This window comes from Phyllobates terribilis, unplaced genomic scaffold, assembly GCF_046119375.1.
Source record: "Phyllobates terribilis strain yellow unplaced genomic scaffold, ASM4611937v1 Scaffold_4__5_contigs__length_816908805, whole genome shotgun sequence".
In the NCBI taxonomy this organism is placed as follows: Eukaryota; Metazoa; Chordata; class Amphibia; order Anura; family Dendrobatidae; genus Phyllobates; species Phyllobates terribilis.
In genome coordinates this window covers 598,841,465-598,913,553 of record NW_027362764.1, presented here as the reverse complement: position 1 = coordinate 598,913,553, position 72,089 = coordinate 598,841,465, and the positions used below count along the sequence as shown (strand labels likewise).

General features: G+C 42.0%; 1 protein-coding gene across 2 annotated transcripts; it reads right to left on the bottom strand.

The window, feature by feature from the left end:
- Positions 1-17,207: 17,207 nt before the first annotated feature.
- LOC141265741 (desmoglein-2-like) lies at positions 17,208-62,529 on the bottom strand. Of its 2 annotated transcripts, none has more exons than XM_073679203.1 (15): positions 62,325-62,529; positions 41,809-41,844; positions 41,199-41,327; positions 40,884-41,045; positions 40,129-40,273; positions 37,050-37,210; positions 30,451-30,588; positions 29,658-29,843; positions 28,716-29,053; positions 28,247-28,389; positions 27,238-27,465; positions 24,337-24,567; positions 23,227-23,348; positions 22,350-22,664; positions 17,208-20,743 (listed from the first exon to the last, which is right to left on the bottom strand). In XM_073679203.1, the coding sequence occupies exons 1-15, from the start codon at positions 62,370-62,372 to the stop codon at positions 19,715-19,717; spliced, it is 3,411 nt and encodes a 1,136-aa protein (XP_073535304.1). In that variant the 5' UTR covers positions 62,373-62,529; the 3' UTR covers positions 17,208-19,714. The 2 variants fall into 2 exon arrangements, with proteins under 2 accessions (XP_073535304.1, XP_073535303.1); XM_073679202.1 differs by having other exon boundaries at positions 17,209-20,743; positions 23,227-23,351; positions 62,325-62,528.
- Positions 62,530-72,089: the final 9,560 nt, after the last annotated feature.

Sequence of the window (72,089 nt, the reverse complement as noted above, 5' to 3'; positions counted from 1 at the left end):
CAAAACAATTGAAGCAGAAACCATCCAAAACCTGACAAATTCAATGGACGAGAGAGTTCAGAAGCTCCTTTCGAACAAGGGGTCCTATGTGAAAATGTAACATCACCTAGAATAAAGTTTTGAGTTGAAAACTGTTTGATTTCAGTTTCTAACAACCTGCTAATGCTTATAATTTCAAAAATGACCATTTTTTTGGTCTTTATTAAAATGAAAAGGTTGATCGAAAAGTTTGGGGGATCTAAGAGTGTGGCAACCCAGTAGTCATGATTACTTCGAATTCTGACAATATGAGGGTCATGCTGCAGGTAGTGCAGCAAGAAGGCACTTATGTGTCTTGCGCATCTCGGAGCCCCAAAATTATTTTCCGGGCTAGATGCAGCTAAAAATTATTTTTAATTTTAAATCTGGTGAAGCTTATTATAGATGGCCTAATAGGATCAGTGCTGCACACTGCTACAAAGCCCAAATTATTTTCCAGTCAAGATACAGATAAACATGATTAGTAATTTGAAAGCTTAAAACGGTTGGTAGGGTGATTTTAACCAATCATCAAGCTTTTACTCTCCCCAGGATGACACAGGGGTAGAAAAGTCGTTTCGGATCCATGATTTGTTCATCTTTATGAACGTGAGTCTGTCTACATTATCAGTGGAGAGCCGCGTGCGCTTATCTGTCAGCACACCACCAGCAGCGCTGAACACACGTTCAGACAGAACGCTGGCTGCGGGGCATGACAAGATCTCCAAGGCGTAAGTGGCTAGCTCCGGCCATTTATCCAGATTGGAAGCCCAAAAAGAGCAAGGGTCCAGTGACACAGTCGTGGCTTCAATGTTTACTTGGAGATACTCCTGTACCATCGTCTCTAGGCGTTGACTATGTGTCAGACTTCTTGTCTCCTGTGGCCTTGCAAAGGATGGGCTAAAAAAGTGGTGAAATGATTCCGCAAAATTGATGTTACCAGCAGATACTGTGGTTCTGTTACGGTTTGAGTGCTGAACACTTGACGGTCCCACGGTTGGCAAGTTGGAACTGTGAGATTCACTACGTGCACCACTGGTATTTTGTGGAAAAGCACATGTAAGATTCTGCAACAGTCTCTGCTGATACTCCTGCATGCGTGCATCCCTTTCTATGGCAGGAATAATTTCTGCAAATTTACTTTTGTACCGGGGATCTAACAGTGTGGCAACCCAGTAGTCAGGATTATTTCTAATTCTCACAATTCGAGGGTCATGTTGCAGGTAGTGCAGCAAGAAGGCACTCATGTGTGTTGCGCATCCAGGAGCACCAAGTCCCTGTTGTGTTGGTGGCGAGGTAACAATCATGCTTCCTTCCTCTGTCCTCTCCCCCCAACCTCGCACAACAGAAATGTGATCAAGGTCTCCCTCATCTGATGAGTCTTCCATCAGTTCGTCCTCCACTTCTTCCTGGGCTCCTGCACCTTCCTCACTAGTTTGGCTGCTACCATGCGCCCTGGTAAAATCATCTCCCCCACCCTCACATGCCTGCCGCCTTGGTGTTGCCGACCGTCTGGACCTTGCAGATGTTAGCCCTTCCGCATACAACTCCTCCTCCTCTACTTCCTCCACCTCCTCTTGTGCCACCACCTGACTCCGAATTCTGTTTAACATGTGCTCCAGCATGTAAATCACCGGAATAGTCATGCTGATAATGGCATCGTCAGCACTAAACATCTTCGTCGCCATTTCAAAACTGTGCAGAAGGGTGCATAGGTCCCTGATCTGAGACCACTCCTCCAGCGTGATTTGCCCCACCTCTGAATCTCGTTGGCCCAGGCTATACGTCAGAACGTATTGCACCAGGGCTTGTCGGTGCTGCCACAGTCGCTGCAACATGTGCAGAGTTGAATTCCACCGGGTAGGCACATCGCATTTTAGCCGGTGAAGTGGCAGGCCCAACGACTTCTGTAGAGATGTAAGTCGCTGAGCTGCGGGATGCGAACGGCGGAAGTGAGCACACAGCGACCGTGCCCTCTGCAGAAGGCCATCTAGTCTGGGATAGTGGGCTAAAAATTGCTGGACAACCAGGTTCAACACGTGAGCCATACAAGGCACGTGTGTGACATTGCCCCGGCGAAGGGCCGCACCCAGGTTTGCAGCATTGTCGCACACGGCCTTCCCTGGTTTCAGGTCCAGTGGAGACAACCATTCATGAAATTGGTTCTCCAGAGCTGACCACAACTCCTCAGCTGTGTGACTCACATTTCCCAGACATTTCAATGTAAAAACCACCTGATGACGTTGAGCCCTACTGCCAGCATAGTAAGGAGGTGTGCAGGATCCCTTCTGCGCAGTTAGAAAGCTTGTGGCATGACCAGACAGGCTTTGGGTGCAGGTGGAAGACCGAGAGGAGGTTGAGGAGGCAGAAGCAGTGGAGGAACTTTGACATAAAGAGGATTGACGCACAACTCGTGGGGACGGCAAGACTTGGACAGCAGCCCCTTGTCCTGCTGTCACCATAGTTACCCAGTGCCCAGTCAGCGACATGTAACGCCCCTGTCCATGCCTACTCGTCCAAGTGTCTGTGGTGAAATGCACCCTGTCACACACAGAGTTTCTCAAAGAAGCGGTGATGTTGTGTGCGACATGCTGGTGGAGCGCAGGCACACCTTTCTTTGAGAAGTAGTGCCGACTGGGCATCTGGTACTGGGGCACTGCGACGGACATAAGGTCTCGAAAATCCTCTGTGTCCACCAGGCGGAAAGGCAGCATTTCTGTAGCCAAGAGCTTGCAGATGGTGAAATTCAACCTCTTAGCTTTCTCATGGCTAGGAGGAAATGGTCTTTTACTTGTCCACATCTGAGGGACCGAGGGCTGGCTATTGTGCTTAGACAGGGTTGATAAGGGTGTCCCCGGCAAACTGCCGGTCTGTGAGGAAGATGCAGGCGGACATGTTAGGTTGCCTTGATCCAAAGGTGGTGCTATCGATGTCGGACAGCGCTCAAGACCAGCTGGTGTTACCACCTCCAAAGAAAATGATGACCTGCCAATCACGCTGGCTGTTGCGGGTAAAGAGGTGGCAGGTCTGCGCCCCAAAACAGGTGTGACTGCTGTCCCCCCAGTCACAGAGGATGAAGAGGCCGCGGATGCACAAGATATGGCAGACGGTGGTTGGCCCGGCCGGCTAGGCCGCATTGTAGCACACTGAGCTTCCCACTGCAACTTATGCTTCATGTCCATGTGCCGGTTCATGCATGAAGTACTCAAACTATGTATTTTTTGGCCTCTACTTAGCTTTTGCTGACAAATGTTACAGATAACACGAGTTGGGTCATCTTTATCGATCTGAAAAAATGCCCAGGCTATGCAAGGCTTAGCACCCATGCGACCTGAAGAGCCACCACGACTTGTGGTGAGAGGCAGAGTTGTGTTTGAGGATGCAGTTGTTGACGTGCTTCCAGTACTACGTCTCTGTCCAGGAAGGCGCAACCTGACCTCGTCGTCACTAGCATCTTCCTCCACCTCCTCTGCTGACCTCATCTCTTGGCTGACTGTGGGTTGACAGTAAGTGGGATCTCCGACCTCATCATCATCACCCTGTGCGTTATCACACCCGTCGTCCTCAGAGCCAACCTGTTCCTGCCCTGACAAAAAACTAAAGTTGTCGCTCCAATCAGGTATTTGAGTCTTATCATCGTCTTCCTCATTGTCTCCACCAACAGGAGTTACAGTTTGGGAATGAGGGTCTACATTATGGTCAGAACCTTCTGCGTCTGGTCCTGGATCCGACTCATAAAGATTCTGGGCATCAGTGCAGATCATTTCCTCGTCTGGATTCACAGAAGCGCTGGAGTCGACCTCTGATTCCCAGGCTATAGTATGAGTAAACAGCTCTGCAGACTCAACCATCTGTTCTACCTCATACTCAGACGGGCAGCTGGAGATTTGGGAGCTGTGAGGAAGCAAGTGCGATTTGGGTGACACCTTTGAGGACTGGAGTATTTGTGATGTTGAAGTTGATGTGGAGGAGAGCCCACTTAAAGGAGCACTTGATATCCGTTGAAGCACCTGCTGTTTTTGTGCCTCATCTGGAATTTGTAGCGATTGGCGTGGCCGTAAGAAAGGGATCTTATCACATTGTCCGCTAAAAGAAGTAGACATTTTAGTTTGGCTGGAAGATGGTCTTTCTTCTGCACCTACCCCACGGACACAACCTTTTTTCCCCTTCCCAACACGCCTATTCCCCTTTCCACCAGCAGCAGGCCTTTTTCCACTCATTTTGGTGGTTAACTAATTCACAACTCTGGAGTTGTTTGCACAAAAAAACAATGGATGGTAACCGAGCAGAGCTGAGTGGCCAAATTGTGGTATTAGGCCAAAACTATTGGCTGGGTTAGATGCAGAAAAAAATTATTTTTAATTTGCAACCTGATGGAGGTCAGTATAGATGGACTAATAGACCAAGTCCCACACACCGCTAGAAGCCCAAATATTTTTTCAGAGCTAGATGCAGAAAATTTTTTTATTCAATTTGCAACCTGATGGAGGTCAGTATAGATGGACTAATAGACCAAGTCCCACACACTGCTAGAAGCCCAAATATTTTTTCAGAGCTAGATGCAGAAAAAAATTATTTTTAATTTGCAACCTGATGGAGGTCAGTATAGATGGACTAATAGACCAAGTCCCACACACCGCTAGAAGCCCAAATATTTTTTCAGAGCTAGATGCAGAAATTTTTTTTATTCAATTTGCAACCTGATGGAGGTCAGTATAGATGGACTAATAGACCAAGTCCCACACACTGCTAGAAGCCCAAATATTTTTTCAGAGCTAGATGCAGAAAAAAATTATTTTTAATTTGCAACCTGATGGAGGTCAGTATAGATGGACTAATAGACCAAGTCCCACACACCGCTAGAAGCCCAAATATTTTTTCAGAGCTAGATGCAGAAAAAAATTATATTCAATTTGCAACCTGCTGGAGGTCAGTATAGAAGGACTAATAGAACAAGTCCCACACACTGCTAGAAGCCCAAATATTTTTTCAGAGCTAAATGAAGAAAAAAATTATTTTTAATTTGCAACCTGATGGAGGTCAGTATAGATGGACTAATAGACCAAGTCCCACACACTGCTAGAAGCCCAAATATTTTTTCAGAGCTAGATGCAGAAAAAAATTATTTTTAATTTGCAACCTGATGGAGGTCAGTATAGATGGACTAATAGAACAAGTCCCACACGCTGCTAGAAGCCCAAATATTTTTTCAGAGATAAATGAAGAAAAAAATTATTTTTAATTTGCAACCTGATGGAGGTCAGTATAGATGGACTAATAGACCAAGTCCCACACACTGCTAGAAGCCCAAATATTTTTTCAGAGCTAGATGCAGAAAAAAATTATTTTTAATTTGCAACCTGATGGAGGTCAGTATAGATGGACTAATAGACCAAGTCCCACACACCGCTAGAAGCCCAAATATTTTTTCAGAGCTAGATGCAGAAAAAAATTATATTCAATTTGCAACCTGCTGGAGGTCAGTATAGAAGGACTAATAGAACAAGTCCCACACACTGCTAGAAGCCCAAATATTTTTTCAGAGCTAAATGAAGAAAAAAATTATTTTTAATTTGCAACCTGATGGAGGTCAGTATAGATGGACTAATAGAACAAGTCCCACACGCTGCTAGAAGCCCAAATATTTTTTCAGAGCTAGATGCAGAAAAAAATTATATTCAGTTTGCAACCTGATGGAGGTCAGTATAGATGGACTAATAGAATGATGCTATGCCCAAAAGATTTTACTTCACTAGGTGCAGTAAAAAAATTGGTATTCTATACACAGGTGGTATATCTTGCAACACAGATAGGCTACTCCACTGACTAACACACTCTGCAATAGGCCAAAAAGTATTAGCTTTGCTAGATTCAGCCAAATGCTGTGAAAAAAACTTGCACAGCACTGGCACAGACCTGCCTGGCAAAAACTGATAGGAACTGATGTAACCTAGTCCTGAAAAGGACTCCAATTACAATTAGTCTTTACTCCCACAATCTATCTATTTAAGAGCACAGACCTGCTTGATAAAAGTCGTAGGAAATGCTGTAACCTAGTCCTTAAAAGGACTGCAATCACAACTATTCCCTACTCCCAAGCTATCTGTAGATTTGTGCGAAAATTGGCTTGAAATTAACAAGGTATAGCGCACACAGCAACAGCGGTGCCGTCTAACACGCAGATGCAGCAGTGAGAAAATGGTGGCGACGGGGAAAATGGCTTGGTCTTATAGGGCAAGGACATGTGACATACACTGCCAATCACACATGCCCTTGCTTGTGTGAAAAAAAGCACTTCGCTCCGTGTGTGCGCTGCTGATAGGCTGACAGATTGCACCTCCCCACTGCAAATGCGGGAAAGAGAAAAAAAAATGGAGATCTTCATTGTTCCTGCAGAGATCCATCCCCTGCCCCTCCCCCCACCCCGCTGTACACTCAAACTGCGTATTAACATTAATTTTCATCATTACTGAGAAAAAATCCAGTTATGATTTTGGTGCACGAACAGTTATCGAACATAACCTCAAACAGCCGAATTTTTCTCAAATTGTTCGTGTTCGCCGACCGGCTCGAACACCGCCCAAAACAGCTCGAATTTGAGATTGGCGAACAGTTCGAGTAGAACAACGCTCATCTCTACTCAGGACTCCCAGAGTCCTGCAAGCGCTGAGATTCTAGTGCAGAGCGATAGCTTTGACCAGCAACATCATCGGGACCTGATTGGCTTAGGTCCTAGGTGATGTTAATTAACCCTTTGTTATCTTCTAGACGCCACAATCAACAGTGATCACAGCATTTAAAATATTGTGAGAAGGAAAGGGGTCCTTCTCCTACCCCCCCGGCATCTCTGCGACGTGATCACGGGGGGGGGGAGCTAAGGGTTGTCATGGCAGCCGGAGGTCACATGATGACCTTCGGGTCTGCCAACTAAGGCAAGCCTGTTAAACCCAGCCAGCAGAAGGATCTAACAGGCGATCTGCCAATATAAAGCTGACAGGTCATATGCATGTAAAATAAGTTAAAAAAAGGTAATTTAAAAAAAAAAAAAACTATTTAAAAAAATCATTAAAGAAAGAAAAAATATTAAATCAGTAAATATGTATATTTATGTAAAAACAAAAATAAAATAAAAAAGTACACGTATTTGGTACCAAATACGGCCCGCTCTCTAAAACTGTCATGCTAGTCAACTCCTTCAGTGAACACCATAAAAAAAACGTGGCAAAAAAACTATGCTTTTTTATCATACAGCCGAACAAATAATGGAATAAAATGCAAGCAAAAACTCAAATAGAAATAAAAATGTTATAGCTATGGTATAAAAACGTCATCTTGTCCCAGAGAAAATAAACTGACATACAGCTCAGTGGAGAACTTAAAAAGTTATACATCTCAGAATAAAGTGATGCAAAAATAATTATTTTCTCTATAAAATAGGTTTTATTGTGTAAAAGTGACAAAACATAAAAAAAGATATCAATATAGTATCGTTGTAATTGTACTGACCCGAAGAATAAAGCTGGCTTATCACTTTTACCACACGGTGATAGGCATTAAGAAAAACCTCAAATCCTGAATTGTTTTTTGTTCATTCTGCCTCCCAAAAATCTGAATAGAAAGCGATCAAAACATGTTATGTATTCGAAAATGGTACCAATAAAAACGTCAACTCATCCCGCACAAAACAAGCCCTCACATGACTCAGTCGGCAGAAATATAGAAAAATTATAGCTCTCAGAATATGGCGATGCAAAAACTTTCTGTCAGCACCCCGAAGAATAAAGTCATCTAATCACTTATACTGCACGAGGAACAGTATAAAAAATAAATAAAACCAATTCTTGACCTGTTGCTGATTTGTTCATTCTGCCTCCCGAAGATCACAGTAAGGCTCGGTGCACATTTATACTGCGCTTTCACTGGGGTTTCCATGTAAATCTCTGAAATATGTGATTCAGGTAGAACCCCTAGCGGAAGATTCCTTATAATGAGGCAGATAGAGACACTGTGGTCGCCGTCTGGCCTGTGATCCAGTGGTATCAGTCTTTTTAATCGTGCATAAAAGCATGGTCAATGACAGTTTGCACTTCTGAAAAGGACACCACTGATCAGAGGCCAGTCGGAGTCCAGAGTAACTCTGTTGCCTCATTATAGTGAATAGATCCCTCAGGGATTTCATCTGAATCACGTCCTTTGGAGATTTTGATGGAAACCACCATGTAAGTGCTCAGTCTAGAGCGCAGGATAAATGTGATCCAAAATGTTATGAAAATGTTCCAAATAAAAGCTTCTATTACCACGAAAAAAACAAGTCCACACTCAGTTCCATCATCTGTTAATGGAAATATAGGGGGGCTTCCACATTACTGGAAGCACAAAGGCTCTGGAAAAGCACTATGGCTCCCCCACCCCCAAAAAACATTAAAATCCAGCAAATTCTGCACTCCCAAATCAAAATGCTCCCCTCCCTTTTGAACGCCATTGTGTGCCTAAACCACATTTGGCGCCCATATGTTTGGCATTTCTATAGCAATGAGAGCCCGCCTAATTTACTGGGTGCATGTCTCCAGAAGCATGAGCTGGGCATAATGTATGGGCACAACAATGTACGGGCACTACAATATACTGGACACTACAATGGAAGATTTGCAACATCCATTGCTACTTTTTTCTGGAAAACACCCATGGAGTCAAAATCGTCACTACACCTGTAGATAAATTTCCAGAGGGGTGCAATTTACAAAATGGGGTCACTTGAGGGGGGATTCTGCTCTTCTGGGACTTAGGGGCTCTTTATATGGAGTCCGAAAACTATTTTACGATAATTTGTTCTCTAAGAGTCAAATAGCGCTCCGTCCCCACTCTCGCAGCGTGGCTAAGCAGAACTGGACATAAACATATGGGGTGTTGCCACGTTCAGCAAAAATTATGTGACACATTTTGGTGCCATTTCTACCCATTTCCCCTTGTGAAAATGTAAACTCTGGGGCCAAAACAATTTTTTGGTGGTAAAAATGTAATTATTTTTTCTTCACTGCCCAATGGTATAAAATTCCGTGACACACCTGTGGTGTCAATATGATCACTGCACCCCTAGATGAACTGAGTGGTGTAGTTTGTAAAATGGGGTTACTTATGAAGGGTTCTGTTGTTCTGGGACCTCAGCGGCTCTGCCAATGTGACACGGCACCCGCAAACCATAACAGCAAAATCTGCACTGTAATATGGCGCTGCTTCCCTTCTGAGCTTTGCACTGTGCTTCAAAAGTAGTATTCGACCACTAATCAGGGTATTGGTGTACTCAAGCGAAATTGTGTAACAAATTGTACTGTTATTTTTCTTCTATTATCCCTTTTGAAAATTACAAACTTGGGGTCAAATCAACATTTTAGTGGAAAAAATGGTAATATTTAATTTACTCAGCCAAATGTTATACAAGTCTGTGAATCGCCTGAGGGTTAAAATACTCACTACTCACCTAGATGAAATTCTTGAGAGGTCACTTGTGAGGGTTTCTGTTGTTTTGGTATGTCAGGAGCTCTTCAAATGTAACATGGCATCCGCTATCGATTCCAGACAATTTTGTGTTTCAAAAGTCAAATGGCACTCCTTCCCTGCCAAGCCCTGTAGTGCACCAAAACAGTAGTTTTCCACCACATATGGGGTATTGGCGTGCTCAGGAGAAATTGCACAACAAATTTTGGGGTCTATTTTCTCCTGTTACCGTTTGAAAAATAAAAAACTTGGGGCTAAAACAAAATTTTTGTGGGAAAAATGTGATTTTTTTTTCATAGCTCAGCTGGGAGAGTGGACTTTGAGGGGCCTATATATTGTAAACTCCTCAAAAGTAATACCATTTTAAAAAACGCACCCCTCAAATGCTTTAAAACTGTTGTTGGGAATTTTTTTTAACCCTTCAGTTGCTGCACAGTAATTAATGCAAATTTGAATGAAAAAAAAAAAAATTACCTCTAAAATATTGCTTTAGCTCCAAATTTCTCACTTTTGCAAGAGATAACACCAAAAAAGTGGACCCCACAGTTTGTTACCCACTTTATGAGTGCGGCAATACCCCACATGTAGTCAAAAAGTTCTGTTTGAACAAATAGCAGGTCTCGGAACGGAAGGAGCAATAGTTAAATTTTGGAACACAAATTGGCTGAAATAGATTGCGGACAACATGTCATATTTGCAGGGCCCCTACGGCGTCCAAACAGCAGAAACCCCCCACAACTAACCCCATTATGGAAATTACACCCCTCAAGCATTTTATCCAGGAGTGTAGTGAGCATTTTGAACCCAAAGGTACTATATAGAATTTGATAAAATTAGCTTATCATATTGAATATGTTGTCATTAGGGTTGACTGCAAGTGCTCGCAACTCGAGTTTGCATCAGGTGCTCGGGTATGCATTGAGTATTGTGGGTGCCAAAGTGACATGCTGGAGTCCCTGCCCTGCATTTTTTCCAGCTTTTAGACACCCAAAAAAGACATGCGGGGTTTGCCCATGTATGGCAGTCAATCCCCACATGTTTTTTTGGGCTGTCTAACAGCTGCGAAACATGCGGGGCGGGAACTCTAGCATGTCACTCGAGCACCCGCGATACTCAGTGCGTACCTGAGCACCCCGATGCAAACTCAAGTAGTGAGCAATTGCACTCAACACTAGTTGTCATATCGTTATCATTTATTTTTTTTACTTTTGAAATAGCCCAACCCTAGCCCCAACCCAAACGGCAAAGAATGAAAGAAAAAAATGAATGTGACTTTAGGGATGCCACGGGAGGTTGACAGACCCTAAAACAGTGACCCCATCACAGTGACAAACAGGAACCAATAGGAAAAATACCTACTGTTGCCAGGTGCCAGCCAGCAAATCTCGACGGGCGCACTGCGCATGCGCCCACCATTTTTTCAGGAAGGAGTGGCGGAGGGATGTGGGATGGAGCAGGAGCACCTGGGGACATCATTTCTCTCTCCTCTGATATGTATATCATGTCAGAAGACAGAGAAATGATTTTAATAGCGGGCACACTTTTTTTTTCTGTAACGTGATCGCCGTTATTTACTGAATAAATACCCCCAGTAGCTGAGACCCCGGAGATTTCCAGACTCTGGGTTGGTGCCTGTAGTTGGTTTGAACAGCTTAATTATTTCACATGACAAACTAGCGTTTAAATCAGGGGTGCACCACCTGCGGCCTGGGCTACATGTAGCCCGCGATGCCATTCTCTGCGGCCCCCAACTATATGAACCGGAGAATGATTGACTGACACGTTATCTATATGTGAGCAACCACACACAGAAGAGTGGTGACAAGCAGCTGAGGAGATGGGACTGGCAAGTACTAATGGTGCACTGTGTAGATATCTCTTGATGCCCCATACATCTGGAGAATGAGGTTTCTTAACCCATTTGGCACTCTAGAAAGCATGTAGGAGTATGTGAATTAGACAGGTGACCTTCTGTGTCTGTCGCTCTACTGTAGTTTATGGGAGTTCTGAAACATTAGGCAGTAAGCGAAAAAAACATCCATGATCTATTGTAGAGAGCCAGGTGTACGCATGACCTCATCCTTTTTAGCGCCTATTCACACAGTTTTTTAACGAGGATTTAGAAGAGGATTTTACCTCAGATCCACATACTAAAATTCTTCAAATACTCTATTAATAAGCTTCCTATTAGTTTTATGGGGAAATGTTCAAAATAACATGAAAAAACAGCACTGTGTGCACTAAAGGAGCTTTACCAATTAATTTCAGTCGGAAACTTATTCTTACTTAAGAGTTTTTGATATGGGTTTAGGAGCAGAATCCATTTCTAAATCCTCGTCAAAAAACTCTGTCAACGTGTACCTTGAGACTACATTCCCCTGATGTGAATTTGGTGAGTTTTTGATATTGCAGATTTTCCCTAGCATTTCTGCACCTATTACATAACTTATGTTTTTCCTTTGCGTTTTTTTAGTGCAATTTTTATGTTTTGGTATTTGTCTCTTTGGTTTGTCAGGCTTTAAATAAAGCGGTTTTGTTTTTGATACTGCCTAGTATTTGGCTTTGACAAAACTTTATTGATACTATCATGTGCGGATTACATGAGTTTTTTACCTGAAGTTTTTCAGCATCTAATGCAATTCTATGGAGAAAATTTGCACATAAAACTCAGCAAACTTAAAAGAGAAATGTTGTGGATTTGAAACACGAACTGCACGTCAGTTCATGCTGCATATAAAAAAAATGCATGAGATTTCAATAAATCCCATCCGACGCATACGCAGTGTGAAATCCTCACCAGAATCTCATTGTGGGTACAGAGCCTTGGAGTGATGATTGCTGGAGGTAAGACTCCTGTAAGTAGAATTTGAACTTATCAGACAATTATGGTATATACTTTCAATACAGTGGGTACGGAAAGTATTCAGACCCCTTTACAATTTTCACTCTTTGTTTCATTTCAGCCATTTGGAAAATTCTAAAAAGTTCATTTTTTTATCATTAAAGTACACTCTGCACCCCATCTTGACTGAAAAACCCCCCAGAAATGTAGAAATTTTAGCAAATTTATTAAAAAAGAAAAACCGAAATATCACATGGTCATAAGTATTCAGACCCTTTGCTCAGACACTCATATTTAAGTCACATGCTGTCCATTTCCTTGTGATCCTCCTTGAGATGGTTCTACTCCTTCAATGGAGTCCAGCTGTGTTTAATTAAACTGATAGGACTTGATTTGGAAAGGCACACACCTGTCTATATAAGACCTCACAGCTCACAGTGCATGTCAGACCAAATGAGAATCATGAGCTCAAAAGGAACTGCCCAAGGAGCTCAGAGACAGAATTGTGGCAAGGCACAGATCTGGCCAAGGTTACAAAAGAATTTCTGCAGTACTCAAGGTTCCTAAGAGCACAGTGGCCTCCATAATCCTTAAATGGAAGAAGTTTGGGACCACCAGTAGTCTTCGTAGACCTGGCCGTCCATCCAAACTGAGCAATCCTGGGAGAAGAGCCTTGGGTGAGAGGTAAAGAAGAACCCCAAGATCACTGTGGCTGAGCTCCAGAGATGCAGTAGGGAGATGGGAGAAAGTTCCACAAAGTCAACTACCATTGCAGCCCTCCACCAGTCGGGCCTTTATGCGCAGAGTGGCCCGACAGAAGCCTCTCCTCAGTGCAAGACACATGAAGGACTCCCAGACTATGAGAAATAAGATTCTCTGGTCTGATGAGACGAAGATAGAACTTTTTAGCAATAATTCTAAGCGGTATGTGTGGAGAAAACCAGGCACTGCTCATCACCTGCCCAATACATTCCCAATAGTGAAACATGGTGTAGCATCGGCGTCTCTGCCTTCTGACAGGCAGAGACGCCGTCCCTCTCACCGCTGCGCTTCCTGCCCGGCGTCCTCCAGCGCTCCTCTTCCTGCTTCTGCTGCCGACGCGTGCAGCTTCCCGAGCACTGTGCTTAGGGTGCGGGCGCGCTCCCTTCCTCTTAAAGGGGCCGCACGCGCCGCCCTAAGGATTCCCCGGCCAATTGCCGGAGGTCCTCCCATATATAAGGCACCTCCTCCAAAATGGAGGTGCCCGATCAACAGTTGATGCACAGTGTTCTTACCTCTGCTTCAGTCCTCAGGTGGCGCTGCTAGCCTGACTACTAGTCCTGCCCGCCAGCCTGACTACTCTCCAGCCTGACAGTCTGTCTTCCCTTCAGTCTGCCAGTCTGTCTATGGGCTTCACCCGCCTGCTTACCTGGAAGCACCTGCCTGTTACCTGTCAGCCTACCTGAAGGCTCCAGCCTGTCACTTGCCATGACCACCTGTCTGCTTACCCAGAGGCTCCTGCCCGTCACTTGCCGTGACCACCTGACAGCCTATCTAGAGGCTTCTGCCCATCATTTGCCGTGACCACCTGTCTGCCTACCCGGAGGCTCCTGCCCGTCACTTGCCGTGACCACCTGACAGCCTACCTAGAGACTTCTGCCTGTCACCAGTTCATCTACCCGGACCTCTCGTCAGCCTGCCTGCTGTGCCCATCTGCAGTATCGGTCAGTCTCAGCCATCTGACCCGTGGGAGTCACCTGCTCCCTTACAAGGTTGTCCCCAGAGTAGCACCTGGTCCCTCTGCTCAGTCCCTCCCTGGTCACGGAGTCATTAGCCGCCGTACGACCAGGGTCGGTCCGAGTTGATACTTAGTTATGCCCCTCTGGGTCCCTCCTTGCACCACAGCACAGAGGTTCCACCACCCGGATCCGTAACACATGGTGGTGGCAGCATCATGCTATGGGGGTATTCTTCAGCTGCAGGGAGAGGACAACTGGTTGCAATTGAAGAAAACATGAATGCGGCCAAGTGAAGAGATATCCTGGATGAAAACCTTTTCCAGAGTGCTCTGAACCTCAGACTTGGCCAAAAGTTCACCTTCCAACAAGACAATGACCCTAAGCACACAGCAAAAATAACAAAGGAGTGGCTTCAGAACAACTCTGTGACCATTCTTGACTGGCCCAGGCAGACCCCTGACCTAAACCCAATTGAGCATCTCTGGAGAGACCTGAAAATGGCTGTCCACCAACGTTCACCATCCAACCTGAAGGAACTGGAGAGGATCTGCAAGGAAGAATGGCAGAGGATCCCCAAATCAAGGTGTGAAAAACTTGTTGCATCATTCCCAAGACCACCCATGGCCGTACTAGCTCAAAAGGGTGCTTCTACTTAATACTGAGTAAAGGGTCTGAATACTTATGACCATGTGATATTTCAGTTTTATTTAATAAATTTGCAAAAATTTCTACATTTCTGTTTTGGGGTGCAAGATGGGGTGCAGAGTGTACTTTAATGAGAAAAAAAATGAACTTTTTATAATTTACCAAATGGCTGCAATGAAACAGAGTGAACAATTTAAAGGGGTCTGAATACTTTCCGTACCCACAGTATGACGTAAATGTCATTGAACAGAATACAATTTCATTTTTAGTGCGGCTCCCGGATTGGTTCAGTGTTGCATTGTGGCCCCAAGTCCAAAAGAGGTTGTGCACCCCCAGGGTTTAGATCAATCATGTGGTGATTGACAGCCTGTCTACATAGCAAGATTATCATGAATGCCCATATACGATAATCTTTCAGTGTAAATTCAACTTAGAGCGAACCTGTCAGCAGGATTTAGCCCTATAAACTAAAGGCATGGCTATAATGGTGCTGTGCTGCTGATTAATCTGGTACCTGATGTGAAGGGATCCGCTCAGTGGATGCTGAATACTCACCTTATGAAATTTTCAGAAATTTACGTCTTTTGTGCTCCAGTGTGCTTCAGGGTGGGACATGGGGGCAGGGTCTTCTCGTTCTCTGTCCCCCCATCGACCACACAATGAGGGCAGTGGCGTGCGGAATTTTAAAAAGGAGGCAGGCCACTGAATAATCAGTGACCTGTACAAGAAGCAGAGGGGGCTGGTGGGGGTGAAGAACGAGAAGAGGATCCCGCACAAAGCACACAATATGTCATTTTCCAAAAACTCCATAAGGCGAGTATTAAACAACCACTGAGCAGATCCCTTCACATCAGGTATCAGATTAATCAGCAGCATAGCGCCATTATAGCCATGCCTTTAGTTTATAGGGCTAAATCCTGCTGATGGGTTTGCTTTAAGTGTTTGCATGCATTTGTCACGGGTGTGTCAGATGTGACAGACAGTCGCCCTGCAGTTGGTTGCAGGAGATCCCTTCGTTTGGCATTACAGACATCTTCTTAGCCGTCTCACTCTAGGATTCAGCGGCTACCTCTCTCCTGCTCTAATTGACAATCAGGTCTGGGTGTTTAAATTATTCCTGGTTGCTACACAGAGGTTCCAGTCATATTCACATGACCCCTTGTGAAGGCTTGGAGCAAGTATAGTTCTTACTCCCTCTCTGGTGCTAAGAGGACGTGTGTGCCATCTCTCTGAAGTCGACTCAAGCCAAGCTACTTCCCCTCTATCTTTCTCCCCTTGCTGTCTTTAGTTGTCAGTGGGGATCGACTAGCGCTCATCCCCCCTTCCCTATCCAGGGCCAAGCGCTAGGGAAATACAGGAATAGGTTCCTGTGCGGCGATTGGTGAGGAACCAATATAAGGTCAGTAGGGGGGAGACAGGGTGATTGCAGATCAGCCTAGGAGGTCTCCACTTCCTCCTTTCCCTAGTGTCCGGGCTCTCTTCCCTTTGTGTTGCACTTAGTCTTTCAGACACCTTGCGTGACAGCATTGCATGTCCAAACTATTCACAGTGGTTTCTCCATGGAAAGAGAATAAATAGACGATTGGTACACTTTAATGAAGAGTGTCTACCATCGGTAATATATATATATATATATATATATATATATATCAAAAAAAAAAAAAAGTATATTCTATTCTACCAGCCCATTTAAATTGTAGGTGTTTTAGCCCAGAAGTGACATGTTCTGTCCAGAGTTATAGGCTTGTAGCCCAAGAGAGGCATGTAGGCAGAGTAGTACCCATCAGATGGGAGGTCACCTTGCAGCGGTTGATGGGCACACATGAATTGGCCAATTTATGCGCTAAGAACCTCCATTTTTTGTAAGTAAAGCTTATTGAGTAATAACATTTTAAATTAAATGGTTTTATTGTCTTTATGTATCTTGGCCATAATGGAGTGCTGCTGCGCTTTCTTTTTATATCTCTTATGCAGTTTCTGCAGCTTGCACCTGTTCACATTTGGGATGTACTGGTCAGTTTTTTTTGACATATTACTATAGGAGGTGGGAACTGCCTCCTGTTTGACCTTGCACTCCCCCCATTTAACCAGCAGGTGATGTATATTCTATTCTACCAGCCCATTTAAATTGTAGGTATTTTAGCCCAGAAGTGACATGTTCTGTCCAGAGTTATAGGCTTGTAGCCCAAGAGAGGCATGTAGGCAGAGTAGTACCCATCAGATGGGAGGTCACCTTGCAGCGGTTGATGGGCACACATGAATTGGCCAATTTATGCGCTAAGAACCTCCATTTTTTGTAAGTAAAGCTTATTGAGTAATAACACAGTTTAAATTAAATGGTTTTATTGTCTTTATGTATCTTGGCCATAATGGAGTGCTGCTGCGCTATCTATATATATACACACACACACACCACTTTTTTTTGTTATAAAGTTTATTTGTTAACCAAAAATAGAGAATGATGCAAAACATTGTAATTTACACATAAGCATAACAATGCAGCCAGCCATTTTAAAATCCTCTGTAATAAAAGCATAGCTTAAAGGATTACTTATAAACACTAAGACTCAAAGTCCAGCAATGTACGAATGTATACTTTTTAAAAGACAAAAAATGTTTTAAAAGTGAAAGTCAACTGAATGTACTACACTACTTTACTAAAAATGACTCATTGGACAAATGTAAAAATCTTATAGAAAATGTGTGTTTTTAGCATAACAAATGTAAGATAAATGGAAAACATAACTTGGAACAATTAAAAGTACCGTTCAAGTATAGAAAGAAGAAATAATGGCTAAAAAGGATTTAGGTTTAGATTTTTTTTCTATTATGTAGTTATCAATTTATACTTCTGAACTGCAAAACCAACTTTCATGTGAATCTTTAATGAAGTAAACCTGACAGTAACCAGACCAGAAGGCACTGAAGAGCAGTATATTTGCACATCCATTGTATCTGGCAATGATATAATATGTAGGATATGTGCTTGTTAGACAACATATTGGATTGTTATCCCCTTCTTTTTTTGGTTCATTTAAGATATTAGAGTTGATTGGCAAACATCCACTCTCCCGTCTTAGACATTTCCAAGCACTTGGCTAAGCTAAATAGATGTTAATTGGCAGGATTATCAGGATCTGAAGGTACAGGCAGCATTAAAGGGAATCTGTCATGATGATCAAGTCCCCAAACAGTTTACATAGTCGCCAATATATACCATTATTTATAAAATCCACCACTGCAAGACCAAAAAATCCAGTGAGCTGCCAGTCAAGCTGAAGAAGGTGGTACTTGGCAGGGAATAGATGCAGGGAATCTGAGGCTCGGGAAGTGCTCCGATCATGACTTGAGCCTCTTTTGCATTAAATTAATACATGGATTTTTCAGTCATATAGCGGCAAATTTTATAACTAAAAAGGTATAGACTGACTTATTTTTCAAAGAGCTAAATGACTGTAGAAGAGGTTTGTTGGGGTGGTTGATCATCAGGACACATTTCTTTTAAGTATCTGCTAAATAATCTACCAGAATGGAGCGCATTAATGTATACAAATTAGGCCACCCTGACATGCCTATGGGTAAAGGAAATGAGGGAGGCGGATACTTGTCCAGCATTACAACCCACTCAGCATAGTTTGTGGGGTAATATACCAAACAAACTGATCTGTCATCCTAAAAGTTTTGTGGTCAGTTCTGTTGGCACACTTTGTGCCTACTAGTTCACGGTCTAAAAAATGTCCTATCCTTAGTTTTTGAAATGAGAGGCTTACTTGATTTTGGCTAACATAGTATTGGTACTCTAACAAACATTTACAAAACACACATGGCTATTAACATAATTTGTTATCCCGCCCTCCCATTTTTCTATTTACAAAATTTATAACTAAAAACATTTCCAAAAGATCAGAGAAGTTAGCACTTGTCTACATTCAAACAAACAATCAAAAAATAGTTTCCAGTGACCGACAATTCAGGCTAATATATGTACATTATATACATAAAGCCATTTCTGAAAAAGGTAAAAATATAGTTACCCTTGACATAAAAAGGCTACATTATATAAAAAAAAAACACTAAAACCCCCCATTAAAATACAACGCTTACATAATTCCAAAGGAAGTTAATCAACACAAAACTAGCTTAAAAACCATTTACTTACTCAGCACTTAATAAAAATCTGATCTAAATACATACTTATTTTATTTTTCAGTACTAGTAAAATTATGGTGATTATAATTTTGGCAGATCTTGGTCTAAACAAAAATGATAGAAACATGGAACACTCTGTAGGTTTGTCAAACCGCAACCACCATAAGTAGAAACCAAAAAAATTTCTTTGCAAGGAGAAAAACACCCGGGATAACTACCCCCTGAAAAATTGTACATTGTACAGTTTAATGCAATATCTATATAAATCAGCTGATGTAAAATAATTAAAACAAACCAAAAAAGAATATTTACAAATCAGGTGCTTTATACATCAGGCAATATAACAAGGTTTGTCATTTAAAGGAAAGAAAGTAGGCAGGAATGAAGAAAAAAGTGTTCTAACTATTTCACAGGGGTTTTTGTTGCAAATCTAAAATGTTTGTTGTAGTAGAGAAAAATATTTAGAATAAAAGTCAAGGATAAAATCGCTGTCCTACCAGGAATGCGTTCAATAATGTGTGCAAACAGTCAAAGGTGGACATTTAATACAAAAAGAATAACGTTTTTCATAAGATGTGACAAACAGGAAGGACATCACAATATTATCACTTTATTTTTTGGTACCAACTTTTTCTAAATTTTATGTTAGTGAAAAGCTGAAGCAATCCTAGAGATTTCATTTTAACTCCTCACTCCAGCTCCTTCTTTACACTGATTTTAAGGGTGATAAAGCATAAGTATGGAATGTAATTTCCTTAGGTCTTTGAATATTTTAATGATAAAAATAAATTTCTAAACATGTAGTGATTTACAAAAAAATGTCACAGGAGAAAAAAAAAACTTCTCATTAAGAACGTGAATACTGTACAGTGCTGTATTTTGTCATCCTGCTTGATGACTTCTCTACATTATTACCGACTGGGTGTGTCTCCTCTATCATATAACCTCCTTGTTTAAAGTGCGTTTGTCCCTGCACCCCACCATTTAGGATTGAGATACTTTCATTTGCTAGGTTTTTCCCCCCTGACACTTCTACTGGAATCATTGCGCTCCCATTAATAGCTGTTATAGGAGTGTAATGTCTCTCGGTCACTACTACATTTTGCCCCATGGACACATCCGGGATGGTATGCCCCATGGACACATCCGGGATGGTTAACGAGGCATTTAAGTTAGAGCTAGGGGCAAGAAGCCGCTCTGTTACTAGCATGTACTGGGAATCGTGAGGCTCAGTCATGTAGCCAGAAAAGCCTTTGTCAGACTTGATCACCCTCTCTGTTACCATCACATTTTCTCCCTCCGAAGTGTCAACTAAGTTATGAATACTGGTGGCAGGACGAATTATCCTCTCCGTCACCAATACATTTTGTTGACGCATTGGCTGAAGAATTATTGTAGGGGCAGTAGTGTACGATTTTTCCGTCACAAGCATATTACCTCGCATAACCGGATCTTGTCCATATCTAGAAGACACACGAGACTCCTCAATCACCACATTCTCCCTAGCTACGCTTTCAGGTTCTAACCTAGAAACCAGGGCTTCAGATGATGCATAAGAATTGTCCATAGCCTGGTGGTGTTCTACAGTCTCTTCATTCTGGACTGCATGGATATCTGTGATGACTTCAGACTCAATGGCACCTTGGTTATGCACCTCGTAGGAATCATACTGTGAAATCTCCACACCTTGACAAATGTCAGCCAGGACCTTGAACTTCATTCCTAAGTCATCCAGGTAGTTCTCTTCAAATTCACTTTCAATTAAACTGCAGCAGCCGACTGACCCAGAAATTGAGCCAGTTCCTTCCTGTGAGTAGATAAGAATACTATCCTTTGCTGCCTGGGCGAAGTCTTCATCAGCGCACCCCAAGACTTTCTATGAAGGATAAAGAGCAAAGGATGATTAACTATAGTGACAATGTATGGAGGATATAAGATCATGGAAAAGAAATATGCCCTGTATAACAGCATTAAAGATGATCTATCATTAGGTCAAAAGTGGAGAATGTTTACACTTATTTTATTCCCATAACTCCCCTGAGTATTCTGCTTTTTTATGAATTTTTTTAATCTACCATATGGTTCCAGAGATATGGAACTTTCTACTTAGTTCTACTGATTTGTATGGTCTTTACCAAGGGGGCATGACACACAGGTTTTGAATGCAGAATTTTTTCGGGCAAGAGAGCAGGTTTTGACTGCAGAAAAATAAAACGCTACAAAAAATGCTGTGTGTTAACATAGCCTAAAGCTCTATAAATCCATACTGGTAATGGTTTATCAGCCTTTTCGCAATTTTACCTGTGCACAGCAGGTGGATAGGAAAGTCTTTGTGCAGGGAAAAGACCAAAGAGTTCTGGATCATTCTTGTGATTTATGGTGCCCCAAAGGTTGAACTTCAACTCCATAACATGTATGAGAGGTATATAGGAAAGAGAAAGCATTTTGATGGGACAAAGCCATCTAGCACAGTCAACAATTAAGGGGTGCACATATCATGCTCGATGGTCATGCTAGTTACATGACCAAGGAAAAAAACATTTTAATACTCTTTTAGCTACAACTGCAAGAGTCCAGGGGGCATTGCCTTAATGTGATGTGTTCTGGGGTCTCAGCACTTCACGCTCCCCAGACCCCTCCTCTCTGCTCATCAGTCATAGTTATATCATCAAACCAGGATGTGGCTGGAGAGGTCACTCATCAGGACTCTTCACATAAATGGATTCCCGCACTCCTTCACCTGCTATTGCAGGACTTACATCAATTTAAAGGGGTTGGCCACTTTCTCCTGTCAGTGCAGCCTAACACAAGTCCAGTACTTCGGTCTGTAAAATTGCTGCGGATGGAGGAACATGGAACCAGAACAGTTTATAAGCCAACTGTAAAACACCTCACATCGAAAAGCTGCTTTTCTATTGGAGGAGATTGATGGACAGGTCACATGCTCCTCCATTAGCAGCCATTGTATGGACAGAAGTACAGGTCAATTTGTGAGGAAAGCTGCACTGACAAGTGAAAGTCGCTGACTTCTTTAAAACCACCGACTCTCAAATCTTTGATATGACAGACTTGTTGTGGCTTACAGTACAGTACATGTAGATCGGGGTGGTCAACACCTATTTACATATAGAAGGGGAAAAAAAAAATAGCGATGACTTCAGGTCAGGTTGCAGATATTTAAGTCCGCAGCACGATTATTCTCTTGTGAATTGCATTTTCTTCAACCACACCTGGTCTAAATCTTACTTAAAAGTTTTAAAATTACAAATATGACAGCACATTACCACACATGGTCGTAAGTAAAAGTATATTATCAGAATAGGTTGGGTGTCAAGGAGAAGTGAAACTGAGCTAACATCTTGTGGTGTAGTGAAGCTAAAGAAAAAAATAAAACATACAAAAAATGCTGTGGGCGACAGCCACGAATAGGGGGAAAATGTATCATTAAATCATAGAAAGTAAGATAGCGTCGGGTTACTTACATCGTAGAAATATCCTTTAATGAATTCTTCATTCAGAGCTGCCTGACTCCCGGCACCATAACCATATCCAGCGCCAACTCCAGCCGCCGAGCCATAACCACTGATCATTCTCATGCCACCACCGGCACCCATCATTTCTCCATTCATAAGAGCCTGGTTGTCTTCGTAATGTCCATCCATTGCCATACTGGATTGGTAGATTTCCTTGGTATAACCTTCCAAGGACTGCACACCATAGGCTTCTCTCATGCCAGCCCCAACTCCAGCCCCAACTGCTGTAGATCCAACTACTCCAATCATAGCTGGAAGAACAGCCTGAGGTAATAAAACAAATGTCAGCATAAGCCTTATACTTTTCTATATGTTTAGGCTCTATTACTGCCCATTATGTTAAGAGTACATAAATTAACAAGTAAGGCAACTTGTGTATCAATAATGATGGCTGGCTGAATTCTAGCCTGCATTCAGTGGCTGACAATGCTGCATAACAGAAGAGTTCGTTATTGGCCTTTAAGAATTTTCAGATTTCAGAATTAGGATTGTTTTATCCAATTTATTATTAGTACACATGGGCATTAGCATATATAGAAAAAAAGGAGGTCCCACAACATAGTTCAAGATACATCCCCATAATGGTGCCGAACTTGGCTACTCAGAACAGAGAGGTCGATATCGGTTTCCATGTCTATGGCGATTATGAGAGACTTGGGTACATTCTTCACCCCTTTTTAAGAATAATGTCACTCCTCTGTAGAGGGAAGTTGTGCATAGGTTGTAGTCACCTGGTAGTAACCACCCAGGACTGTGTACCAAAGCAGCTTCATGACTTTCATCTATGGTATATATGACCTTGTAAGTGGTGAAATGAAATACTCACTGTATCCACAGGTTCTGGACCTTCTTTGTTGTGTATAAGCATGGACTGCTCAGGCCCATCAACAGCCATAAATCCCTTCCCTCCTGAGGAGCCACAAGAGCATAACAGCAACAAAAGTGGTACTACTGGTAAAATATAAAGAGAGTTAATTTCCTATGATGTTTAAACAGAATTCGTGACAAAAGGCAACACATATAAAGACTACAAAATTACTCTAAATTGCTTAATGGGTTAAAAGACGTGAGCTAGTCTTCGGGATTGCACAGCTCTTCTGCCTGATGGCTTCCTACTTGCTGGAGAGCAAGATTGCAGGTCAGGCCAGTGTCATGGTCGCACCACTGGTCCGAACTAGGTGCTTTCCCATGCTGATAATGGTGGCAGCTTTGCCTCTACAACAAGGGAGAAGTGCAGGAGCACGGAGGCTGGCCAGATCCAGCAATGAGGTAAAATTCACAGCAACATCTACATTCTATATAGCAAAGAGGTTATAAGCGTCCCGTGCCTCGGAAAACTGATGTAGTAGGTAAATTTAGGGGAATAAGCAAGAAACTACAATTAAAAAATACCTCAATTCTTGAGAACGGAGAACATTTTTAATACTTAAAATTGCAAAGTTCATTCGTTCCCCAGAAAGGTAGAGGTCTCAGTGGTGGGATCCGCACATAGCCTGTACATGTCATGCATTCTATGCCATAAATTCTAATCTCCAGAATAAAGGAATATCAATTTTCACCTGGGTGCACAATTGTGGCCAGGATTTGGTGAATGGAGGAGCCAGACGTTCATGTGCCCTGCTGATACATTTACTGTATATTATAACGATGATGATTGAATGCTCTCCTGACCACAGTAGTAAAGACAGGAAGGTACAGAAATGGGATACAAAATCATTTAAAATGATCATTATCCAATGGGTGAATGATAAAGGGGTATTCCAGTTACAAAAAATTAAGATGGAAACACTATTAATCTTACTAAACAAAATGATATTTTGTACTAAAGTACAGCGCAACAAACCATGATTCTCCAAGTAGCATTTAGCTTCAAATTCTTTGCATGCATAATCAAGCATCAACTTTAGCATCGAGAAAAACCTTATTGTATACTTACATAGTAATAGCAGACAGGCGAGTATCATGAGCGCAATCGCACCACCTCCTAGGCCTACAGAAGTGTCCGTCCTCCTTTCACTGCAGGCAAAACCAGCGTCACTACAAGTGCACACTGTCAGTGTTAGAACTTGTTTTTCTGGGCAACTTAATCCTTGGTTATCCGTTATTATAACTTTAACTTGATGTGGACCCACGTATAGATTTTTTGGAATCAGTTGTGCACTAACAGCTATGGGGAGAAAAAAAAAAAAAAAAAGAAAAATACTACATTTTAAAGAAGGGATTACAACATGTTCATACAGAGCAGATACACTTTACATGCATGGCACACAAATATTGACACTTTACATGCATGGCACACAAATATTGTCACTTTAAGGGGTTATTACAAAAACATGTTAAAGAAATGTCAAAATCAGACAAGTCAAAAAGTAAATGGTGTTTGCCAAATTGGATCACTACCATTCCCAAAAATAAGCCTGACCCTGAACTCAATGGTGATGGATATCAGTGGAGAGTTGGCCACACACTAGCTTATCAATATTAATAGATCACAAATCAGACAGCATTCTGGTGGTACCAAGCCACTGACCATTTGGTAAAAAGTCTATGAGTTATTCACCACCTCTGATAATAAATCTGCAAGCCCCAAATCCATAGATAGTCTTTTCAGGGTTTAAAAGCAGATGGGCGAGTACCATGGATTATTCTCTTTAGCTGTGATTGATCACGGTATCTCCTTTGGAACACTGAGCAGCACGGCTGTGTCTCCACCATTGTCCTATTGAAGTTTTGAACAATTTTGCCATGATGAGGAATAATGGAGTAGGGCTGACCATTTGATTTTTTGAAGTGAAAATATGTACAGTGGGGAAAATAAGTATTTGATACACTGCCGATTTTGCAAGTTTTCCCAACTACAAAGAATGGAGAGGTCTGTAATTTTTATCGTAGGTATTATTCAACTGTGAGAGACAGAATCTAAAAATAAAAACCAGAATATCACAGTGTATGATTTTTAAAATAATTAAATTGGAATTAATTGCATGGAATAAGTATTTGATCACCTACCAACCAGCAAGGATTCTGGCTTTCACAGACCTGTTAGTTTTCCTTTAAGAAGCCCTCCTGCTCGGCAGTCATTACCTGTATTACTTGCACCTGTTTGAACTTGTTACCTGTATAAAAAAACTCCTGTCCACACACACACAATCACACTCCAACCTCTCCACCATGGCCAAGACCAAAGAGCTGTCTAAGGACACCAGGGACAAAATTGTAGACCAACACAAGGCTGAGATGGGCTACAGGACAATAGGCAAGCAGCTTGATGAAAAGGCAACAACTGTTGGCACAATTATTAGAAAATGGAAGAAACACAAGATGACTGTCAATCTTCCTCGGTCTGGGGCTCTATGCAAGATCTCGCCTCGTGAAGTAAGAATGATTCTAAGAAAGTTCAGGAATCAGCCCAGAACAACACAGGAGGTCCTGGTCAATGACCTGAAGAGAGCTGGGATCACAGTCTCAAACATTATCGTAACACGCTACACCATCATGGATTAAAATCCTGAAGGGCACACAAGGTCTCCTTGCTCACGCCAGCTTATGTTCAGGCCCATTTGAAGTTTGCGTTTTGCCAATGACCATCTGGATGATCCAGAGGAGGCATGGGAGAAGGTCATGTGGCCAGATGAGACCAAAATAGAAATTTCTGGAATCAACTCCACTCGCCGTGTTTGGAGAAAGAAGAAGGTGTACAACCCCAAGAACACCATCCCGACCGTGAAGCATGGTGGGGGAAACATCATACTTTGGGGATGCTTTTCTGCAAAGGGGACAGTATGACTGCACTACATTGAAGATAGGATGGATGGGGTCATGTATCGCGAGACTTTGGTCCACAACCACCTTCCCTCAGTAAGAGCATTGAAGATGGGTCATTGCTGGGTCTTCCAGCACAAAACACACAGCCAGGGCAAATATGGGAGTGGCTCTTAATAAGCATTTCAAGGTCCTGGAGTGGCCTAGCCAGTCTCCAGACCTGAACCCAAAAGAAAATATTTGGAGGGAGCTGAAACTCAATGTTACCCAGTGACAGCCCCAAAACCTGAAAGATCTGGAGAAGATCTGTATGGAGAAGTGGGCCAAAATCTCTTCTGCAATGTGTGCAAACCTGGTCAAAAACAACAGGAAACGTCTGATCTCTGTAATTGTAAACAAAGGTTTCTGTACCAAATATTAAGTTAAGTTTTTGATACAATATAAAAGCAGGTTTCATTCAATAAAATGCAAATTAACTATGTAAAAATCATAATGTGATTTTCTGGATTTTTTTTTTTTTTTTATATTCTCTCTCACAGTTGAAGTGTACCTACAATAAAAATTACAGACCTCTCCCCTCTTTGTAGGTGGGAAAACTTGCAAAATCGGCACTGTATCAAATACTTTTTTTCCCCACTGTATATACTGGTATGCCTGCCCTATGATGGGGATCTATGAACCAATGCTTTGGTCAAGTGATCACATCACACAACCACTATTCCCATGATGTGGAAGGGAGCAGATTTTCTATAGCTGCAGATTTTTATGTATGCGCCTGTCGCACACTACAATTTACAAACGAAAAAAAACAAACCTGAATGCTATTAGTAAGTGGTTTAGCTTTTTTTGGCTAATGATAGATGAGCCTTATAGATATGGTATACAATTAAAAGTTAACCTTTTTGGAAATACATGGTAAGAAAAGAAGAGCAAGGGACGATTGAGGTATTGGCAACAATGGTGGCTACGCTGACTAGTAACAAATTCGCAATTTCTAAACTTTATAGAACTAGAATACATTTAAATATTGTCATTGGCAAACAAGACTAAAAAGTTACAGAAACCTGTTACTTACCATCAGTTTTTCCAATTGACCAGAGCTTAACATTTCCAGGAGGTTCATCTACAACCATGAATTTCAGTGGAGCTCCATTGGGAAAGCCATCTGGATCAGTTGCTGTCAAGTTGATGAACGGTGCATCGTTACAAACGGTTTGCTCTGGATTTATTAGAATAGGGCAGTTGTCGTTCACGTCTTCCACCTCTATAGCTATAGTTCCAGTGGCAGTTTTTCCTGGAATATCTGGAACAAAAAAAATATTGGGAAACAATGATGGAAACATACAACCTTTGTATGTAATAAGAAGGATCAGCTCTCATTGTCATACTGAACGCATCATCTACATATTCAATAACATTTCCAGCATCATGACTAAGTTAGAGCAACAATATGGCTGTGATCACATCTCGTTTTTTGTTCTCATCTTGAGGTATGTGTCAGGAGATTGAAACCCCCCCTCCCAAAAAAAAAAAAACAAAACACAACCCTTACCAGCTGTTCTATGTTTTCTACTGTCCCCCTGTATAGGAATACATAGACTATGCTTCAGTAAAAAACTGATGTATGCAAGTTGAAAGCATACTATTTTAGGCTTATGTGGCCCAAAGATAAAGTGCTCAGCAAATGCCGAGTATAACAATGCATTCACCAATTGTAATGGGAAAATCAGGGAAAATTACTAAGCAACAGAATGCAGGCACAAATCCTGCCAAAAGTGCTTCTATATTTCAAGGTGTTTTTTACACCAATTGCACCTTCTTACACATTTTGTGAAAGTGCGCAAAAAGATTTAAGATAACCAAAAAATTTTTCTCACTTTCTTTTTTTGAACAAAATATTTGTCTTGTAATCCCAGTCATAAAGTGGCTCAAGAGAGATAACCGTGTGTAAGATATCTCGTGAGCGGCACCAAATTTATCATTAGGTGTGCACCAATCTGATAAATTGTACAGATATATAAATTTTATAATTTTAGTCACACTATGACTGATAAATCCATTCTTGTGTGGATATGGACACTTACCTTCACTAATGGCCAAGATTTTCGCTATATAAGTGCCGTTGACTACATACACGGACTCCCGATCGGGAACTTTTATAAGCTTAATATCAGCTGTAGTTGGATCAATCATAAACCAATTATCTGGATCAAATTCTTTTGCATACCTGTTACAAAATATTATAGAAATGGACATAAACCACATGTATAAAAAGCATTGTGCAATTGTACATCAGGATAGATGATCAATATCACAGTACCGGACAATCCCTTTGACTATGGTGCAAGACAGTGATTCCCATATAATGTTATATCATATGCAAAAAAATTAATATGCCATGGCTATGAGCCTTACTATTCATGCTTGTGGCTCTGTTTTGCATTGAGATGTACTAAGGCTTTCACAGAGGGACATAGGAGCTCTACTGCACGTTTGCATGCCTTGGATGTAATACAGAGTTGGGGGTAGCAGAATTTATGGCTTGCCACTTACTTGACTTTGTCAGCAACCTTCCCGGTATCAGCATCATAAGCTTGATAGGATCCAACAATTTTGTTTATTATAGTTTTCCCTTCAGCAATTGAAAGAACTTTCTTCCTGGGCTTGAAAACCGGACCCTCACGAACATTTTTCACATTCACTTTTATGGGAACGCCTTTCCCGCCACCACCTCCGCCACCACCAGCAGCACCACCAGCTCCACCTCCGGCTCCACCTGCAGCTCCTCCTCCGCCCGCAACAACTAGATGCTTAATTGAGCTGTGATATTCGGCCCGGTTTGCAACGACGACATTCAGTTCCACAGACTGCATAACTTCGTAATCGGCTTCCTAATATCAAAACAACAAAACAAAAGAAAAAACTAACCATAAATATCATTTGACCGGAATATCTAAATCAGTAATCACAAAACACCTCTTTCCAGTCAGTGACTCAACATTTTTTCTAGATTTCAGAGGCTGAAAAACATACAGGCCTAGTAATGCCAGGTGATTCTCTGTGATACCAGAAGTATCAGAAATCTCTATCAAACAAAACAATGTATCCATGTAGGTAAATATTTCATTATGGAGGCTAGATGGTTACCCCGTCTGGATACGTCTGCAGATAAGATCAGCCTTTCGTTAAATAAGTTACACCACCCCCACAACCAGAATTTTTTTTTTTTAAAAGGACAAGTCTTTTCAGATCTTATATATTTATTCTTTCGTTTTGAGGAATCAAACAAAATGAATAGAACTGTGTATTTCCATCTAACTAGTAAAGATCTGTTAAGACAAGAATATGTCACCACAGCAGTTTGCTTCTACTAAAGATCTGAAAAAACGGCAGAGTAGTAGTAGCCATGATCTGCTTTACTCTGCACTAGTATGCATATGATAAATCTACACTACCCGGAACAGTTTTGCTCCATGCTCAGTTACTTTATATTACCTTCACCAGCATCAACACGCCTTCATTGGTTTGAGGATCTGTTACGATTTCAAAATAGTTGTCCTCATTTCCTGACACTATAGTAAAGGCAGCAATCCAATTATCGGTGAATTCCTCATCTTCGTCAAACGCCTTCATACGTAATATTTCAACATTGGCAACGTTTTCTTCAACGTCTCCTTCATACTAAATGGAAAATAGATAAAACAGACCATGAAATGGCAGATTATAGCAATATTTAAAAGCTAAAATAAAAAAAAAAGCAATAGTTGCAGGAATTAAGTAAAATTACATTTAACAAAAACATACAAGATTTATATATTTTTGTGCAAGTTTCTGGCTGTGTAAACACTACAAATATGGTTCTGTGCACACTTTCCTTTTAGATTTGCTATATACACCAAAAATAGAGCCTGGGTGTTTGAAGCTCTATAATATGCAGCTTTTCTAATCCTATTATATCTCCTAAGTAGAGATGAGTGGGTCGATTTGCGAGATTCCGGTCCAGGTCAGTGGCATCCCCGGCATGGCGTTTGATTTGTCAGGGCTGGAGCTACGCAATCTGTGTGATGTGACACACAGATGACGATGCATCAGCCTTGGCTAAATCAAAATCCACACCGGTGACCCTGGAAGGTAAGAGATTTCAGGCCTTCTGTCTGGCTGCCAGGTACCACTGACCTGAACGCTAGACCAGCGTCCCGCAAATCAATCCACTCATCTCTACATATGTTTGTGTACAACCTCTCTGTATGACCATTTTTACAAGTTGCGCTGAATCTGCGTAGCGTACCTGTTCCTTTTCAAGTACCGGAATGTGGTCATTTACATCCTTTACTTTAATTTTAACGGTGGCCGTTTCAGATTTGCCGTTCCTTAGATCTCCATCTAGATCTCTCACTTCAACCACAAGGGTGTAGGTGCTCTGAGTCTAAAAAGGAAAAAAAAATACATTTAATCTAATCTGTGATGTAATCCAATGATGTAAGACATTTTTAGCCTTTATTTTATTCTAGTCTGATAACTTTCATTGTTCATGTTACAATACTACTACTACTCTAAAGTCCTATTAAAAAAGTTTTTTTTTTTTTTTTTACAAACTTTGAAAGGAAATTTCAATAAAATTTTACCATCACCATGGTTGATGGTGGTGATCAAAAGAAGATCAGCAGCTATTTTCTTTAATTAATTTTTAATAGTCAAATTATTCAGTTCACGAAAGTGAATGAAAAGTTGTTCCCACTAATATAGTGTTAGCTAGTAAAGGCGCATAACTGGGGGGGGAGGAGGGGTGGCAGACGGGGCCTGTATCCCAGGAACAGTTAACAAGGGGATAGCCGTAGACACAGTAGTCCACAACAGCTGATTACTGCTGTTCTATGTGTCTAGCTATTGTAGCAACAATCAGCTGTTTGATTACCCCACTGCTCTGTGTACACAGTGGCTGCAGCAGTAATCAACGGAGGCAGGAGTGAGGAGCCATGTACAGATAGTGTCAGCAGAACAAAGGGGAGGGAGGAATTATGCCACTGCAGACTATGGAGCGGCAGGACGTTATCAGCAGTGCTGCCTGCCTTCTCCCTTCTTTCTCTGATGTCTGCAGCGAAATCTGGAAAGCCACAATGGTATATCCATCATGTACGGTTAAGGGTAGTTTGAGAGATGGGCGGGTCTTGCTACCCACATACCTCACCATTGGGTGTGGTTAACATACAAAATGGAGGCCGTTGTTTGGCACATGGTCTGTGTGTTTGGAGGGAGAAGGCCTCCTGTGTGCTGTTGTCTCCAGACCTAGCCAGTGTACTGGATGCTACCCAGCCTGTGTGCCCACAGGACCGGCTAACGAGAGACGTTGCTTAAAGGACTCTTTACTTTGTTTTTGCCTGCACAAAAGGCTGTTTGTTTTTCCTTTTGGCTTCTGTGTTTATTAAGTAATAAACAGACATGGACATTTAAATGAAAATGCTTCCCGTTTACCTCCCGATGCACCCAAGTGAGTAGAACCCCTACAAAATATTTAAAAAAAGAGATAATATAATATAATATAATATAATATAATATAATATAATATAATATAATATAATATAATATAATATAATATAATATAATATAATATAATATAATATAATATAATATATATATATATACACACACACATACTGGGGTGTGCACGCGTCTTCTTGTGCAAAGTGGCTTCGGAGAGAAGTGGCAGTTATTTCAGAGGCCATGACTAACATTCGTCTTCTTCTTCTCTTCCCACAGGTATATGCTCTGCATAATTCCCCTGCTCCTATGTATGCTGTCTGCTAATGCTCTGCTGACCCGTCTCTCTGGTATATGCTCTGCATAATTCCCCTGCTCCTATGTATGCTGTCTGCTAATGCTCTGCTGACCCGTCTCTCTGGTATATGCTCTGCATAATTCCCCTGCTTCATCTGTCCCACTCCAATCAATATTCACATATGTTTCTTCTTTCCCCACTATATACCTTATCTGATTTTTAGAGGTGTTAAACTGCAGAGACTTGTGTCCTGGCTCTGTCTTTGATCACCCAGCCATCTCCTGTTCAAATGACCAGCTGTTAATTTATCCACAAGCCGTTCCCACAATGCCCTACACCTGATATAGTTTAATGTGCCCTATATATTTAGAAGCTCTGTAAGGGGTGCACGCGTGCTGGGGTGTGCACGCGTCTTCTTGTGCAAAGTGGCTTCGGACACAAGTGGCAGTTATTTCAGAGACAGTTAGTCAGGGCAGGAGTCAGGTAACCCACACTTTGACCACTTAGTCTCTTTTAACTATGTTTCTGTTAGCTCTCACTTTTTCCTCTATAGTCCTCCACTTTCTAATAACCCCTCAAATCCCTACACCAAGTAAGAAACTCTTCATCTCTCCCTCTATTCTCCCCATTCATCTCACCTCCTCCTCCAAATTATTCCTCAGCATTCAATCCTGGATCTCCAAACACAGACAGCCACCTCATGCTCTCTCTTGCTCCCACCTGCTAACACTTTCTCTGCTCCTCCTCACTGCTGGAGATATCTCTCCAAATCCTGGTCCTCCTCGCCATATCCCCACAGTCACTTCTACCTCCTATCCACGACCTTCCTCAAACTGTCGCAACCCTTCTAACCTCATACCCATCCAACTAATACCCACCTCCTCAGCTATACTAACAGGAGCTCTATGGAACGCTCGCTCTGTCTGCAACAAACTTTCCTTCATCCACGATCTTCTCATTACAAACAAACTCTCCTTCCTCGCCATCACTGAAACCTGGCTCACCCCCTCTGACACAGCCTCCCCAGCTGCCCTTTCATATGGCGGATTCCACCTTTCCCACACCCCCCGCCCCAATGGCAAACATGGTGGAGGCGTAGGTTTCCTCCTATCGGAACTCTGCGCTTTCACCAAAATCCCACTGCCACCCTCCGTTACACTCCCCTCTTTTGAGGTGCACTGTGTGCGCATCTATTCCCCCTCCAACCTCCAACTGGCCGTCGTTTACCGACCCCCAGGGCAAGCCACCACCTTCTTAGACCATTTCACTACCTGGCTGCTTCACTTCCTTTCCACTGACATCCCCACTATCATAATGGGTGACTTCAACATCCCCATTGACACTCCCCACTTGTCTGTCTCTAAGCTCCTATCCCTCACCTCCTCCTTTGGACTCACTCAATGGTCTTCCACACCCACCCACAAAGATGGCCACACACTGGACCTCATCTTCACCCGCCTCTGTTCCCTATCTAACCTCTCTAACTCACCACTCCCTCTCTCTGACCATAACCTCCTCACATTCTCTACCCTCTCCTCTCCAGGTGCACAATCCCCACTCCACAAACTCACACACCCTCGCAGAAATCTCAAACACCTTGACCTACACTCTCTCTCTGAATCCCTCCTTCCTCTCACAGACATAAATTCCTTGCACGATGCAGACGTTGCTGCTGCTTCATATAACACCACAATAGCTGCAGCTCTAGACTCGATCGCCCCTCTCACACACACCACACCTCGCACATTCAACAGGCAACCCTGGCACACTAAACTTACCAAAGAACTGCGCCGGGCCTCCAGGGTTGCGGAGCGGAGATGGAAAAGGTCTCACTCCATCGAGCACTTCATCGCATTCAAGCAATCCCTCACTAATTTCAAGTCCGCACTCACTACAGCAAAACAAACCTACTTCTCATCTCTCATATCCTCCCTATCTCACAACCCTAAACAGCTATTTAACACTTTCAACTCTCTCCTTCGTCCCCCAGCACCTCCTCCCTCTTCTCTCATCTCAGCCGACGACTTTGCCTCATTCTTCAAACAGAAGATTGACACCATCAGACAAAACTTTGGCCTAAAGTCCACACAACCCCTCCTCATATCTACTCAACCATCCTCCTCCAAACCCCACTTCTCCACCATTACAGAAGGTCAAGTCTCCTCTTTACTCTCCAAATCACACCTCACCACCTGCGAACTTGACCCAATCCCATCCCACCTCATCACTAACCTCACCTCAGTCTTCATCCCAACCCTAACCCACCTCTTCAATCTATCACTAACAACCGGAGTCTTCCCCTCATGTTTCAAACATGCCGCAATCACACCCATCCTCAAAAAGCCCTCCCTTGACCCTTCCTCTCTGACCAGCTACCGCCCCATATCACTTCTCCCCTTTGCCTCAAAACTTCTAGAACAACATGTCCACCTTGAACTGTCCTCCCACCTCTCCTCCTGCTCCCTCTTCGACCGTCTACAATCTGGCTTTCGACCGCATCACTCGACTGAAACTGCCCTGACCAAAGTCACAAACGACCTACTAAATGCCAAATCCAAGCGACACTACTCCATCCTCCTCCTTCTGGACCTGTCATCTGCCTTTGACACAGTGGACCATTCCCTCTTACTCCAGATTCTCTCATCTCTTGGCATCACGGACTTGGCTCTATCTTGGATCTCCTCATACTTAACAGACAGGACATTCAGCGTCTCCCACTCACGCACCACCTCCTCATCTCGCCCCCTATCTGTCGGTGTCCCCCAAGGTTCAGTTCTAGGACCCCTGCTCTTCTCCATCTACACCTTCGGCCTGGGACAGCTCATAGAGTCTCACGGCTTTCAGTATCACCTCTATGCTGACGACACACAGATCTACCTCTCTGGACCCGATATCTCCTCCCTACTAACCAGAATCCCACAATGTCTGTCCGCCATCTCATCCTTCTTCTCCGACAGGTTTCTAAAACTCAACATGGATAAAACAGAGTTCATCATCTTTCCACCCTCTCATTCACATCCCCCATCCGACCTATCCATCAACGTCAATGGCTGTTCACTCTCCCCAGTCCCACAAGCTCGCTGCCTTGGGGTAACCCTGGACTCTGATCTCTCCTTCAAACCACATATTCAAGCCCTTTCCACCTCCTGCCGACTCCAACTCAAAAACATCTCCCGGATCCGTGCATTCCTCAGCAAAGACTCTGCAAAAACACTAGTGCATGCCCTCATCATATCCCGCCTCGACTACTGCAACCTCCTGCTCCGTGGCATCCCTTCCAACACTCTTGCACCTCTCCAATCTATCCTAAACTCTGCTGCTCGACTAATCCACCTGTCCCCCCGCTATTCCCCGGCCTCTCCTCTCTGTCAATCCCTTCACTGGCTCCCTATTGCCCAGAGAATTCAGTTCAAAACTCTAACCATGGCATACAAAGCCATCCACAACCTGTCTCCCCCATACATCTGTGACCTAGTCTCCCGGTACTTACCTGCACGCAACCTCCGATCCTCACAAGATCTCCTGCTCTACTCCCCTCTTATCTCCTCCTCCCACACTCGTATACAAGATTTCTCCCGTGCTTCCCCCCTACTCTGGAACTCTCTACCCCAACATATCAGACTCTCGCCGACCGTGGAAACCTTCAAAAGGAACCTGAAGACCCACCTCTTCCGACAAGCCTACAACCTGCAGTAAACACCACTGCACGACCAGCTCTACCCTCACCTACTGTATCCTCACCCATCCCTCGTAGACTGTGAGCCCTCGCGGGCAGGGTCCTCGCTCCTCCTGTACCAGTCGCTGACTCGTTTTGTTAAGATTATGTAAATGCTTTTGTTATGTATATCCCTATCACATGTAAAGCGCCATGGAATAAATGGCGCTATAATAATAAATAATAATAATAATAACATACACACACATGGGGTATACGATTTCACCAACTGTAATTCGGTGAGGATAAAAAAAGGTTCTTTATTATGAGACATCATCATTTACTTTGTGCATGGTCTTATTTGGGACATGGAACTCTCTAGATTGAGTGGTTAGAAGCATAATCACACTATTTTCAGATGGGATATTCTGAACTCCGTTGCACTAATATCCAGTAGCCTGGGCCTGGATCTTTTACATCCATAGCACTGTTAAAGGGGGGCTCATACCAAACTTAAAGTTATCATGATAAAGAACTTTGATTCTACTGATTTGAGTAGAAAAATATTTCTTTTCCCTTGAGAGCACATTTGCTGCAGAAGATTTTGTGACTGAAAATGCATTGCATGCATCTGAATGGAAATGTTTAAAGTGCACCTGTCAGCAGGATTGTGCTCCGTAAACTACATACACTGTCAGGTGGGCGACATTACACTGATTAAAAGGATACCTTTGTTGATGAAATCCGTCCTGTGGTTCTTGTGTAATCTTTACTTTCAGTTTGGAGATAATAATATGCTCATGCTGCAGGGCGGCCTGTGGGGGGGGGGGGGGGGCGCTATCTGGTGCTCTGCTTACTTATTCATCTGTATGCAGTTATGACAGCTCACTGATTGTTCAGTCACCGGCCTCCTATTTTACATAATGCATCTAGTAGTGCGGGGCTAGGTAAAATAGGAGGCAGGTCAGTGAAGGCACAGTGAGCTGTCATAAGAGCATACAGATGAATATGTTAGCAGAGCACCAGATAGAGTGCCCCCCCACAGGCCGCCCCGAAGCACGGGCATATCATTATCTCCAAACTGAAAGTAAAGATTACACAAGAACCACAGGAAGGATTTAAATCAACAAAGATATCATTTTAATCAGTGTAATGTCGCCCACTTGACAGTGTATGTAGGTTACTTGAGCACAATCCTGCTGACAGGTGCGCTTTAAGCAAATGCATTTCCATGAGCCCTATTCAGATGAATGGGACAGTTACAAAAGAAGGGTCTGGAGTGCAGCAAGATTGACCTTTTTTCAAGCGGTACATATAGTGAAAAGATTTTGTGCCAAAACGTTGTTAAATACTACAAATTTTAATGTTTTTTTTTTTAAGTATCTGTCGGTGCCTTGAAAAATTCTTGCATTCATGAGAATCCCTCATAATGTGAAGTGTACTTAATGGTCATTACCTCTCTATCAAGTGAGCCCACAGTGGTGAGAACTTGACCATTTTTAGTCACCCAAAATTCAGATGATCCCGGGTTTTGAGACAGAATTCTGTAGGCGAGTTTAGAATTTATAGTATCGGGTTCATCTGCATCAGTTGCATTTAAAATCATAATAAGGGTGTCTGTGTAGAGATAAAAAAAATATATAATGTTATTTAAATTTTACCAGGTTTGTTACGTATAAATGTCAATTTTCAATTAAAAGTATAATTTTTCCCTTAAGATACAAGTTTTCTACTGATTACATATACCTTTAGATGCATGTTTAGGCATATAAGCATGCGTTCTCCCACATCAAGTTGCATTACATACACACGTGGTCAAAACTGTTGGTACCCCTCGTTTAATGAAAGAAAAACCCACAATGGTCACAGAAATAACTTGAATCTGACAAAAGTAATAAATTAAAAATCTATGAAAATGAACAAATGAAAGTCAGTCATTGCTTTTCAACCCTGCTTCCACAGAATTGAAAAAAAAATGAAACTCATGAAATAGTACCATCATTTCTGTCCAGGCCTATTAACTTAATATTTTGGTCGAACAACCTTTTGAGGAAATCACTGCAATCAAACGATTACTGTAACTGTCAATGAGACTTCTGCACCTCTCGACAGGTATTTTGGCCCACTCCTCATAAGAAAACTGCTCCAGTTGTCTCGTGTTTGAAGGCTGCCTTTTGCAGACAGCATGTTTCAGCTTTTTCCAAAGATGCTCAATAGGATTTAGGTCAGGGCTCATAGAAGGCCACATCAGAATAGTCCAATGTTTTTCTCTTAGCCATTCTTCTGTGTTTTTAGCTGTGTGTTTTGGGTCATTATCCTGTTTGCAAGACCCATGACCCGTGATTGAAACTAAGCTTTCTGACACTGGGCAGCACATTTCTCTCTTGAACCCCTTGATAGTCTTGAGATTTCACTGTACCCTGCACAGATTCAAGACACCCTGTGCCAGATGCAGCAAAGCAGCCCCAGAACATAACAGAGCCTCCACCATGTTTCACAGTAGGGACAGTGTTCTTTTCCTGATATGCTTCATTTTTCAGTCTGTGAACATAGAGCTGATGGGCCTTGCTAAAAACTTCCATTTTTGTCTCATCTGTCCATAGGACATTCTCCCAGAAGCTTTGTGGCTTGTCAGCATGTAGTTTGGCAAATTCCAGTCTGGCTTTTTTATGATTTTTTTCAACAATGGTGTTCTCCTTGGTCGTCTCCCATGAAGTACACTTTGGATCAAACAACGACGGATGGTGCGATCTGATACGGATGTTCCTTGAGCTTGAAGTTCACCTTTAATCTCTTTAGAAGTTATTTTGGGCTCTTTTGTTACCATTCATATTATCCATCTCTTTGATTTGTCATCAATTTTCCTCCTGCGGCCACGTCCAGGGAGGTTGGCTACAGTCCCATGGATCTTAAATTTCTGAATAATAATGTGCAACTGTAGTCACAGGAACATCAAGCTGATTGGCGATGGTCTTATTACCTTTACCTTTAACATGCTTGTCTAATTTTCTTTCTAATCTCCTGAGACAACTCTTTCCTTTGCTTCCTCTGGTCCATGTTGAGCGTGGTACACACCATGTCACCGAACAGCACAGTGAGTATCTGTAGCCCTATATACAGGCCCACTGACTGATTACAAGATTGTAGACACCTGTGATGCTAATTAGTGGACACAACTTGATTTAACATGTCCCTTTTGTCACATTTTCAGGGGTACCATAATTTCTGTCCAGGCCTATTTCATGAGTTTAATTTTTTTTTTTTTAAATTCTGTGGAAGCAGGGTTGAAAAGCAATGTCGGACTCTCATTTGTTCATTTTCATAGATTTTTAATTTATTATTACTTTTGTCAGATTCAAGTTATTTCAGTGACCATTGTGGGTTTTTCTTTCATTAAACAAGGGGTACCAACAATTTTGACCGCGTGTGTACATGTCAGTGAACCCCCTCCATATTCAATACATTTACACATTTTATCTATTTAGTCTGTATATAAAAACAAATGCAAAAAAAAAAAAAAAAAAGTAGTGGAATTTTAGTTTATTTTATAATTAATGGGGTTTTCCACACCTACTTAAATCAATTCAGGGCCCCATAGAAAATAAAAACAATGTATAATCACCTCCGCAGCAGCACCTTTCCTCCAATATAAATGCTGCTGTTCCCGGTGAATAGCATGACACTATTGTGTCATGTGACCACTGCAGCCAATCAGTGTCTGCTGACTGGCTGCAGCCTTTACTATTTCATCAGAGTGGATGTAAACTGACGGAATATTGATGAGCGGCTGCTGGTCGGTGGCAAATGATTGTGATGCGTGATCTTTGCAGCCAAGAAATATCATGTCACCCGTCAAGAACAGCACCGCACCGCCGATGTCAGAGAAACGGAGCCCTGATTAAAGAGGTCTTTCCACGAACAAAAGTTGATATTAATCAACAGATCTTGGAATAATAATACATTCCACATTTGGATATGTTTAAATAAAATGTTCCTGTGCTGAGATAATCTTAGAAATGTGCCCCTGCTGTGTACTGTGTAATGGCTGTGTCTGACCGTGCCGGAACATGGTCTGATCATACCACAGCTCCTAGGCAGGGGAGGAAACAAAGGCGTATACAGACATTACAGCACAGGATCACAGCTGATTCTTTTTGTGAGATAAAACATTTCCCTGCCTGTTTTTAAACAATATCTTACTTCAAAAAGGAAGAATCAGCTGTGATCCCCTGCTGTTATGTCGGTATAGTCTTTTGCTCCCTCCCTTGCCCAGGAGCTGTGGTACGATCGGTCCATGTTCCTGTACGGTCAGACACAGCCATTACACAGTACACAGCAGGGGCACATTTATAAGATTATCTCAGCACAGGAACATTTTATTTAAACACATCCAATTGTGGAAATTATTATTCCAAGATCTATTGATTAAAATGAACTTTTGTTCGTGGGAAAACCCCTTCAAGTAGGGGTTGTCCAGTAGTGGACAACCACTTTAATACAGAACAGATAATTTGTGAATACAGTGACAGACTTACTCGCAGGGGACAATTCTTCCACAGATGCAACAAAAATATCTTGTGTAAAAACTGGATCGTTATCATTAATGTCAAGAACTTTCACTCTGAGATCTATTGGTGGCTCAACATCCACATTGTTCTGGTCTCGGGCGTAGCCTTTTAACTGAAATAAATTAGACATTTTTAAGATATGATAAAACTAAATGCAATTGGTGTTAAGCTAGTATTGCATCTTGAGTAATATAAATTACTGATAATAACTGATTCCTAAGTAAGGCTATGTTCACGTGTGGCTTTTTTTAATGCAAATTAAAAGCAGCTTTTTACAGTACCTGCAAAAGCTATGAGATTTCAGAAATTTCATGCACACGCTTGTTTTTTTTTCTGGACAGAATTGGAAAACTGTAGCGTTTTTTAAATCTGCAGCCTGTCAATTCTTTCTGCGTTTTCAGTGGAAAAACAATCATGCGATTTTGCTGTGTTTTTGATGAATAAAACTAACTTTATTAAGCATGTACTGTAGACAAATGACAAGTAATCTGCACCCAAAAAAACATACCAAAAAAAAAAGCAGTAAAATCAGATTTTTATAAGCAGTTTCTTTACTGCCAAGAGAGCAGGTTTTGCCTGCTGTAAAAAAGATGCAACATGTGAACATAGCCTAAAATGTCTAATAAGAATTGAGTATGTAACATTTCACCAATCAACTAGATGAAGGTTCACATAGTTGAACTTTTTGGTTAAAACAAAATACAATCATAAGAAATCCTTACAAAAAACAAGGAGATTTGTTCTCTGTCCACGATTCCGGTTACGTTCACTTCTCCGGTATTTTCATTTATAATGAACATACCCAATGGAGGTTCAGTAACCCCAGGGCCAGTGATCGAATAACGAATTCTCCGACTTATGTCCAGTTTAACATCAGATTGTATCTAGGAAGGAGGATACGATAAAATTTGTTTATAAGCAACGTGAAATAATTAGAGGAAACAATTTTAGATTTCACCCATTCAATAGCTCCAATGACCAGGCATTAACGAAATAGTGACCTCTGTGTGGAAGACAATGGGTTAAATCACTCTTACCTTTGCAATAGGATTCTTTAAGGAATTGTCCTGCTCTTCATAAATTGAAACTGGTGGGATGATCCATTCTCGTTTATGCCTCACTAAGCCTACAGCTCCGTCACCCGGTTTTCTGCTTCGCTTCACCATCTTTAATGGAACAAAAAATAAATTAAATAAATAATCTAATCTAGGTTTATGCAGAAAACATGGCAGCGGTTTTTGTCATATATTTTAGAAGAAGCTTGCAAAATGTATTGCACATAATTTATTTGCATTTTATAGTTTGAGGGTCTGGAGAGGAAGTGTGGATTTTCAAAAAGCATTTGACATAATCAGACTGCAGAGGGCGCTGCAGTTTCTTGTACGAGAGTAAAACAAATGGCTACCGAAATGAGGCAAAGGAAAGGCCTCTGGACCACCCGGTAATGAAAACACTGACATTTGTGGCTAATAAATATGGCAGGCTGCTAATCGACAGTTCTTTAATACCTTTGTTAAATGAGTTACAACACGCAGTGCCATGTGAATATATGACCCTGCCACAAAAAAGTCTGGTTTACAATAGATAGTAACGTTTTGTCCCAAAAGAAATACAGATTACTCAAAACTGCTAAGATTGGTTCCTTACCTCTAAGTGGAGGCCATGTCCAAAATCAAGAATTACCTACACACAGAAAAAAACAAAAAAAAAAATCGAAGTTACATTAAAGCCAAGTGCAAAAAGTATAAAAAAAATTAGCTAATTCATGAGTAAGAAATATTAAAATCGGAGCACATTCTTGTCTCAAGTCATTAAATTGCTTTTACCTTTCTTTAATCTGTAGCATCTGAATCACTGGCGGAAACAGACCAAAAAGTGCCCCTATGCAAGAATAGTTTATGGGCCCTTTACGGTTCAATAGCTCATCATAATGCAAAACTACACCTGCTTTGTAGGTGGAAATAAGTCCCTCTTGGGTCCCTGTGCAGCTGCACCAATGATATGTTCTCAATACAAAAGAAATCAAAGTCTCACACCCTGGATTAGAGAGGTCTTAATACAGGGCTCATACATTGAAAAATCATCCTCACATGCTGATCGGCACAGTTTGTACACAAATTGCACTTCCTATCCATCAAAATCAGATGGGTGGGGGTCCAACACTAGGGCCCCTCACCATTTAGTTGTATGCAGCTTCGATGGTGATTGGATGTAAAGAGTATATAAAACAGAACAGAAAAGCTTTCTACGCCATCTAGTGGCCACAAGTACAGCAGATCAACACCTGAAGAGAATATACTTCTACCTCTTGGGTTCCTGTAGGCATTGATAATAGTGGAGAAACTCTCTGTATGTACACACCCTGACAGAGCCATTATGGCTTCAAACCTAGGAGCTGTACACACTGCTGTGTACATGACACTACCTGAAATATTCATTTACAGGAGCAGATAACACCTTAAAATCGCTTAGCAGACTACAGTAGACATGATGATCAGCAAAATGCAATGATCCAATACTGTGTTTATCATAGAACCTTACATTTTATTTAAAAGGCACGATAAGACCATGTTCACATGTTGCAGAAAATTTCAGCTGCAGATTTGGCCACAAATGCAGAACGAATCCGCAGACAGAATCTTCAAGTGTTACTTTGGCGATTTCACCCTTCTCATAACATAGTAATGAAAATCCGAGTCACAATGGGCATGTTGCATATTTGAATTCCACACCGAACTTTGATTTTCATGCAGATTTTTTTTGCAATGTGTTAATGGGATTTTGAAAACACCATTTCTTTTTAGTGCACTGTAAGTTGCTGCAAAATATACACTGGAAATCCATGCGCCATTTAGTTTTAGTACACTGTAAAGTTATGTGCCCACGATAAGGAAATTCTGCGGGTTTGACGCTGAATGTTTATGCAGAGTCAAACCCACATTGGCCAGATGTTACAGCATAGTGGATAGGATTTCTAGAAAATCCATGTCCACTATGCGTCTCTGTGCATCTGCGGAAAATGACATGCGGCGCGTTTTTCAGACCTGCAACATGTAAATTTCTCTTAGACTAAACTCAATGAAGAAAGTCCGCATGTGAAAAAAAAAATAAAAAATTGCGCCGCTCATTTGCATAATGAGGGAGGAAGCCACGTGGCTATGGATCGTGGGCACATACCCTAACTTGCTGCGGAATATGCACTGGAAATCCATGCGCCATTTACTTTTAGTGTACTGTAACTTGCTGCGGAATATGCACTGGAAATCCATGCGCCATTTACTTTTAGTGTACTGTAACTTGCTGCGGAATATGCACTGGAAATCCATGACAAATCTGACTAGTGAACTTGGCTCATCACTTTAACCTAACATCATGAATTGTGTTAGTACTCCAGGCATCTTCTATTAAGACAGATCAGTTTTAAGTATAAATCTGCAGCTTGACATACTTGAAAGTAAAATGAATGCAGCTTAAAAATGACCGATTGTTCAGCACAATTCACTGCAAAGAATCTCAGGAAATGAAAATACAGGAAGTTTTAATAACCTCAGACATTTATTACCAGTAAAAGGTTCACACACAATACTGGGAGGCAGGGGCGGACATACAGCTTTTGGTTCAGCTGTACATGGAAACTTCAGGGAAGGGGCATCTGAGCTGGAGAGTGGCGGTATGCATCTAACATGTGAGCGCTGTGTACAGCTTTGTTTTTGATGAAGGAAGAGGGCACCAGACAAATGTCTTGCCCAGAGGCTCATTGTCAGTGTCTGCTCCAGCTGAGAAGCGCTCGCCATGATGTACCATTTCTTTCCTTCAAACAGTGGTCCTGGAAGTAGTCAACTTACAAAAGCCATTTGTAGAAGCCATGTATGGAGCCATAATTAAAATAGTTGTCCAGGCTTTATAGTAATGCATAGCCCTGATTCATCAGGTAACCTCTTTACACATAATTGCAGGCTTCATTAAGGTTTCTAGGAGCTGTGTTCACGTATCGGACCCAAAAACCAAATATGATAACAAAACCCATCTCAGAGAAGGAATTTTGGAAAGGTTTCTCACCTCTAAGTATGTATGTAGCATTACATTTGCTCATATGACCTAACTAAAGAAACAAAAGTACCACCGCATTTTTCGGACTATAAGATGCACTTTTTTCCTCCAAAATTTTGGAGGAAAGTGAGGAGGTGCGTCTTATAGTCCGAATACTATATACATGGCTGTGTATAAATAAAATGAATATTCCCTGCTCCCCACGCACATGGGCGTGAAGAGCAATGAATATTCATTTTTCTTAACAGCCGGCACACTGGAGCCGCAGCACGGCTCCTGCTGCCGCTCTGCGGTCTGTGTGCCCATTATTAAAGCTCATGAATATTCCCTACAACCCACTCCCATGGGTTGTAGTGAATATCCATGATCTTTAATAGCAGGCACACTGACCACAGAGCGGCAGTAGGAGCCGAGCTGCGGTACAGTGTGCCGGCTATTGAACAGACTGAATGGTAACTGCTCCCCATGCACAGAGTCCCGGCGTGGGGAACAGTGACTATTCCAGCACAGCATCTCAAACTGTGTGAGGGGGCATGGCAGGGACGCTATGCGCGCCCTGCCATGCGCGGCTCACACAGTGAGAGTGTCTTCAGCAGAGCTGGATAGCGCTGGAGGAGAGAGGAGGCGAGTATGATTATTTTTTTTTTTGTTGGCAGCGTGATGGGGGACCAAGGGGTGCCATGCATACCAGGATGGGATGGGGGCCATGCATACCAGGATGGGATGGGGGCCATGCATACCAGGATGGGATGGGGGCCATGCATACCAGGATGGGATGGGGGCCATGCATACCAGGATGGGATGGGGGCCATGCATACCAGGATGGGATGGGGGCCATGCATACCAGGATGGGATGGGGGCCATGCATACCAGGATGGGATGGGGGCCATGCATACCAGGATGGGATGGGGGCCATGCATACCAGGATGGGATGGGGGCCATGCATACCAGGATGGGATGGGGGCCATGCATACCAGGATGGAGGATAGTAACAGAATTGGGGGACATTACCCCCAATACCAGTGTCAGCAGCAGACCCCCTCCCCCATAACAGGGCATCAGGACCACATTTTTTTGCAAAAATTTTTTGTTCCCATTTTCCTCCTCTAAAACCTAGGTGCGTCTTATGGTCCGGTGCATCTTATAGTCCAAAAAATACAGTACAAGGAAACATAACTGAACCACGATGGCTGCATTTTCACTTTTTGTAGACATAGTGCGCACTGAACTTACATATATACTTGACTGGATTTTAGGAACTGGACCATTTTCTTATCAAAAAAAACAGAAGAAGGTCCTAGTGAAAGGAGTATTAAACCATATTATTCTGGCGGGGTTTTCCTTCTTGTAAAAAGAAATTAGTGAAGGGAACAGAGACAACGTATGTGGCTGTTAACACGTGTTCTCTAATTTTACAGGTTTTGTAATACAGCAAACTGTAGCATTCAGGTTAGCAACATGATGTGAATGTGCTGCGAGAGAAATCAGAGTAGAAGGTAATGAGACAAGATACTAGTTAAAACCCTTATCACCATGTTTCTATACAAATCCTCCCTTCTTTCTAGCAGACTTTGTACAAATGTTTCCCATGTGATCAGGATTCTGGAATCCCACCTCATGCTGAGCCCTGCTCACTCCCTCGCTAGGTTATGTGGGTGTGTACGGTGCTTTGTTCAGTCTTCACTGTAGCTTACACTTGTCAGAATAGTTGCTTACTGTAGGATTTTACTTTTTTTGGTCCTGTGCCACAATTTGAGCACTGCATGTGATATTTTATATTAGAACATTCTCACCGACTGCTGCATCTCATCCTGCTCCTACAAAGTTTTCTAGATTACTGGAAGATGATCACCCTGTTCTCCTCCGAGTGGCCTGTGACAACTTGTCTACATGCACTTGAATTTCACATGAGGAGGAGCAAGATCCTTTATTCAAAGCAAATAAAAGACTAGCAGAAATATAAAGTGGATAATAAGGTGCTAGACAGAAATCAGGGAAATAGCTCACAGGAAAGGAATATATACTGCGAGAACAAGGAAACATGTCAGCTAGGAAGAACTTATCATGGAACCTGGAGAGGTCTTCAGAAACAAACTGTCTAATATTAACATCTTCTATCTCGTTTTCTATTCTGGTTCTTATAGTTACTTATCTTAGTTAGGTTCATGTGGTTATTACAAATGACAGCATTATATATAGCTTGTATTACTTTGTGACAATAATAATATTTTATTATTATGCCACATAGAAATGCATTTCTAAGTAAAATAATAAAGTGTTTACTGTAAGCACTGTAGGACAAATTTTGAAGACAGTTTAATTTTTTTAGTGTGCAGAAAATAAAAATTTGTTAGCATCCGTAGGAAACAACAACAAAAAGTAGGCTCCACAACAACAAAAAGTAGGTTCCACAACAACAAAAAGTAGGCTCCAGCTGAGAAAGTGTTGTCCCACTTTACAGAATATAAAACATTTGTGTATACTGCTCTTACAGCCCAGCCTTGTAGCATCAGTTTCCTGGGTAAATAATGTGTAAGCACCGGGTCATCCACAAACATGATCATCAGAACTGGCCACCTCATTCTACTGCTCCATAGTCCAACTCTAATATGGACTTGCCCATTGTTAGGGCTTTCAGCAGATGCAAGGGGCTAACAGGGGTGTTCTGTCTACAATAACTTTTTCAGCAATGTATTATTATACAGCAGCTTTTCTATGGGATAAGACTAGCTGGGCTTGTCTCTGCGCATCATTAAGCCTTCGGCACAGTGAGATTGCAAAGGTTTTGCATACGGTGACATCCTTAGTCTTTTAGCTCCTTGACAGCCATGCATTGTTACAATTACAACTTTAGTCAGTCTTAATTTATGTTCACAAAATAAGACCGCAGTAATTTTACTGTTATCTAAGACAATTCAGACAAAAATGCAGCAGTTTGAACATACCTCAAGAGGGAACATGGCCTCAGGGTAAATTTTGTGTATATACACTGCTCAAAAAAATAAAGGGAACACTTAAACAACAGAACATAACTCCAAGTAAATCAAACTTCTGTGAAATCAAACTGTCCACTTAGGAAGCAACACTGATTGACAATCAATTTCACATGCTCTTATGCAAATGGAATAGACAATAGATGGAAATTATTCGCAATTATGTTTTGGTCACTTTTGAATGTTGGTTGTGCTTTCACACTCGTGGTAGCATGAGACGGACTCTACAAACCACAGAAATTGCTCAGGTAGTGCAGCTCATCCAGGATGGCACATCAATGGGAGCTGTGGCAAGAAGGTTTGCTGTGTCTGTCAGCGTAGTGTCCAGAGGCTGGAGGTGCTACCAGGAGACAGGCCAGTACACCAGGAGACGTGGAGGGGGCCATAGGAGGGCAACAACCTAGCCTCAGGATCGCTACCTCCGCCTTTGTGCAAGGAGGAACAGGAGGAGCACTGCCAGAGCCCTGCAAAATGACCTCCAGCAGGCCACAAATGTGCATGTGTCTGCACAAACGATTAGAAACCGACTCCATGAGGGTGGTATGAGGGCCCGACATCTACAGATGGGGGTTGTGCTCACAGCCCAACATTGTGCAGGACGCTTGGCATTTGCCACAGAACACCAGGCATGGATTTATATAGTGTGACCAAGTATTAGTTAAAAAAAAAGAATCAGAATGGTAAAAAATAAAAAAATAAAGTTTATACTCACTTTCCGATGCATTCTCTGCCCCGTCCGGAGTCTTGAGCGGCTCACGCTGTTGTGTGCAGGACCTGCGGTGACGTCATTGAGTCATGTGATGGGTCACATGACTCAATGACGTGGCAGGTCCTTCACACAACAGCGCGACGGCGGGAAAACATCAGAAGATAAGTATAAACTTTATTTTTTCTTTTTTTTTACAGGTTCTTTGGTACCCAGGTCTGGATGAGAGTCTCCTCTCATCCAGACTTGGGTACCATCCGCACATTGATTCCGCTGCGCTTCCGCAAAATTAATGAATATGCTGCGGATTTTTGACCGCAGCATATACGCTGCGGAAAAATCCGCAGCATGGGCATTGACATTGCAGAATGCCATTGGGGACCATGGGGTGCGGATATACATGCGTTTTACAAGAGTTTACGCTGCGGAAATTCCACAGCATATAAGCTTGTAATACGCAACGTGGGCACACAGCCTTAAAAAAAAAAATAAATAAATGAAATCGGTGCCAGAAACACTTCAAAGCAGAGAAAATACAAAAACACCTTATTAAACAGAACAGAACACTTGTGTATTTTGATGCAGACACCTGTGGCACACAGAAAAAAAAAACACCCAAATGGAAAAAAACAAAACAGCATTTAAACACGTAGGGACATTGCTTTACAATTTCAATTTTACTTCATCTTTGTAGGCAGTCTACAGACTTTTCAACTAAAATCAGCAGTGGCAAAATTCCATTTCTTAATTGCTATCCCTCCCACTCCTGTGGCGAACTTTTGCATTCTTTTTCAGATCAGTGCGATTCTTGCCTTTAGCATTGCTAGAGACTCATCATACCTCATGTAAGAGGTGTACATTTTACAAGAGATTAGCTAATGTGTATGAAGAGTGAACGGTGTATCCTCCAGTTATTCCACATAGACTATGGATGTATTCTCATCATTTACTTGTTCTTTTGCATGGAATCATTTCGACTGAGACTGCTCAGTAGTTTTTTTCTCCTACTTATACATAATGTATATGCCTGTGATAGTCCGCTGAGGCTCGAACGTTTTAGAGGAAAGTGCACAGATAGCGGAGTAAGCCCAAAGAGAGCCAGGGGGATGTTCATGATGATGGGGACAGTAGCTATCACAAGGGAACTGATGTGAGGAGCAGTCAGGGATGCATATAAAAAAAAAGGTATGGCACCAACAGTGACTACTGGACCTTCTTGAGGACTGTGTCATCTAAGAATAGCTGGGTGGGCTGTACTGGAAGCTGATATTAGGCTGAGCATCAGGACTAGGAGTGGTTTGCCTGCTGAAGATGGGAGGTTGTGTGCAGGAGACTAGGAGACTTTGCCAATCAGCTGTTTAAAGAGGCCATGGGAACCATGCGTACCCCTTAGCATTTTTAATCTTTATAACACTCTTTGCACCTACACTCCATCTGCTCATTGACTTCATGGGACAATGCTGCATTGCCTAACAGCACTATTGAGATATGAAAATAGTAACTCCCATTCATTTGTACAGCAGTGACGGAAACAACACGGTTCAGCCATGCTTTGTTGTTTCTGGAGCCCCACTTTCTGTGACAGGCTTGAACAATATTATTGCCATGTAAGCCATGAGTGGCTGAATCTAACAAAAACATGTGATTGTAGTGATTTACTTTGCCTTTAAAAAGGGGACCTGTCAGGTGATTAATGCCTAGAACTACTGCATGAGTCAGGGACTGGATGCCCTATATCTGACATCTATAACAACATGGTAACAGGAGTCAGCAATGATGGGGGGGGGGGGGGGGAATAGTCATCATAGTCCCCTGCTGGCTTCTTATCTGGCCCTGCTTGATCTCTCCCAATACAAATACTCTATTATGCTTTCCTAAGCAAAAGGGACATAGTAAAAAAAAAAAAAAAAAAAAATTAAAATTAAACAATGGGAGATTAAGGACAAAACATTTGATTGTATGCTACACAGAGGACTACAGCGCAGCCTTTTGTTAGAGGTATACATTGAGATATTCCCTTTATTAACCTCCAAGATAGGCTCTTATAAAAGAACAGAGTTCATGACACAAGTGTGCCTATGGCTACCTTGAAGCTGCAATACCACAGAGATTATGGTATACATCCACCAATCATACATATTGGCGCCATACATCAGTGAATGCCCGGCTCCTTTACATGTAATGTGAAGTAGGTGGCTATTAAATATTCATACTTGTTGTTACACGATCTGCAAATTCATCACCTACAACAATAAGTAATCTTACTGACTAACCTTACACTGGAAGAGCAAGTGAATATAGGCTTAAACTAGAAGGAAAAGGTCAGTTTTGTCAAACATTTCCAAAACATTGGAAAACTCCAACCATGTGCCAGATTATGTAGTGGTTGGAGGTCTCCAAGGTTTTGGAAATATTGTATATATTTTACCAGTACACTTTTAACTGAGTTAAAGGGAACCTGTCATGTTCTAAATCTGTAAAGCCGCTGTACTGAACGCCAGGCTGTGGCGGTCTATATACTGAACAGTGACTGTAGCCTCACTGGTTGCTCCTCTATGACTAAAAGCCTGAGGCTGCCAGAAGGGATAAAGTTCATTTCTTCCCGGCAGCCAGGCTTTCAGTCCAGCGGCCACACTGCTTTAGAGCGCTATTAAACTGCAGATACGGGGTTAATCTTAATTGTATTTTGGGACATGATAGCTTTAAGGCTTCCATACTAGTTAGAGAAAAGTAGTATAAATCCATCAATTTCATAGCTCCTGTTGACCATCTGTTGGGCACGTAGATTCTCTTGGCTGTATCCATTTGTTCTCCCATGAGAGAGCCGCCATAGGCGCTGTCTGGCCGCAGTTAACTCCCCTTTACCTGATGAAAATACACGTATGCCCAACCAAATCAAGAGTGCATTTGTAATTTGTATCTTTTCTAATAATGGTAATGTCTATCTAGCCTACTTGCTAAAGCCAACACATCCTTAGCTTCCAGTCAGGTTTACATTACTCATGTCTTTAGCTCAAGGCTAAATTGCTGTTTCGAGAAAGGCAGAGAATATGCAAAGTGGTTTGGTATTACTCACACCGCATGTCCATCTGTCTCTAACAGCGATATTAATCAGATATGTGTACAGGTAAATGAGTTTGGAACATATTTAAAAGAGATGTTATATGACATGCTAATTTTCGGACACCCATGTACTTCAAGAACAAGAACCTCCTGACTCTCATCTAACCAAGGGTGGATTGACAGATTGAGCCACAAACTAAATGGGGAAGGCAAGGAAAGTTCATGGAGGCCAATTCTATAAAAGTCTAAAGTAGTTATAGGAATAAGTGAATGAGTATGGTAATTTGTTCTTCAGCAGTACCAATTATTGCCTTAGTCTACATCAGTGTTTCCCAAACTCCAGTCTTCACGGACCCCACAGTTCATGTTTTCAGGATTTCCATAGTATTGCACAGGTGAGAGAATTCCTGATGCCTTGATGATACTTCCATCACCTGTGCAATACTAAGGAAATCCTGAAAACATGACCTGTGGGGTCCGTGAGGACTGGAGTTTGGGAAACACTGGTCTACATGCACAAGGAGATGAATGGTGACCCATCATGCCATGACGCTCGTCTGACATTAACATTTACAATACATATGCTACTACAAATTAATACAACAGCATATATACATTTGAAAATGCCCATCAGATACTTGGAACAATTTCTCAAGCCACTAGTGATTGAAAATAGGCCATCATCTGTATTAAAGTATAGCAGTATATTTTAGGTAGGAGAATATTAACATGAACATAACAGACATCGGGTCACATGATGATAATGTAGGACAAGGCAGTTGTGCCCACAATGAAATACCTCATCTTAAGGATGACCTATATCTTGTACTAGAAAACAATTACATAGTGTAACAACTAGACTCTGATAAAAGTAATTTGAGCCCACCAATTTTGGCAGGATTAGCCGTCCATCTAGTTTGTATGGAGGGGCCTCCTGACTCTCCCCAACAGAGGATGTCTCAGAGGAGGTCTGAGTGGTTGAAATTCAATCTCCTGATTCCTTTGTTTTTTCTGGCAGATTATTCTTGCAGTGGCTTACATTGCTCTGCCTATAGGGAAAATATAAATGCTTGGAGAGCAATCACGACTATGGAGAATTGGAGGAGACAGTCACCTAGGGTGTACAGACAACTTTAGTCATGGAGGACGCTTACTTTACATTAATTACTCCCGTAAAGATGTCCACAGATAAGTATTGTATTAGTATTTAACTGTCCATATTTCATCTTTTGGTTACATTGATCAAACTTATATCACCCTTAAGTTCTAAAGTTGTCCTAGTGCAGCTTTACCAAAGAAATTTAGGCAATACATTCAGATGGATAAATGTGGCTCCAACTCAACCATCTTTGGAGGCCCTAAGGCCTCATTCAGATGTCAGTGTTGCACCCAAGTGTTCTATCCGTCTTTTTAACGGACCCAACACGTACCCATTATAATCTGTGGGGCTGTTCACAAATCTGTGTTTTTTCACAGACCGTGTGTCCATGCAAAACTCAAGGTGACCTGTCCATTTTTTTTCCAGCAGCTTGGATGAAAAGTGCCAATTTTACGGGTCTGTAAAAAACAAGTACAGCACACGGATGGCATCAGTGTGCGGCCCGTGTTTAACAAGGCAAAGGATAGGAAAAGATTTGTAACTTACCCATGCATGAAAAATTCTGATGACACACTGACCAAACACGGATAATACAGGTACCATTTTATGTTCATATCCCACCAAGGACAACATCTGCAAGGAGTTTGTATGTTCTCCCAGTTTTTCCTCCGGGTTTGCCGATTTCCTCCCACAGAGTGACTGCAGACTTATCGATATGGACTGGACAACCCCTTTAACGTGTGCACACACACTTAGATCATGAAAAACGTATAGTAAAAGCTGCATTTTTTTAAACTAAGCTTTTTAGTTCAGAAAATCTTCTGTGTTTATAAATTTAAGCAAAGTGGATGTGATTTCATGAATTTAAAGATGCCATGGGGTATTTGGTGTGCTTTTACCCCTATATTCTTTTAGCCAGAAAAAAATGCATGTATAAAACATAATTGCGATCAGTGCAGAATCCCAGCATTTTGGCACTTAATGCATGAAAGAAAAAACATCAAAATGTGCAACAGAAATGTATGAAAATGTAAAAAAAAACAAACAAACAAACCCCACAATAAGCAGTGTAGATTGCTATTACATATTTTGGTGCAGACAGCTGCAGAAAAACAGGAAAAGAAAAATGCAGTATTTTCGAACATGATAACATGGCGTAGGATACAGCTAAATTCAGCATTATCAGTGCGAGTTCAGCTAGTTTCCAGGTCTGTTTTTGCATCCCGATATATGCACTGGCTGCTGGTCTAAACTTGGCAGTCTCATAGGCATACATGAGGCTGCTGAGTTCAGGTCAGGAGATCTGCAGCCAGTCCATGAATCTTGGTCCGAAAACACATGTGAGACCAGCCTTAGTAGCAGCAATGAGCTGGTCTGGAGAGACTTGAGGGGATTTTGAAGAATCATATGTATTTGCAAGAAAGAATTAAAATCTTAGGCCACGGCCACACTATCAGTATTTGGTCAGTATTTTTTCTCAGGAGTGGGAGACAAAACCAAGAGTGGGTGATAAATGCAGAATTGGTGACTTGTTTCTATTATACCTTTTCTCTGATTGTTCCTCACATGGTTTAAGCTCCTACTCCAGAGAAAAAATAGTGTCCTTGCAGTTATGTCTGGCCCCAATATCAATAGGCTCTAAAATAAGTACCATCACTCAAGATCAGCAACCTTCACAAGTAGACAAACCCAATGAGTCTTAAAGAAGTTGTCTCGTGACATAAACCCTGTCTGTATCCCCCACTAAGGCATACTGTATGGTCTTATACACAGGATCAGGTGAGAAAAAGTAGATTAAGCAACCATTTAAATCATGGATAGGCATAGTTCACCATTCTTCATGGATTGGGCACTATGTCCTGCATACATAACATCCCCTGGTGGTTCAGTAGCTGGGCCAATATGAACAGATGATTACAAAAGCTGATTACTTAAGAGAATGGTTTGATTGTATCCTAGAAAATGCTAATTATTACATATATATATATATATATATATATATATATATATATTATCTGAAATGTTTCTTTAATTGTGCTCATGCACCTTTGATAGGTTTTGACAGTGATCTCTCCCGACTCCCCATACACATGAATGGCCTGTTGACTGTTCAATTGGGAAACTATAGTAAACTGCAGCCAGATTCCGTTAAACCTCTATGGCAACATATTGTCAGGTATTGAATTTCGCCATGTCTAATCCTATCTCTCTAGACAGAATTTTATAGGAGAGGAGCCCCCATACATATTAGTGGGTCCAGCTGAAGAAGTCAGGTTCACCCAACTAAATCTAGTGAATATGGAGACCTTTAGGGAAGGGAATAATCTGGTAAAAGAAAATAGATTTTTCTGTAAAGGCGCCCATACACCTTGGTTAAGTAAATGCCAAACAGGTATTTCACTCTACTCCATCAAACACATACGGTATGTGAATGCTCAGCTCGGACGAGTGTTCAGGTGTTCTCTATAGTCGGCGAACAGAGAAAATTGCTGCTTGCAGAACATATGAACTGGACAAAAAAACTGACTGAAAGCCACCAATACACATTAGCTAAAAGTTGGCCTAACCCAACTTTTACCTTATGTGTCTGGGGGCCTTCTGCCAATCAGCAGATACAGCCTGTTATATGATAGTGTGCATCTGATACATCCTAAGGAAAGTACAGACTGCAGAAAACCTTTAGTAGATAATTCCAAGTGCTTATATAAAACTGTACTTCCCATATATACTAGAACAGGCTCATCTTTGCTACAGCAGAGATGATCCCATGCCTTAATAATTACTGTATATTAACACAGAGCAGATTTGTTGCAGAAATGTCTGTGACTTCCATTCATCTGACACACCAAACATATATTTCTAAAAAATCAAGAGGAAAAATTGGTGGCACTTACGATCCCATAAAAGTTCTTCTTTAGGCTATGTGCCCACGATGCAGAAATGCTCAGGATTTTTTCCTGAGCATTTCTGCATCTCCCTGGCAGAAAAAAAAAATGCATGCGAATTGTACATGTGGATTGTACATGCGTTTTCCTGCCAGGGACATGCGGAAGTGAAGCGTTCTTCACTTGCATTTCTGCATGCGGGTTGACAAGCGCTTTCCAAGCGATTTTAGCATCACTTGGAAAGTGCTTGTCAACTTGGTCACACTATATAAATCCATGCAACCGGCATGGATTTATATACTGTGACCTGAGAGAATGTCAAAAAATAAATGTATACTTACCCTCCGATGGCCCCCGCAGTCTTGATTTCCTCCCTCCCGGCTGCTGGCAGCGGTAGAGTGAAGGACCTGCCGACGTCAGCGTCGTGTGACCCGTCACATGACTCTGACGTCAGCGCACGTCCTTCATTCCATCGCGAACTGCTGCCAAGCAAGGAGGAGCGCACCGCCAGAAGGTAAGTATATATTTATTTTTTATTTTATTCTTTTTTTTTTACAGTTTTCAATGGTACCCAGGTCCGGAGGAGAGTCTCCTCTTCTCTAGACCTGGGTACCATCCGCACATTAGAACGCATGGAATGCGCATGTACTTATGCAGTGATGCGTAATCCATGCGGTCTAATGCAAGTCAATGGCGGCGAAAACTGCAGCACTTCCACAAAATAATTGGTAGAGCTGCGTTTTTTTCCGCAATGATAATCCGCAGCGGAAATTTCCGCAGCATGTGCACAGCACATGCGGATTATCATTGGGGAACATGGCAGGCCTTCTACCATGCGTTTTTTAAGCGTTTCTGCAGCGTTTTTGCCGCTGCGGAAACGCTTAAAAAAACGCATCGTGGGCACACAGCCTTACTCTATGAACCTTAAAACATGGATACAGGTACAAAGACGGACGATGGCAGTTTCGCGCACAATGGTGCTTCAACGGGTCCTACACAAGTCATGGGATTGTGAGTGCCACCAATTTTTCCTCTAGATTATTCATACATATCTGTTATGAGGTGAAGCACCAGGAAATCCCAAGCTAGGCGAAAGGTGTGAGTGGATGTCCAGTCGTGATACGAGAGTTTGTTCATGGTGCAGGTAGGTGTTCTCTTCTTACCACATACTGTTTAAACATCTATTTCTGTAAATCCATGGATGGGACACCTTCACTGGACAGCACGGTGGCTCAGTGGTTAGCAATGCAGCCTTGCAGCGCTGGGGTCCTGGATTCAAATCCCACCATCTGCAAGGAGTTTGTATGTTCTCCCCGTGTTTGCGTGGGTTTACTCTGGGTTCTCCGGTTTCCTCCCACACTCCAAAGACATCCTGATAGGGAATTTAGATTGTGAGCCCCAATGGGGACAGTGATAATAATGTATGTAAAGCACTGCGGAATATGTTGGTGCTATATAAAGATTATTATTATTATTGTCAACTTATACATTCAATTCACAGCTTCCCCTGTTATACAATGTTATATTACTGTAGGTGCCAGCTGCAAAGTAAAGGTTTCCTAAAAGTCTCTGTAAGGGGCTATAAAAGACTTCTTGTATGAAGTAAATGTGACAGTGAAATTGAAGACCACAAAAGGTTAATACTCCTATGTGAAATGTGCTGGAGGATCATAAATAACAGGACGTGAAGAGTAACTGACTAGGTGTGGTAACATTCTTCATAGGCCTGCCCTGGAGGCATCACCTACTAGTTATAAGCATCCACAAGCCTAGAAGCTTTAGGGTGAAATCACACATACAGTTTTCTTTAAATCAAAGACAGGACGTAATTCAAAGCAAGGAGACGTATGAAGGAAGGACTTGGGGCTCACTCCCACTTGTGATGCAATCCGATATAAAAATACAAACGAAAAAAAAAAAAACCTCGGATAGCACTCGCCCCAATGTTACCTTATGGTGCAGCTCACATCTGCGATTATTTTCTCATGCCGATTCGGCATGCGAAAACAATTGAAGCATGCTGCAATTGCACCTGAGAATCAGATTGCACGCACCCATGTAAGTCTATGGGTGCATGTGAAACATCGCACTGCACTCTGATATCACCCAAGTGCAGTGCGATTCCCGCTGGCAACAGAGGAGATGGAGAAATTACTTTCTCCATCTCCTTCGCAGCTGTGCTGTGATTTTCTCATGCGAGGATCACAGAGCACTGACACTCGGCTCACACTCGCAGCAGAGCAGGAGCCGAGTGTCATTAGCATATCGCATCAGATACTCTAGCATTGGATGCGATATGCTAGTGTGACCCCGGCCTTAAAGGGGTCTTCTCACGAACAAAGTTAATTTCAATCAACATTTTAATCAATAGATATTTGAATAATAATAACTTCCACAATTGGATGTGTTTAAATAAAATGTTCCTGTGCTGAGATAATCTTATAAATGTGCCCCTGCTGTGTACTGTGTAATGGCTGTGTCTGACCGTACAGGAACATGGTCTGATCATACCACATCTCCTGGGCAAGGGAGGGAGCAAAAAAAGTATACAGACATTACAGCATGGGATCACAGCTGATTCTTTCTTTCTTTCTTTCTTTCTTTCTTTCTTTGAAGTAAAAACATTGCTTAAAAACAGGCAGTGAAATGTTTCACCTCACCATTCCTGTAGAACAGGGGTGGGCAATTAATTTTCCCGAGGGGCCACATGAGAGACTGTGACTGTTGGGGAGGGCCGAACCAATAGGCTGAAATTAATTCTGCTCAATATTAATATTAACATATTAATTCTAATTATTATTATTAATGATTACATAAATATGAATTGTGTAACTTAATATTGAGCAGAATTAAGTGTGCTGACATCCCCCTATATACAGCATGAGCCCCACACAGCCCTCCCCAGTGTCCAGCACGACAGCCCTCCCCAGTGTCCAGCACGACAGCCCTCCCCAGTGTCCAGCACGACAGCCCTCCCCAGTGTCCAGCACGACAGCGCCCCTCCTGTGTCCAGCATGAGAGAGCCCCTCCTGTGTCCAGCATGAGAGAGCCCCTCCTGTGTCCAGCATGAGAGAGCCCCTCCTGTGTCCAGCATGAGAGAGCCCCTCCTGTGTCCAGCATGAGAGAGCCCCTCCTGTGTCCAGCATGAGAGAGCCCCTCCTGTGTCCAGCATGAGAGAGCCCCTCCTGTGTCCAGCATGAGAGAGCCCCTCTGTGTCCAGCATGAGAGAGCCCCTCTGTGTCCAGCATGAGAGAGCCCCCCCTGTGTCCAGCCTTAAAGCCCCCCCTTCGTCCATCATGAGAGTGCCCCCCCTGTGTCCATCATTAAAGCCCCCCCTATGTCCAGCATATACTTACCTCACTCCCTGTTCCCCTGGCGCTCCTGTCTGAGAAGCACTGACTCTCCGCAGTGCACAGGCTGACGCCATCGCGTCAGCTGTTTCTAATGCTGATTGATGGAAGAGCGAGGTAGCGGCCCCTCCTCCACCAATGCATTCACAGCGGATTGAGACCGCGGATTGAGACAGCGGTGACGGCGTGTGGGCGGGCAGTGACGGCGGGCAGTGACGGCATGTGTGTGAGCTGGGAAGGGCATAGTGCGGCCCGTGGGCCACTGTTATCAGCCCCTTGGCAGTCTTGGTCCACGGGCCGGACTGGAACAGCCAGAGGGCCGAATGTGGCCCGCGGGCCGCACTTTGCCCAAGTCTGCTGTAGAATGTAAGCCCAAAAGGGCAGGGTCCTCTTCCCTCTGTACCAGTCTATCATTGTTAGTTCATTTACTGTAAGTGATATCTGTATTTGGTATGTAACCCGTTATGTACAGCACCATGGAATCAATGGCGCCATATAAATAAATAATAATAATAATAATAATAATATTCCACGACTGTTGATTAAAATGCGCTTTGTTTGTGGAACAACCCCTTTAAGCTCTCTTCTCACTGCATTTGGTCTATATATTGGCGGCAAAAGTTTACATACCATCGCTGAAACCTGCCCAGTGGCCTAAGGTGTATGGGGATCACTTCTACCACCAAAACAACAGTTTCAGTCACAGGCACATTATTAGGCTGCAAAGGGCCCATACAGTTTCTTGCACAAAGGCCCTCTTCTGTTTATGTCCACCCCGATTGGTGTATGTCAGGAGGATGCCACCGCTTAGCCAAATAATTGTACTCTTTTGGCCTCCGACGTGTGAACAGGAGCTTAAGGCAACATTGGGTGGCCGTGCCAGTAGATTTCCCAGTGCATACATATTACATGTCCTTATAACTTTGCTTACTTAGTTATCCATTGCAGTTAATGGACTAAAATCTGCACTGAAGACAGTGTCCGCATGGAATCACACATGGAGGTTTTTGATACACAAGGTAGCTGTATTTATATATCATATATTTACACTTTTTCTTTCTTTTGGATCCACTTCTGACTTTGGCTTAAAAAACTGGGTCAAAAAGTGTACCTATTCCAGCTCAAAGGCTTTTTGTCAAAACACAGGCGTGGATGCAGAATGCATGTGCATGCCATCCATGTATCATCTCAATGCTCTCTGTTTATTCCAGTTTCCAGAGGACCAAAAGTCTCCAGGTTTTTTTTGTTTATTTTTTTTATCTTTTTTTTTTTCTTGCTTCACTTCTTAGTATTCTGGTGTTTTTTTTTTTTTGTCATTCAGTTCCAGAAATATGGGCCTATTTATGAAATGAACCCAATATACTAATTTTTTATGGTCTTTACAAAAGGGTGTGGTTTACAGGATGCTTATGCAGCGCAGCCAAAAGATGCCTCCAGAGACTCCTGCGAGCACCGCCTCCTTGGAAAAGACCATAAAGCACTGAATACAAACACCCATCTCTCTGAAATGATATGGCAATTAAAAAAATTTAAATACATGGGATCGGCATATAGAATAAAATCGCTGTGTACAGCTCTTCTTTAATAGATGGGAAGCGGGGATTTTTTTTAATTTTTTTAGCAAAAAACAGTGATGGTAAAGAAAAATAATAATAAATATATATATATCTCTCTATCTATCACACCCATGGACTGAAGATGGATGAAAGTCAGATCCAACACATTGATGAATAATAGTCCACTGAAAAAAAACAAAACAAAACATGGAAGTCAGAATGAGAACAGATCATTCATTCTCCATGGACTTTTGAACTGCGTTCTTTTTGACTATGTTCATGTTCACATGAAGAGTATTTGATGTTGCATATTTTCTGCGACAGTTGGCCAAATCAGGTTACTGCCGTTTTTACTTTGCGTTTGGGTGCGTGTTTTTAAACCTTTTTTGACGCTGCATTTTTTTGTGTCTTTTTGGTATGTCATGTTTTAAATAAAACTTCCTTGTTTGTGATAATTCCTGGTATTTGGTTTTAGGTTTCTGCAGTGGAAACGCACTAAAGCACTTGCTTTTTTTTTTTTTTTACCTACTGAATTTCCATGTCTAATGCAAGTTTATGGGGAAAATCTGCACATAGAACTCACCGTACCCACCAGAGAAAGTGACATGTTGTGGATTTGAAAAATGCACCGCAGGTCAGATTACACCGAGTAAAAAAAAAAAAAAAAGCAAAATTCGGCTGGAAATTTGTATAAATCTCATCTACTTTGCTGGAATTATAAGACTCTGCGTAAAAATATGCAGCGTCAAAAACGTACCAAAAGCTCATCGTGGGAACACAGCCTAAGGCTACGTTTCCACGATGAGTATTTGGTGAGTTTTGATGCTTAAGATTTTCTGTACCTAAAGTAGCTAAATTAGGATACTTGCATTTTTTGGCTGTTTTTGATATTTCACATTTTATATAAAGCTGCTATGCTTTTGATACTTCCTGGTATTTGACAAAACTTTATTGATACATTCGTGTGCGGATTACCTGCGTTTTTAGTGCACACTAAAAACCCATGTTCATTGTTATTGACGTTTTTTCCACATCTAATGCAAGTCTATGGGGAAAACCCATACATAACACTCACCGTACCCACAAGAGACTCTCACATGTTGTGAATGTCAAACATGCTTCGCAGGTCAGATTACGCTGCGTAAAATAAAAGCGCTGTGGGTGTGAGATTTCTATAAATCCCATCCACTTTGCTGGAACTGTACGACGCTGCGGGTTTTTTTTTGCACAGTGTTAGGCTACGTTCACACACCGTGTCTTTCTGCAGCTAAAGCTGCTGACAACTTTTCAATGGCAGGAAAACAGCAGCATCAAAAAAGCAGGTTTTCCTGCGGTTTTTTTTTTTTCCACTGTCCTTTTGTCTCTATTTAGGCATGTACATAAAATTCTGTGAACAAAAAAAAGAATCCCATTCTATTTTGCCATAAAAAATGCTGCAAATATGCAGGTGCGTGGGTGAAAAAATGCTGCTCTGAAAAAAAAAAAAAGTGACATGCACTATTTCCCAAATACGCAAGTATATCAGAAAATACGCAGCAAACAAAAAGCAACATGTGTGAACAGAGAATTCTGGTTTCTCATACACTTGGCTGGTAACTGCAAGACGCAGATGAAAATTTGCATAAAAATCTGCTGCAAAATACAACATGTGTGAACATAGCCTTATCATCAAGCATCAAAAACTCACTGTGGGAACTTCGCTTTAAGCACGGAATACAATATCCCTGTCTGTACGTCTAATTCCGCAGGTGTAAACTTTCTAATCCTGTTTGGAGACTTTTAAGCATCAAATTGTCTAAATCTTCTCATTACAGTTAAGAAAAATAAATAAACAAGAACCAATACTGGATAATAGACAGGGCCCAGTCTGGGAAGAGGAGGGCAGTGGATCAGCGCCTCCTGCCTTTGTTTCCTGGCATTCCTGACATTTTTCCCAGGAAGAAACACTGATTAATGACACAAGACTGAATGGTCAGAGGGGAGACGGCGCAGACCTACAGGGGCGAGGGGCACGACCCAAACTCCAGGGCACCCTGCCCATATACAGAAATGGGATCAGATTCTGACAATTATTCATCACAAGGAAACAAAGTTAGTTTTTTGGGCTTCAACTGTATCAAAATATGTAATTGCCTGTCTCATGGGGGGGGGGGACAGGATGGGATTCAAGATATTAACCCCAAACATTAACAATAAACAAACAAAACTGTAGGTAAAGTCTGATCAGAAGTGTAATGGGAGGAAATCCAGAGACTGCACCGTCCTCAGCCAGAGCAACAAGTGATCCAAAGTGCCAGGAAGAAGGATCCCAGTGCTGAGGATCCTCCACAGGGCAAGGCAGTCACCAGCTGCAAGACTACTACTCCCAACATGCTCTGCCAGGCTACCTGGCTGGTGACAGGGTGTGGACAGCACAGGCAGCAGAGCCTGAGCCCCCAGGTCAGGGCTGGTGGTCACTCACCATGAGTAGCAGCAGACAGATGCCTCCTCCAGCAGGGCTCCGCTCCATTCTCAGCTCCACAGGCACAAGTCACAGAATCAGGGGCTCAGTCCACAGCTCGGGCACAGGTGAGTGAGGAGCCCGGCACAGAGGGAAAATGGAGCCCTATGTGTGAGGGGAAGAAAGGTGTAGTGACTGAGGGAGGGGGCAGGGAGCCAGCAGGGGGAGGAGGGGGAGGAGGGGGCTGGCTGCAGGGACGGCTCAGCTTCCACCCGTGTCCTGTTCTGTGCTCCAGGTAAATATCACCCACCCAGACCTGCGGCTGACGTCACCAGGACGTAACATAGGTGTGTCAGGCCTGCAATGGCTGCTCTCCATAGCTGGAGCAGGAGAAGTTACTCTCTGTTTACAGGGGACCTTGGTGACAGCCTGCACTTATTCATGGAAGGGAAGCATGGCGGCTTTGTGTGGTGTAGAAGACCTTCCTCCAGTGCAGACCTGGGCCAGGCCATTAACCCTGCGAGTCCCAGGTGTGGCCTGAATCTGTGTAACAGACAAGAAACAGAGATAACAATTACACATGTATCATAATAATAATAATAATAAACACGTCATTACATCCTGAATCACTGTATCACAGTTTGTGCTATATGTCCAAAGTGTGGAGACAGGTTACAGAGTCTTCAAGCACCACTGCATCCTTTCTTTGTGTGTGTTTTTTTTGTTTTTACCGCTGGAGTGATGTCACTAATGTAAGTTCCCTGCACTTATTATCATACTTACCAGCCGCCCTCTTCATCTGTTATCAGCGCCGCTCCGGTCCGTCTCCAGCAGTCTGTGACCTGCCGGATTCCTCCATTGTTTGCTGGGCGATCCAGGGGTCACTGTAAGGCTAAGTGCACACGATGCGTATTTGAAGCGGAAATTTCCGCTTCATTTCCGCATGTCCTTTTTCCATGAAAACGCATGTGGAATTTGGCATGCGTTTTTCGCGCGTAATTCGCGCGTTTTGCACATGCGGAATTGCCTTGCGTTTTCTACTGCATTGTAGATGGCAATTCCGCATGCGTAAACGCACAAAGAATTGACATGCTGCGGAATTTTCCGCACAACAAAACGCTGCGGAAAATTCCGCAGCATGGGCATTACAATTGCGGAATGCCATAGGGGACCATGGCAGAAGGCTAACATGCGTAATTCATGCGTTTACGCTGCGGAATTTTCCGCACAAAATACGCATGAAATACGCATCGTGTGCACATAGCCTTAGTCTTTGAGAGACAGAACCAGGCAAGAACGAGGATCCCATAGACTTGCATTGAGAGCTTGTGATCGTTACCTCTGACATCCGGTCAGTCAGAAGTTGGGGTCACAAGATGGTGGATCGGGACTGGAGCGGTGCCAGGAAAAGAGGAAGATGGTGGCTGGTAAGTATAATACTAGGGGCAGGGAACTTGTGGTGCTTTAAAGGATTATTCCCATCTCCACAGATGTACATTACCAGATGGTCCCTGGAAAAACGAGCACTTTTGCCTTTTACCGCCTTTTAAATTTGCAGCCATTCTGGAGATATTAAGGGGATTGTCCCCTTTCAGAAAACTATGCACCGGGTCTCCACAATTGCCCAGCTCTCTGTTGTTTGTCTGCAGTTGTGGCAGCACTGCAGCCAATGAGCTCGGCGGCTCATGCCATCTATAAGGGCAGAGTCATTAAGCTCAGTGATTGGCTGCAGTGCTGTCAATAGGACATCAACTCTGACCCCAGGAAGAATAACCAATTTTGTTATAACTACTGTAGCATATAGCCCATAGTTTTCTGAGGGGAGATAACCACTTTAACATTTTTATTTATGATTGGCTTGGAGACCGACCACCACTGCTGTCTGGATTGTAAACCCTGTGCTGAATCTGCCCGGGATTAGAAGTGAACAGTGCGCTCAGGGATTCTGGCAAGCTTCAAGCCAGTGCTTACAATCTCAGTAGAACAGAGTTTGTAAGCACTGCACAACTTCTGCTGTCTAGCAAAGGTGGTTGATCTCCAAGGCAACAAATTATAAACAAAAGAAAAGTCTAAACATCTCAATGGCAGGAAAGGTTAATACACAGTAAATTGCAAAATTATGTTTACAAACACTACCCGGCAATATGCACTTATGAAGATGGCAAACAGCAAGCAAAAGCAATGTACTGGGATGTAAGTTGGTATGCATGCAGCATGTAAGTGCATGTTCACACTGGCCACTAAACAGACAAACACCAAGAGAAATACAAAATCAGCAAATACCCTGCAGTAAATAAATAAATAGCAACAGTGCATGCAAGTAATATAGGGTACTTGGTTAACATATTTTTGATCAAAAATACGTAAAAGCCATCCTACCATGTCACGGCGACCATATTTGGGACGGTCCTAACCTCAAATATTAAAAACATTACCATGTGTCTAATGAAGTTTGTGTGAATAAGGGCTGAGAAGGACCGAGGCCCGACTTATGGAGCTCTTTAAACGTAATGTCCAGCTCAAAGAAAAGGGAGGCCTCGCATATTTGATCAAAAATATGTTAACCAAGTACCCTATATTACTTTCATGCATTGTTGCTATTTATTTACTGCAAGGTATTTGCTGACTTATGAAGATAGGAATAACACTTTATAAAATACAACTCAACAAAAATACAAATACAAAATTATCACTACACTCAGATCTGGAGTAATAAAGACTATAAAATCTGTGTGATGGCTCATTCACACGACCATATTTTCCGTTGGAGTGCCGTCCGTATATGAAGTCCAATTTTTTTTTTTTTACTGACCGAATCTGCGTGTGAAAAAAATCGCAGCATGCACTAGTTTCTTACATAACTTGGATGATACTTGGCCATTGAAATCTACGGGTGCGTGAAGAAAATCAGATTCCACATGGAGCCACAGTATAGCATACGATTTTTACTGATAAATTGAAGTTCTGTAACATAGGAGACTGTAAATGGTCTTGTGAACGATTACTAGCTGCTGCTGTAAAAAACGGATTTTACATGGATGACAAGTGAGAAAAAAATTGTTCCACTTTTCTGGATGAAATTCGATTTTTTTTTGTACGCTTGTGTGAACTTACAAGAAATTGAATACAAATATTTAATAAAATAATGTTATCCTAAAATCTCAGAAAATTCTTCAAAATTCAAAAAGGCAGCAGCAAGTAGAGATGAGCAAATAGATTCACAGAAAGTTGGTCCAGCAGTCATGAGCCATGAGAGCCTCCTCCTAAGGCCATGTTCACACCTTCAGTATTTGGTCAGTATTTTACATCAGTATTTGTAATCAAAAAGCCAGGAGTGGAACAATCAGAGAAGTATAATAGAAACACATCACCACTTCTGTATTTATCACCCACTCCTGGTTTTGGCTTAAAAATACTGAATACTGACCAAATACTGAACGTGTGCACGTGGCCTAACTACCTAAATCCCTGGTGCCTCTGTAGGTCCAGCACAACGTCATCATTGCGGTGTGATGCACACAAGCTCTCGCTTATTGACGTACTATTTAGAAGAGTAGCCTGGGATGCCGGCAGGTAGTAGGAGGCAGTTCACATGACTCTCGTTTGGCAGACATGGAATACTGACCACTGGACCAGGATCCTGCTGATGGATTTTCTCCTCTCTAAATAGCAAGAAATGTTGAGCAAATTGCTAAAAAAATCATAGTGATAAATCTAAAACACAACACCAAAAAATTTGTAAAAGCCATACCTTATAAAAATGTTGCATTGTAGCAGTGACCGTGCGTCTTTGTGTTCAAGGTACTGGAAAAATTGAAGATCTCTGCTTGCTGTCAGTAATTGGGGACATTTTTTGGATTGGTATGTGCAGATTTATTTTACTGTTGTATAATGAAAAAAAAAATTAAAAACAGCAGCAATGTTATAAAATAACAAAAAAAATACTCTTCATGACACCTTGTAAAAAAATCACTTTTACTTAACATTTTTATACCTGTTGCAATTGATATAATTACATAATCTCTGTAAATATGTGCGCAGTAATGCTTTACTGGCAATACCAATATTAGATGATATCGGAAGAGGGTCAGGATGCCCACATACACAATAGATGGCCAATCCAATTGAAATTGGTGGGTTCATTTGACTTTTAAAGTGAATCTGTCATGTCCAAAAATGCTATTTTCCTGCTCTGCAGAATGTGTGTAGCGTGTGTGTGTGTGCAGAGCCAGCTGTCAGTCAAAATGCAGGGGAGTGGTTACAGCGCACTCACAATATAGTGAGCAGTGACTGTAATATTTCCCTGCACCTTCCCGATAACTGGAAGTGAGCAGCTGCAGGGAGAATAAATCTTCATTTTCTCTATGTAGCCAGTAAGCCTGCCAGACATGATTTAAATGTTATTTATCTGCAGGTAAAGCATGTTTCTAGACATGACAAATTCACTTTAAAGGGATTGTATCCCAGGAGTTTGCTACCCCATAATGTAAGGGCAGAGACCTTGATTCCAGCTAGGTATCACTCACTGAGCTTTTTGCTGTCACTTTGATAAAATCCCTATTTTATCTGCGGCAGACCTAGCAGTTCTCTGAATGCTGAGCTCTGTATAACCCCGCCTACACCACTGATTGGCAGCTTTTTGTCCATATACAGTGTACACAGACAGCTGCCAATCAGTGATAGGACGGGTCTATACAGAGCTCATGAATATGGAGGACTACCTGGCAGCAGGTTTACTAGTCCTCTAGTGATAATCTCTTGCTGATTTTTATCAAAACTGCATTAAGCAGCCCAATAAGTGATACATCGTTGGAATCAGGGTCTCTATCTCTACATTATGATGCTCTTAAATAAGGTGGCAGATTTTGTTTAATAATTTCTGGCTATAAAATTCCATCCACTATATATTTTTTCATATATCGCCAGTACTGTTCAACATCAGAAAAAAAATAAGAGATTACAGACACGTTCTGTAGATTTACTTTTCAATCAGTCTGTGCATATCTTTTATGAAGCGCTTATGATAGTTATCTATAGCTCAATACAGGAAATCACAATTAGATACTGGAGAGGAGGAGCGCAGTGAGAGGAAGGCAGTGGGAGACGAGAGACATTGGGGAAAACAAATGGTTTATGCATGCTTTTTTAACTGATTGACTTGAAAAGTGTATTCCAGTTACAAGTAGTTAAAATTTATTCAAAGGAATTCTAGATCAATGAGGTCCCACCAATTGGCTGAATGGGCCCCACTTATTTTATATAGGACTGCCAAAGACAGGCCAGCGCTGTGCTTGTCCCATAGACTATGAATGAGGCATGCTCACTACTTCTCTTTTCAGATTGGGGGACAATAGGTTCCCCTTTTTGGCGATTGTCGGGGGTCTCAGCAATTAGAGTACCGCTGATTTCAAAGTTATCGCCTAACCCCTTTAATGAAAGAAAAGTCAGGCAAAAAAATGTGTACTCCGTACATATAGTAGTCTACGCATTCTCTCTCATTAAACAAAAATTTTTGCTGACACCTCATCCCAACTTTTTGTTAAAAAAAATCTACACAAGGCTGAGTTGTCGATGACAGTTTATACATGTGGACCCAAACAGCCTGGGTGCCAGGGTCGGACATATCATTGGTGCAACCTGTGCAGCCGGCCCAAGAGGTAAGGGGTCTACATCCACCTCAAAAGCAGCTTCTCTAAGAGACAGAACTATTGTACTTCAAAGGGTCCATATAGTGTCCTTATACAGGGTCCCTTTTCTGTCTGTATCCGCCACTACTGGGTGTCCAAGGTTCACACAGCAATATAAGAAAAGTGTTATTGTAAGAAGATGCTACAGTATTTCTACATGTAGGAACCAATCTAGCATACTAGATAAAGTCATCTTACTACTCCATTCAATACCCCAAAAAGGGTTTAGCAAACTAATTCTTTATTGTAAAGACATCAATTTGACAAGACAATGTAAAAACATAACAAAGACAAAATTAAAAAATGAATACAATGTTGAAAATTGGAGGTGGAGGAACATGAGCACCATGAACCATGCATGGTTGTGTATCAACAATTTAACAAATAAATACTGTATATTCATATATAAAGTGCAGGTGCACTGGAAACAAAAATTTGTAAAGATAAGGTTGTACAAGGAAACAGATGTGAATAATTGAAAAGTGATCACTCCCCGAGGAAGCTTTCACGCGAGCTTCCTCAGGGAGTGATCACTTTTCACCACTATTCGTTTTTTTAATGTTGTCTTTGTTATGTTTTTAGTCAATTGTTCTGCTTGATTTAGTGCCTCATTGCACTTTTGCATGTTTCTGATTAGGGTTACATTCCTTCTACTATATGTTTCATCTTACTATACCATTTAAAATATATTGCATTTAATTCCTCTATCTAGTGGTATAATAAAAGAGCATTTCCGCTTGTCTACAGTAAAACTATATGCAATATTTTTTCATACTAGTAATTTCCTTCTAGTTTAGCAGTTAAAACAGATTACAGTGGGTCCTGGTCATACAGGTAGACTGCAAATCTTTGGAAGGGCAGTCATACTCCAAAAGATATATCTTGATCCCCATGCTCTTTTATTGCGGTGCAATTGTCAAGTGTTATAAGTCACACTGAAGTTACACCATATTGCAAGGTCATTAGTAGCAGATGCATTGAATTGCACATTTTTGTGAATTTTTTCTTATGGTTTGATTGGGCCAAGTGATGTTCAGTTAACACATATCTCCTTGACTGCATACATGAATTTATATGAAAAGTTTATCAGAGCTCTAGAGGTGACTTATTTACCAATGATTTTGCACATTTCTAATTAGCTTTAAGTAATTGACAGATCTGCCAACAATCGTTTTGGTGAATCTTGCTCATGCTGCGTAGGGAAGACACTTGAGATTGCAATGGGCATTAGTACTAATGCATTTACCCAATAAATAGTTACACCTGGCCGTAATTGTCATGGTAGAGTGGGGGGTGACAGCTGTAACCCAAATGAAGTGTGTTAGATGTGTAATTATATTGCATACAACATTTTGTTATTTGGTTAAAACAAAGATTTCAATGACAAATGTGAACTTACCCTCAGCACCTTCAAGACATCAATAGCATATGGCTATGTTTATTTTGTAGAAACAATAGAATTGAATGGTTAGAAATCCAACCTGTCTGATCACTGTCTCTTCCAACAGCAAGCTAATTACTGTAGACCACCAACAACTTGTGTCTCATTTTAGGACGCACCACTGAGAGATGAGGGAATCGTGAATTTACACATTATATAGTCACAGTCCTTATGCACAGCATGTCCTATCATCTTTCTCTGTGCTCATCATCTTCCCTTCCCGAACTACAATTATATGATGAGATGGGGAAAGATGATAAGAAAACGAACAGTGAACAAACTTGTATACATACTCAATTGGAATGAATAAATGAGGCAAGTCAGATGATTATATAAACCCAAGCCAAGTCATTTTTACTGTAAGGCTGTGTGCTCACGATGCGTTTTTTAAGCGTTTCCACAGCCGCAAAAACGCTGCAGAAACGCTTAAAAAACGCATGGTAGAAGGCCTGCCATGTTCCCCAATGTTAATCCGCATGTGCTGTGCACATGCTGCTGAAATTTCCGCTGCGGATTATCATTGCGGAAAAAAACGCAGCACTATCAATTATTTTGCGGAAGCGCTGCAGTTTCGCCGCCATTGACTTGCATTGGAACGCTTGGATTCCGCATCACTGGATCTGTACATGCGCATTCCATGCGTTTCAATGTGCGGATGGTACCCGGGTCTGGAGAAGAGGAGTCTCTCCTCCAGACCAGGGTACCATAGAACCTGTAAAAAAAAAGAATAAAATAAAAAATAAATATTATATTTACCTTCTGATGGCCCCCGGTCTCCTTGTCCTGCGCTGACGTCATTTAGTCATGTGACGGCAGGTCCTTCAGTGTAGTGTTCCGCGAGCTGCCGGCAAGCCAGGACCGAGCGAAGCAAGACTGCGGGGGCCATCAGAAGGTAAGTATAGATTTATTTTTTTATTTTTTGACATTCTTTGGGGTCACACTATATAAATCGATGCCATTTGCATGGATTTATATAGTGTGACCAAGTTGTCAAGCATTTTCCAAATGTTGCTAAAATCGCTTGGAAAGCGTTTGTCAACCCGCATGCGGAAATGCAAGTGAAGAACGCTTCACATCCACTTGTCCCTGGCAGGAAAAACGCATGTACAATCCGCATGTACAATCCGCATGTGTTTTTTCTGCCAGGGAGATGCAGAAAGGCTCAGGAAAAAATCCTGAGCATTTCTGCATCGTGGGCACATAGCCTAAAGGTATATACAAGTGCTTCTCACAAATTAGAATATCATCAAAAAGTTAACTTATTTCAGTTCTTCAATACAAAAAGTGAAACTCATATTATATAGAGTCATTACAAAAAGAGTGATTTATTTCCTTTAATGTTGATGATTATGGCTTACAGCCAATGAAAACACAAAAGTAATTATCTCAGTAAATTAGAATAATTAACAAAAAACACCTGCAAAGGCTTCTGATGCATTTAAAAAGGTCCCTTGGTCTGTTTCAGTAGGCTCCACTATCATGGGGAAGACTGCTGACTTGACAGATGTCCTGAAGGCAGTCATTGACACACTCCACGAGGAGGGTAAGCAACAAAAGGTCATTGCTAAAGAAGCTGGCTGTTCACAGAGCGCTGCATCCAAGCGTATTCATGGAAAGTTGAGTGGAAGGAAAAAGTGTTGTAGAAAAAGATGCACAAGCAACCGGGATAACCGCAGCCTTCAAAGGATTGTTAAGAAAAGGCCATTCAAAAATTTGGGGGAGATTCACAAGGAGTGGACTGCTGCTGGAGTCATTGCTTCAAGAGCAACCACACACAGACATGTCCAGGACATGGGCTACAAGTGTCGCATTCCTTGTGTCAAGCCACTCATGACCAATAGACAACACCAGAAGCGTCTTACCTGGGCCAAGGAGAAAAAGACCTAGACTATTGCTCAGTGGTCCAAGGTGTTGTTTTCAGATGAAAGTAAATTTTGCATTTCATTTGGAAATGAAGGTCCCAGAGTCTGGAGGAAGAGTGGAGAGGCCATAATCCAAGCTGCTTGAGGTCTAGTGTGAAGTTTCCACAATCAGTGATGGTTTGGGGAGCCATGTCATCTGCTGGTGTAGGTCCACTGTGTTTTATCAAGACCAAAGTCAGCACAGCTGTCTACCAGGAAATTTTAGAGTCCTTCATGCTTCCCTCTGCCGACAAGCTTTTTGGAGATGGAAATTTAATTCTCCAGCAGGACTTGGCACCTGTCCACACTGCCAAAAGTACCAATACCTGGTTTAAATATAACAGTATCACTGTGCTTGATTACCCAGCAAACTCGCCTAGACTTAACCCCATAGAGAATCTATGGGGTATTGTCAAAGGAAGATGAGAGACACCAGACCCAACAATGCATACGAGCTGAAGGCTGTTATCAAAGCAACCTGGGCTTCCATAACACCTCAGCAGTGCCACAGGCTTATCGCCTCCATGCCACGCCGCATTGATGCAGTAATTGATGCAAAAGGAGCCCCGACCAAGTATTGAGTGTATTTATTGAACATACATTTCAGTAGGCCAACATTTCAGATTTTAAAATCAGTTTTCAAGCTGTTATAAAGTATTCTAATTTACTGAGATAATGACTTTTGTGTTTTCATTGGCTGTAAGCCATAAATATCAACATTAACAGAAATAAATACTTGAAATAGATCACTCTGTTT

What these genes read in the sequence shown, in the direction of transcription:
- LOC141265741 (XM_073679202.1), bottom strand. Translation starts at nt 62,372, where the DNA reads ATGGAGCGGAGCCCTGCTGGAGGAGGCATCTGTCTGCTGCTACTCATG. An exon ending in CGGTACTTGAAAAGGAACAG is followed by an intron (nt 29,844 to 30,450) that starts GTACGCTACGCA and finishes TTTTCCATTTAG; the next exon opens with TATGAAGGAGACGTTGAAGA. An exon ending in GTCAATTGGAAAAACTGATG is followed by an intron (nt 24,568 to 27,237) that starts GTAAGTAACAGG and finishes TTCTCCCCATAG; the next exon opens with CTGTTAGTGCACAACTGATT.